The sequence below is a fragment of the Ruditapes philippinarum genome, unplaced genomic scaffold (genome assembly GCF_026571515.1).
Source record: "Ruditapes philippinarum isolate M1 unplaced genomic scaffold, ASM2657151v2 ctg6059_1_1_1_1, whole genome shotgun sequence".
NCBI lineage: Eukaryota > Metazoa > Mollusca > Bivalvia > Venerida > Veneridae > Ruditapes > Ruditapes philippinarum.
In genome coordinates, this window is record NW_026853397.1 from 1 (window position 1) to 53800 (window position 53800).

Genomic DNA, 53800 nt, shown 5'->3' on the forward strand with positions numbered 1-53800 from the left:
AAAATTATATTGATTTAAAGTTAGGTTGAAAATGATTAGAGCTATACCAGCCTTAACATTAACCATCTCGGATTCCAGGCGTTCCGGAACCCGGTATTTTTCAATCATTTGTGTGACAATTAATTCTCTTCTCTATAATTAACTAATATTTCATTTTATAGATTTTTAATAAAATTATGTGTTAACACAATTATTTATCAAATAATCATTTAACATGAAACAAAGCAATTCCTTAACTTGGACTGTTGGAGTCTATTATAATATACAAAAAATAAAACACTAAAAGAAATCATTACAAGATTTACTTATCTTGTTTCAATTCAAATTCAACATTGACATCTGCCAGATAATGCCTTTAGGAAGTATCATCCGTAGACTATTCCATTTCTTAGCCAAACCAGCCCTGACCTGAACCTATAACTTTTAAAATCGCTTTAAGGTATCAAATCTAGACACCTGTACCATATGACCTAGACTACCTAGCACCACGACCATTCAAATGCTAATGATCTTCTTATACGTGTCTTAGCTAACTACTTCCTGATTTTCCTTTAGTGATAAATAGGTTTGTAAATGTCTTATAAAGTGTCTGTCTATGTATAAATGTTTTTAAAAAGTTATTTAAGATGACTTAGGTGATAAATCCAAGATATTAAAACTAAAATACAGCTAACAGATAAACACATAAAACGCTTCCAATTTATAAGAAAGTTCCGTTATATGTATCAAATCTTTAAACGTCATTTACACGATAAAAGTTATATAAAATATTAAACGTTATTGAACAGTGTACATCAATTTTATTATCTAAAAGAAACAAAACAAACAATATTTTTTTTACAATTCCAATCAATGCAATTGCAGTATTTATATCGGCAGTTATGTAAGTAACGCAGTAGCTTGAGCAAACATTGAAGATTTTGGTAAACTTTTCTTCTTGAATTACATGAGGTCAGTAACGATGCAATTTCACTTCAACATAACTGATACTGAATTAAGATATTATTATTTAGTATTTTTCATTCTAGCATCTGTGAGCGTGCTGGATTCAAGAAAAGTTGCTATAAAGAAATGAAGTGGAAAGTACACAAAACAAATTACGCAATTGGCGTATAAGTCAATCATACTCAATTTAACAACTTGTATAATCTCTATTGAAAAAAAAAAACAACATATTGATCAGTTTTATCGGTTTTACGGTATAGCTGTCAATACTTACTAGAAACAAATAAATGATTTTGCATCTGTTTTTAGTATTGCTTTTTGAATTTAATATTCCATATAATAATGTTCATAATAAACACCATAATATTTCGATTTTGTGTTGATGATGTCAGATTCCTTTTGCTGGAAATAAAAAAAAACGATTGTAAATGGATAATATTCATTAAGTTGTAATATCGTTTTCCGTAATCTAATAAAGAGAATTGAACAACGATTCTGTTGTGATTCAAACCGAGAATATTAATGAATTATTCATTTGAAAGAATCTATATAATACTGTAAAACATAAGAGGCTATAGCTACTTAAACAATAAACATACATGCAACAAGAGCTGCATATCTGGTACTGGTTCTGCAGTACGAACTGCAGTGATTTTGCAATTACTGATACTGATACTTCATTACTGTCTCAAATAGTGGTATTATAGAATTTGCCATCAGGTTTTCTATTTGAGTTTACTATTAAAGACAGAGCAAGATTAACACTAATTGATTGCTACTATTCTAAATAATCCTAGTTCAAGTGATATTGTTAGCACTATAAAAGTTGTTATTAAATTTGTAATAGATTGGACAAAGGTGAGAAAGTGTGTTTTAAATGAAAGAGGATTGGTGACTGGTTTTTAAACCATAAGATATGACATGAATATATGATGTGTGTAAAAAGTATGTTAAACCATTAAAGTTGTCAAAATATAAGGTTAACTTCTACAGTAATTAATAATTCCATATTTTTTGCTGAATAATGTTTGATGGGTTTTTTTTAATTTGAAGTGTACACATGTGAATTGAAAATACTTCTTTAAAAATGTATAATTAAAATGAATATGTAAATATACATAATACGTTATTTTGTTTGAAAGTGTATATTTATTCAAAATATGATGAATATATAAAAGTGCTGGAAATGATACCTAAACTTCCTTAAAACTGCAGTACCGAGCGAAAATCTAGTACTGGTACTGGTAATGGTACTGCATAACTTGGCAAGTACTGGTACTGGTAATTAAGTACTAAACCGTAAGTACTGATGCAGCTCTGCATGTTACATGTTTAATGTCTCGAATTCTTTATTATTTTATTCTACTGGAACAAAGTAAAACAAAGTGTCATCACAAATACTTCTCAGTCATTCATCACTTAAGAAAATGATATTAATTTTAATAATTCACAATGAATTGCTCAATATTGTGCGATCATTGAAAAAAAAACATTTGATTTTCAGAAAAGTTCACTTGTCCGGCAAATACAGTCAAATGTCCTGGAAGTTATTGTATTGAACAACGATTTCTTTGTGACGGACATAATGAATGTCCTGGAGGAGAAGATGAACAAGACTGTAGTAAGTGATTAAAATCTATAAAGTGTTAAACTCAATCTTTTGATTTTTTTCCGTTAAAAAATGTCAATTTCACAGTTTTCCAGTCGTGGATTGTTATGTAAATACACGGACAATTATATACAGATTATTTTTACATTCTAACAGATACAATGTCGCTTACAATGACCGTCCGGGCTCAATCTACGGATAACTATGTTGAATAGAACATAATCAGCTACAGTAAATGTTGCACTATACATGTAAATAACCCATATCCATACCTACATATTAGCTAATTGCCATACCTACAGATTATTCCATTGCCCTACATACAGATTACCCCATTTATATATCTACATATTAGTCCATTGCCATACCTACAGATTAGCCAATTGTCACACATACAGACTTTCCCATTGTCAAACCTACATATTATTCCCTTGTCATACCTACAGATTATCCCATTGTCATATCTACAAACTATCCCATTGGCTTATCTACTGATTATCCCATTGTCATGTCTACAGATTATTCCATTGTCATATCTACAAACTATCCCATTGGCTTATCTACTGATTATCCCATTGTCATGTCTACAGATTATTCCATTGTCATATCTACAAACTATCCCATTGGCTTATCTACTGATTATCCCATTGTCATGTCTACAGATTATCCCATTGTCATATCTACAAACTATCCCATTGGCTTATCTACTGATTATCCCATTTACATATCTACAGATTATTCCATTGTCATTCATACTGATTATTCCATTGTCATACATACAGATTATCCCATTATCATATCTTCAGATTATCTCATTGTCATATATATATATAATCCCATTGTCATACATACATATTATCCCATTGTCATACATAGAGATTATATCATTGTCATACATACAGATTATTCCTTTTTCATATAAAGAGAGTACCCAATTGTCATATCTACAGATTATCACATTGTTATATCAACAGATTATACCATTGTCATATCTACAGGTTATCCAATTGTCATATCAACAGATTATCCCATTGTCATATCTACCGATTATCTCATTGCCATTCATACAGTTTATCCCATTATCATACCTACATTTTACTCAGTTATCATACCAACATATTAGCCCTTTGTCATCCATACAGATAAGCCAATTGTTCACCTACACATTAGCCCATTGTCATACCTACTAAAAATCATTAAATTTATGTTAGGCAATGATATCAATCATTTTTTAGACTTTGTCTGATGATATGTTCGTATATTTTTTTTAGTTTAGAAGGCATCAAATGTTGTTCAAATCTGAATCGTATTTTTTTAATTATTTAATTGATATGCTAAATTGATACACCGGAGATATTTAAAGAGTGTAGATTTAACACTAAATTTTTTGAACTTGTTAAATAAAACATTCATATGCGAGCCTCTGGCGAGAATAAATTTTTTTATTCAATGTTTTAAATAAATTTATTATTGAATCGTCACGAATTTAATATTCTATTGATAACATAACCAAAATAAGATTGGTTTGCAGTTAAAATGTGTAATGTGAACGCGCCTATAATGTAACGCTCACTAACTCTTTGTTTGTATATTACGCCAATGACGGCACATAAAAGTGTAATTACACAAATGTTATATCGTTCTGATTACTACATGGCTTTATTAAGCTCCAATAGTGCGGTTAATGTGACAATTTACTTTATTATATTTGGATCTAAGTACTTTGTATTCTAAGATTGAAAATTATGATGTAACAAGAAGTTAAGTTAAACAGGCAAATAATATCATTTTATACTTCCAGAAATTTTAACTAACGTTGGTATTCCATCTTTATATTTAGGGATAAGTGTTAGTACAAATGTTTTTGTTTTTAAATAATTATATAAATAAAACTTTGCCCCGCGACCGCGTCACGCGAAAAGTCGAGAATTAACAGGTGGAAATGGTTGGGATGCGGAGCAAAAACACGTTAAAAAGCGTGATCACTGGAAAAGTTTTATGTATTTAATTTTATTTATTCAATTTCGCCCCGCGCCTCCGCTAAGAAGCTCTCTTGCTGATTTATTTCTGACATCTCGCTCCGCACCCCCGTGAGGCGAAGTTTTATTTAATTAACACCGCCCCGCCTACCCGCTTATAAGCGTGTTTTCGACCGCCATTTTAACTTGAACTATCAATTATTGATTTTCTAATAGTTGGAGCAATGGAATCAATAATAGAAATTAAAAACGTAAACTGCTTTAAGTAGTTAATTTTACAATGCTTTCTAGATTTTCTGCTATTCTTTATTAGACAACAATGATTAAAATGTGAATGACTTAACATTATTAAGTAGCTCAGTGTTGTTAAAATTTATATACTTCTTCAAAAGATAAATCCGATTGTTGATTGTGAGCCTGGGTGATTTTCTTTGTATGTTTATAGGAAAAATAAAAAAATGAGATATTATTGAAGATTAATCATGATTTTATTTGATGGGTTTTTTTTTTTTTTTTTTTTTTTGTGTTTTTTTTTTTTTATTCTCAATGATCCGTATTGATTTTTTGGTAACGGGTTACTGGTCAAAGGTCATATGGATATTTTACAACAAAACATTTTACCACCAATAGCACAGCAACCATCGAGTCCTCTTAACCCAAATTTCTAAGGTACATGGGTCTTTGAAGTCAGAATAACTTATTAGTTTACATTCAATTGATCAAAGGTCGAGGTCACATTTACCTAATCTATAAATACGGTTATCGATAAATAACTTAACAACCTGTGGACCTTTCGCCCTCAAATTTTACAGGTGCGTTGTTCTGGCTAGTTCATTAACCTAATTGAGTGGGGTCATGGGATCAAAGGTCAAGGTCACATTCCTTTCATCTTGTATATAAAACGGTTTCTAACAAATAACTAGACAATCTTTAGCCCTTTGCTTTAAGGCTTCACAGCTCTTGACAATTAGATGACCCCAATCGATCATGGTTTCAAAAGTTGAAGGTAACAGTCAAAATGACTTTTAATATCATAACAGTTTCCGACCAATAACTCAACAACCAAAGCAAATACTTCTATCATGATTATCTTAATTTAAAACGCTAATTTGATGCTCTAACTTAAAATATGGCATAAGTCCGTCTCTATAAATTATCAGGCACTTTTTGTTCACCATTCTCAGAGATTGTTAAAAGATTAATTATATTTGCAAAAAGAGAGCAAAAACAAACCTAAATGTTCGATCTACAATATGAAGTGTTTAAAATAAATCGATTTGCTTGTTTCAACTATATTGATATATATGCAGAGGACAACAACTTAGTAAAATATTAATTCAGGACAGATCGCAAGCTGTACTTCACACAACTACATACATTATGTGCATGCATGTTATATAATGTTGACAAGGTGTATTTAGGAACTACGCGTTAAAACACTTGGGTCTATCGAAACAAAAAATAGAAAATTTCAAAGCTTATAGTAAGGGTCGTATTTTTCCCAGCAAAAATAAGTCAGAAGTACAAAAAAAAGAAGTTTGTAATGAATCGTCCGATCGGGGTTTAACAACTGACCCTATTTTTCAAGAATCTGTGTTTAATTTCAAATGCCTTCAGAAATTCAATAGAATATGTAGTTTCAATTAGTAGTATTGTTTACTTTATGCATATAAAATGTGACATTCTTAAGTTTGGGTTTACATTAATTTCTGTGGTATGAACTCTACTGTTGATGAGTTAATATTGAAGTTGAATTATATATTGAAGGTCTTTGATTTTATGCTCAATTCAAACATTGTGCATCAATCGATAAGTTGTTACTATTTTTAAAAAAATAGATCTGACTCTTCTGTTCTCAAAATCGTCGTACACAGTATCGGAAAAACTCAGCAAATTGTTTACTTCAAGTGTAGGTGTAACTATCTCAGAGTCTTTGTTATGATATTTTTGTCAAATACCATTGTTGATATTTTAACAGGGTTTAATGGCTGAGGGGGGTTAACTGGTAGGTCAAGATTAAAAAAAACTTTTTTATGGACTGAATACAGTGCATTTTGATTTTTATTGTAATTTCAGCTTGTGGAGACTCGGATAGAGAAGTAATCTTATTTGTGGGAAATGATGACTCTGAGAGCAGGGAAGCAGCAACGCATTTAGCTAAACAATTTTTCACAAACAATGACAGTAACACCATACGATTGTTTAATTTTAAGATTCTGCATAGAGAATTGAAGTTTGACATAGATTACAGGTTATTGGAAATAAACATAGAACGTGTTACCGTAGAACAGAAAATTAAGGAAACTGGATGCAAGTTTAAAACAATGGCAAGAGACTTTCTTAAAAAACTGCAGTTTTCCAAGCCAGAAAAAAGAGCGATTATTGTACTGGAAAACAGTATTGAATCATCAGTTGTCGCTAGCTTAGCATTGTCCAATATTTCAGAGCCATCGTTTTCAATCTATCGGTTGATAAAAGATTTCAGTTCTTCACTTTATAAAGATAACAGATACACATTTGTAAAGGATATACACATCAGTAAATGGAGTTCTCTATTTTCGATTGGATTCAGACGATTTCCAGAAATATGTACAGGTAACAGCATTGCCAGCTTGACTCGTTTGCCTGCATATATTAGTTTAAATTATATAAAATATTACACCGTTTCATATTTTGAAAGGTTTTTTCTTCGTTGATTTTAAAGATTAAGAAAATATTTTTTCGTTGGAGTGAAATATGAAATATATTTTCACGACACATGACAAAATGCCACATTTTCTACGAGTCGAGCATGGGTGAAAATATATAACATATTTCACGAAAAAATGAAAAACAAACCTTTTTTTAATGTCATTGTCAATGAAAAATGGTTACGAATCCCTTTGCTTGCTACGCAATTGTAATTGTACACCGCGCAGTAATATATTGATGTATTCATAGATGCGTGAAGCGGTTTTAATACACATACAATTTTGCTTGTTTATTTTATTTCACTTTATATTTTCCAAAAGAAATATAGAGTATTTATAGTGAAAGAAATGTGAAATTTAATTAGCTTGCGTCATTGAAATAGCGGTCTTTTTTTTTGACTGTTTGACGTACATTGTGACGTCACGTAAACAACACTTTAAAACGTATGTATAGCGTTGATGACAGAATTAAAGACATTGGTGTTCTTTATCATTTTCGACCATTTTCTATCATTCTAGATAGTTTTCAAAACAAAATTCAACAGAAGTTGTTTTTTATTAATCAGATTTTTTTTCAAGCAAAAATGGCCAAAGAAGTCCCATATAATAAATATGAGTTTTGACTCCGCCAACTTTCAAATTTATATTTAAAAATTAGTTTTATCAAATGATAACATCGGTAATCTGATCATATTATAACTTAAACAACTAATGAAAACCGAGAAACTAGGATATAACCATGTTTACAGCAATAATGTAGTCTTTGATAAAGATTTGTTTTAAAAATAAATCATGTTTAAAAATATATTTTCTTTATATGTCCGTTTCAGAGACTACAATCGTACCATGTGCTGGGAAGTACAGATGTTTGTCTAGTAAGCAATGTTTACCATTTGAACAAGTATGTGATGATGTCATTCATTGCAGAAATGGTGATGATGAACGACTTTGTAATTCTGTATGTCCAGAGAAATGTAAATGTACCGGAGATGTTATCAATTGTAAGGCAGCCAATATATCAATATCTGATATTTCATCATTGACTATACAGGCTAGAAGTCTTGATCTAAGTATAAATCCACAAATCAACAAAATACATAAACACAATTTAAATTTTCCTTACATGTTTCGACTAAATATTTCATCATGTAGTATTCATTATATTGATGGAAGGGTCTTCTTTGACTTGAAAAATTTGCTATCGTTAGATCTTAGCAACACTAGAATACAGCAATTACCTGATATGGTATTTAGCAAGCTTCGTCATCTGACCTATTTGAATCTTGACAGAAATAAAGAATTAACAATGATTTCATCGACTGCTTTTAAAGGTTTGAAAGCAGTAAGAAGCTTAAAAATTTCCGGCACAAACCTGAAAAAGATTAGTTCAAATACATTCTCTGGCTTGCAGTTGGACAGTATTGATATTTCTTACAACAGAATTGAGGAAATTGAAGATTTTGCCTTCAATGATACGCTTGTTCATAAAATTAACTTTGAAGGTAATAAAGTTATAAAATTCGGAGAATCTATGTTTAACGGCGTAAGATCACTTCGGGAGCTTCATACACCTGCGTTTAAATTCTGCTGTATCCGGCCTTATTATGTACGCGAAGAAGATTGCAAACCATTGAAGAATGAATTTTCTTCATGTGAAGACCTTATGAGAAACTGTGTACTTCAAGCTGTCCTTTGGATAGTTGGGGTAGCTTCATTGCTCGGGAACCTATCGTCAATTATCTACCGTCTCGTGTACGATCGTGAAAGGCTGAAAATAGGTTATGGCATATTTGTAACTAACCTAGCAGTTGCAGATTTCCTCATGGTGTTTACCTCATCATGAAAACGGTCGCCCCTAAAAGAACCTATACTTAAAACGGTGTGACTAACCCCACAATCAAAAAAACAAAAAAGGGTAAATGGAATATTAGGTTTTTCCAATTTTTTGAAATACATTGTTTAATTTTGCAAAGAAAATGAATCAAAAACCACCGGCTTTTTTTACAATGGAATATTAGTTCCCCTTGGGAAATTTAAAAGAGCCTCGGGGCTAGATTTATCCCCTGTACAGCGTTGTTTAAAGACCCTTCATTTTACGAAACAAATATGCTTTTCCCGTTAAAAAAATTTTAACTGTTAATTAAAAAAACAAAGAAATAATTTTTTTAATATAAAAAGGTACTCAAGTCTAAAAGATAAACAAAATGCCGAGTTGTTCAATGGAACTTATTAGTATTCATTTAATTATTTAGATACAATTTCTACAAATACACGAATTAATTACACCTAACAAAGGAAGATATGGTACATGTACACTTTACCTTGGCTTCATAGTTGTAGCTGTATACCTTTTATGATTAAATAAATCTATATGTTTGTTTATGCTACATTCGTAACAATAAACTTTTATATTATTCGTCACACAAACGAGTCGATATAGAGTATAAATTGATCACACATAATTTGATATAGAATTATTTTTTTTCAGAGAAGTATTTAAATAGTTAAATTAAGTCAACAATTTCGTAATTGTTTTTTTTACAAATGTATATTTATTTCTCACACATCACAATGGTATTACTTTTATAAATTAATAGAATCTGTTTCAATTACTTGTACATGCCAAAGGAAAGAGGTAATAATAAAAAAATAAAAATATTTATTTACAAAAATAGACGACGAACCTATTGGTACATAATTGTAAAATTGAACACAAACAATCATTCTTAAATTAAAATAATTTATTCCCATTTTTTTACAGATATATTTTTGTGGACGATCAATGGAGAAACAGTAATTGGTGTATTACTGCCGGAGTTTTGTCTACAATTTCATCTGAAGCCAGCGTCCTCTTTCTCTGTTTGATAACATTAGATAGACTTTTAGTGATCAAGTTTCCGTTTGGCACAGTGAGGTTTGGACCTATGAAAGCCTATATCTCTTGTGGATTGTGCTGGTTCATTTCCATCATCCTATCGGTCATTCCAATTCTTTACACAAGTCACTTCCAAAACGAATTCTACTCTAGAACAGGAGTTTGTATTGCATTGCCCTTAACACGAGATAAACCTCCAGGGTGGATTTATTCTGTATCCATTTTCGTCGGCCTGAATTTATGTACTTTCATTCTTGTTGCTATAGGACAAATCTCAATATTCACAGAACTTCGACGATCAACATCAGCTATGAAGAAGACACAACTATCAAGAGGACGTGACTTGAAAGTTGCTAGAAATCTTATACTCGTTGCAACAACTGATTTCCTTTGTTGGTTTCCGATAGGTGTGATGGGTAAGATCTCGCATACATATGGCATATGTGTTTGTATTGTCTGCATTACAATTAATTAATTAAACTGGATTACACACGTCTTACTTCGACGATATTGCACAATTTATATGTAGCACCTTATGTAAAAGCATTATCTTTTTCTTTTTATTCGTTAGGATGTGACTTTTTTTCAAGTACAAGTTTATTTTCGAAATATATAAATGTAAATGGTTTATATATTCTTTTTATAAGAACTAATGAAAACAGTAAGTGCGCTGTTGAATCTAATATAGCAATGTCAAAAGTACAGCTATTCCCTTTTTCAGGTATTTTAGCCTTGAACGGATTTCCAATTCCAAGTGATGTTTATGCATGGTCAGTCGTTTTCATTTTACCAATAAACTCTGCTCTCAACCCGTTTTTGTATACAGTGACAGCAATAATCGGGAAAAAGGTAAAACAATGGGTTGCTTTCCTGGAGACATAATTATACTTTTGTCTCTTATTTGATTTCTTGCATATCAAAAAGGATTGTCAAAAGTTTAAACTTGTGCTAGAAAACCGCTTGTCTTACACCCCTACCCGTGTAAGACAAGTCGCGTGTTCTAAATGACGTATCCCAAGCATCATGTATGAATGAATTGCGTTCTATGCATGACGTCATATTGCCGTCTGAATAAAGTTCATCCGCTTCTCAAAAAGGGCTAAATGGAAATATTAGCTTTTGTTTTTTTCTTTTCGAGATAATAATTTATATCAAATAAGCAAGAAAAATAATCAAACACCGACTGTCGTAACAAATGGGAAAATTTTGCTCTCGAGTTACAACTGTTCAGTGGAAACCAAACCTCGTTACCGCCGTAAACAGGTATCCTCGAGTTAAATGTTCCCGTATGTACCGACAGCCGACTATAAGATTCTCATAATCTTTTCATGATATAAGAAATTCATTATGACGGTAATTTATTATGCCTTAAATTTATTAAATATTTGAGACGAAGAGTTTGGTTTGAATCACAGTACCATTTGTGTCTCTAACATATAGAAAAGCCTCTGGAGAGCATAATATTATTTTTATTAAACGAGTCAATACAATCAGTAATTAACATACACGAGTATACTGTTTTATCACATACCTAAAATTATACAGAGTGTTTAAAGTGAAAAAGGAAAACTTTTCATTTACGCACCTAAAGTGTAACGCTAACATTTTGCGCGTCTTAACGCAATGTTTATGTAATGTAAATGATGGCACGCCAAAATATATACACGATTGTGCAATACCGTGTTTGCGTAGTCGCAAAAGCGGCACGGTTATTTGAAAATAGTATGAGATAATAAGCTAATAAGTTATGTTGATTAAAGTGTCACATGAATTAATACAGTTTAATCATCAAATTTTTCAATCCCCTCGTACACTATATAAGGAAACACTATATTAAGTGTGCTGCAACAAATGAAATTAAAACGCCGAAATAAACACATGCATTGATATGATACCTAGGTCGAACGAATTTGGTTAAATCTTTAATAAATTATACCTGTTATTTATTATATCTTTAACTTGTATCATAGTTTGGGGAATTTTCTGTAGTTAAATCGTATAGGCATACATGCACAGTGCGTTCGGGTATTAGTTACCCGCACACCGGAGCATGCCCATTGATTGGTTCATTTTTGCTGGGGTTTACTTATTGTTTCGGCATAGAAAGGGAAAGCGACAGAAATATCATATTCAGATGCTCGTTTATTGGTTACTTTTTTCCGGGGTTTCATATTGCGACAACAGGGATTGTGTTTTTATGTTTTACTATGATACAAAAGAGGAAGAACATCAAAACACTTGGCAATCTGATTAACACTCGGGTGTTATGCCCCCTCGTACAAATCAAATAGCCTCATTTTTCGATGTTCTTTCTATTTCTTAATACAGTCTCACTTGCCAATGCGACCACGTGTATTTAGCGACTTTTGTCTTATGCGACTTTTTTTTTTTATTCCCACTGATCATTTTCTCAAACTAATGTATAATTAAATGATTATTGTAATTCATTATATCAGTATTGAAGTATTAGACTTTAAATATAAAACTATTAATAGTGAAAGTAGTGCCGTTGTTACGGAGTACGGACGTTAAAGGTGTAATGTTCTTGCAGTTGAGCAACAGTATTATTTGAAATCGGTGCTTCACTTTGTATTTTAGAGTTTTAATCCAAGTCTTGATGAGCAGAGTCGAACAGCGGTCCAGAAAGGTAAATGCTAACCTGTTATCAGATTCGCTTCTATAAATTTTTAATTGTTTTTTTTTCTCGGACAATTTTTTTAAAGTTACATATATGCTACGTAGTATCAAGACACTATGAAACATAAAGATAAACGCTTTAAACAGGTGAAAAGGAGCGACGTAGGATGTCGGACTGTAACCATTTAATTTGATCTAAGGAGCACCACATAGAATGTTGTTCAAACTGTTTGAAATGCAGAGAACCAGTAAAAATATAATGATTGCATAGATGACGTCATTTACAGCAGTATTGGGCACAAATAAGATGTGTAGGTCAATGCAATGTGTACTTTTTTCCAGAAATTGGTACCGTCATTTTAGAATACCAGCAATTTAGCAGATCTGTGCGGATGATAAGTGAACTTGTACCAGTTGGGACGAAACGCAGTATTCAAGAAATTCTTGATGACGACAGTTGCTTGTCAGTCAATGTTGTTGCGTCTCTGTGCAAAGAACTTGCCGATTTTCTACGTCTATTGCATGAGGGCTTTATTGTTTTAGACCAGATATGTGAGAAAAACATTTACATTCAAGTGAACAAAACAAAGGTAACTAAACAATTTTATAAACAATTTCAATTAATTTTTGCAATAACACTCAATTTGCATAATTTACAAAAAAAAACATTAGCAAATCAAATATGCAAACATATAAAGACATAGGTCAATGTGATGCTTAGATATTGACATGAACACAAACAATAATGATAATACATAGAGGACAATAATTTAGATTTATGTTTGTTAGCTGATATATATTTTATACCATTTCTTTAGTTTTTAATGTTTGTTTGTAAATGTTGAGTAGCGTTTGATTGAGATTGTGAAATCCTTTTTTTGTGTAAAGTCAACCGCCATATGAACACATCTGCGGATGTTTCAAAATTCTAAATTTTACCAGTTCATGTAAAATGTTGAATTCTTAAGCCGGTATTAGGGGGCGTGGACGGTATTTTTCACATGACAGTACCGTCCATGAACAGGCTCAATCAAACCGAGCCTGCAACATTTTCAATTGGGCCGTGCTGTGCTTTCTTTATGAATTATTATTTCTCTCTATTTTGTTGAAATCCTTGCTTGGTGTAAAGTCAACTTGTTGAAATTCTTGCTTGGTGTAAAGACAACTTGTTGAAATCAAGTCATTTTGTTGAAATCCTTGCCTACTGTATAGTTAACTTGTTGAAATCCTTGCTTGGTGTAAAGTCAACTTGATGAAATATTTGCTTTGTGTAAAGTCAAATTGGTTAAATCCTCGCTTGGTGTAAAGTCAACTTGTTGAAATCCTTGCTTGGTGTAAAGACAACTTGTTGACATCAAGTCAACTTGCTGAAATCCTTGCCTACTGTAATGTTAACTTGTTGAAATCCTTGCTTAATGTAAAGTCAACTTGATGGAATATTTGCTCGGTGTAAAGGCTACTTGTTGAAATCCTTGCTTGGTGTAAAGTCAACTTGTTTAAATCCTTGCTTGGTTTAAAGTAAACTTTGTGAAATTTTTGCTTTGTGTAAAGCCAACTTGTAGAAGTCCTGTTTGGTGTAATGTCAACTCGATGAAATCCTTACTTGGTGTAAAGCCAACTTGTTGAAATCCTTGCTTATTGTAAAGTCAACTTGTTGAAATCCTTGCTTGGTTTAAAGACAAATTGTTGAAATCTTTTTCTTGATTTTAAGACAAATTGTTGAAATCCTTGCTTGGTGTAAAGTCGAATTTTTGTAATGTTTAGAAAACTAAACAAATAATTTGCTTGATGTGAAGACAACTTGATAAGATCCTTGCTTGGTGTGACGTCTACATGTAAATACTTGCTCTGTGCAAAGTCAATTTGTCGAAATCCTTGCTTGCTGTAAAGCCAACTTGTTTAATCCATGCCTTGTGTAAAAAGAAATCGTTGAAATCCTTGCCTAGTGTAAAGTCAAATTGTTGAAATATTTGCTTGGTGTAAACTAAACTTGTTGTTAACCGTCTTTTAAGTAAAGTCAACTTGTGAAAGCCTTGTTTAGTGTAAAATTAAATTGTTGAAATCTTTGCTTGGTGTTAAGTCAAATTGTTGAAATCTTTGCTTGGTGTAAAGTCAAATTGTTGAAATCTTTTCTTGATTTTAAGACAAATTGTTGAAATCCTTCCTTGGTGTAAAGTCGAATTTTTGTAATGTTTAGAAAACTAAACGAATAATCATTAATTGTATTACAACATCTCTTCGAGTCTAATTTGTATACTTCGGTATGGCATTCTCAATGTTTTATGACGAAATCCTCAATGTTTTTACGAAACTTTTTGTGTTTAAGTACCTAGTTAATTATTCCGTTAATATGCTTAACGTTAAGTAAACAAAATCACCATTGTCGGTATATATCTATTCTTCGTCTCGTTTTCTTTTTACATTATTCACTTTAACGCACAGCTTCCATGGTTTAATTAGTAACAATGTCATCATTTTTCAATAGGTACACAAACCAATTGTTGTAATCGATGCCAAAGCGACGCTAGCTGCCGATGAAAGAGCTCTACAGGAAAATATCCGCCAATTTGGTAACATTCTTCGAAAACTTATTTTAAAATGTGAAAAGGGTTTAAAGTAATGATTTGTATGCAATGAATGCAAGTCGTCTCTATTACGAGTTTTATGTACGTTGTAATATATGTGAGTGAGACACAAATAAGTGCTGGCGCACCATTGTATATACCGTATTCGGTATTATTTGTGAACATGAACTCTGCAAGAGTCTAGAGATACTGTGCTCCAACACTGTAGAGTTAAATCAAACATGCATTGCATTCGTACTGGATGGCGTGAATAGGAAATTGAAAATACTTGACTTGTTATTTTCCCGTGTAGATATTTTGAATTTCAAGTGGCGTAACGTTTTTGTTTTAAATATCTTTGTACATAAACGTTCATGATACCTTCATTATGCCATTTATATTCCATACTGTGTCAAATCATAATCGCATCAACTCGGCTTTTATTTAAGATAATCTCGGACTTAATACGGATTGAAAATACAAAAATGTGTTTCTACCACATGGTTTAAGATGTTATAAAAACAGAGGGTGCAATCTTTGATAATGTGTTACAAATGTTTATATCTAACATCAAAAGGAATATAAATTATATTTAGGTAAAATAATGATCGAAATTATGTCTGACCATCATTATCAATTTAAAAATGATGGCCAAATCAAAATTAATGTCAATAGTTCTCTACAACCATCATAATAAGTTAATAAATAATGTACTGCTTACTTTTATATTCATGAATTTAATTACTTTAGGTGGACTTCTACTCGATATATTTGAAAAATGTCAAAAAGCTCTTCATTCACATGATTGGTTACTTAGCGTAGGTTAGACCAAAATACTTTATCCGTTCTGTGTATTCTTACTAATTAGTAATGTGTTCGAGATTCTTGTCCGAAGTTTAATTAAAATGGTCTAGAAGTTGCGATTGTGTCAAATCATTGTTGTTTTCATGTTTGTAAATTAAATGCATTTGGTCTGCTATTGGTGGTTGTTATTTTGTTAAATTTAATAGTATTTTTACTTATTCAATATTCATAAAATCGTTAACGAATCAATAATGTTGAACATGGGATTTGTCACCGCTGTTAAAAGATATGTATATATATATTCATTAAATGTTTTTTTTTTCCGATGATGTTTTAAATTTTTAATCAGTGTTTTTCAATAACTGTGTGACTGATGTTGTTAAAATTTAATCATTTTGGTATTTTATTAATATTATTAAACTAATTATGTAAAATGTTGTCATCACAGTATCAATGTTGTTTATAGTGATAGTACTGTGTATTCTTACTGTTGTGTTTGGGATAATTATCCGAAATTTGAAAGGTGCAATTGTATCAAATCATTGTTTTACATGTTCTTATTAGTGTTGTATCTGTTGTTGTATATGAATTATTTGTCAGAGAGGAGGGGTGGTAGTTATTGTGGTAAAGATTACAATCCTGGCAACATTGGTTCGAGTCCTACTCAGGTGATATCAATGTACCCCTTGTGACACCAGTACAAGTTAGTTAGTTCAAGGAGGATAATTCGAAAGCTTCAAGGAAGAACCGTTTGCTGATGTTGTAAGAACTTGTGGTTCAACCCTTTTGCTATATTGTGTTTATATTATGAGAACATTATGTTATAAATGTGTAAAAATGGAGAATAAAATATGTTTAAATCAAATTCGAAAGCTGACACAGAAAGAGCTTTATAAACATGATAAAGAAAATATCCGATAATTTGGAAACTTTGCTGGGAAAGTTATTTCGTAATGTGAAAAGGATTATTTGTGTACACACAAATTTACAAAACAAAATTCATATTTATAATAACATAAATTGCTTATATATATATGATAAATACATGCGGTGTTTTCTTTTATTGTCAACATCTTTATATATATACATTCAAGTTATTGTCAAGATATTATTAATATTTTACTCAGTGTCAAATCATATTTTTGATGTTTGTGGATAAAACGCGTTTACTGCTCTATCTTTTGTGAACTAAAGTTTATTAATAACAATTTTAACTTTATATGTTTAGATTATATATATTGTTGCATTCATAGATATTCGTTATTGTAGCTTTAAGTGTTTTAAAAACGCTTTTTTCTAGATGTGTTTTATTTTTAATTATTAGTTATTCTGATTACTGTTTAAAATGGAAAAAGTACTTTTATTGACATTCTTAAAAGGTCCATTATGCCTCACAAATGTTTTTATTTTTAATTTCACAAAAGCCTTTTAATATTAGTGCACTTTAATAAAAGTATCTCAAAAGTTACTCATTAGCCAATTACCTGAACCATGTTTGTCATCTGTTGCTTGTTGGAAGTGAGCACAGTTAGAGTTATTTAAGAGTTTTGTGCTGAAGTCAAAAGTTTACATTTGATAATTTTATGACAAATTAGTTCACGTTTATGGCTAATATTCTCTGAAACCATTATCTAAATAACATTAAATTCATGTTTGCCCTTCCTAAAGAATAATATAAATTGTTTGTTTGGCATAATGTGCCTTAAATAAAGTTTGTTGATTCAATACTACGTAATGAAACACACAGTCTGTTAAATAATGAATTAAAAGACGTTTTACTCTACACTATCCTATACAGGAAGAGAACAATCAGTATTCTAATAGATGTAAGACTGATTGCCACAGCTCCTTTGCTTGAAGGTTCATTCCAAATTCTATTTTTTTATTCACAACAGCGAATGTTGTGAATGGGGGATGGGGTATATATCTCCGGTCTTTTCAAAGCGACTGAGTGTATTTTGCATTTGTGCAAATAGGCTAGGTTTTGCAGACAGATCATTCTTTAAGGTTATTTTTCGCATATTTCTTTTGGAATAATAAACCTCTTGATATAACAGTTGGGACAGAATTTTATATTATTATATTTTTAATGTCAGATATTAATATTTGTTTTAAATAACGTGTGTTGTATTGGTATGAACAACAAATCTTCAACGGGAAATCTTAGGACACGATTACACGTTTCATTTCTTCTGGGGTTTATCAGTTTGAAAAGAAAAAAAAAATGGTGGTTTAACTTGAACCGTATCATGACCGTAAAATTAATTTCATAGATAGAATACAGAACTGATGCAATAAAATATTAAATCAACAGTTTCTTGGTTACCATATTTACATAAACTAAGTTAAGAATATATACTGTAGTTACATCATGTGTATTGCTTTAAATCTATGTAGTCATTTTAGTGAATTAAATATTGTACCCAAACTGCCTGTGTTATGTTTTGCTTGAAACTGTCAACAGCCGTTTTATATAGCCTAGCTACGGCTTGATTTCATCAACTGGGAAAGAATAAAATAATTTGTCAGCATTTATATACATATAAATATACGAAGTGTGTTCAAATATGAATGCAACTAGGCCAATAATTCGCTTTTAACCATGTCTTGCACAAACTATATGTACATGTATCGCATAGATGGCTGTGCAAGCTCTCACTTGAGACTTATACATGTGTAACTCAGTTCAGTCTAGCTGTGACAAAAACACTATCTACTCGTGTACACTAAAGCAAAAATGGTTGGAAATGGTCTCCTTTCACCGACCAAATACTGTCCTATATCTATAACAGCTTTATTCTTGGTATACAGGCGATAGACATATTTATATATTTTATATGAAATATGTCGTGCTTATAGGAACAACGAACTTTTTTCATCTGTCACACACTGGTGTAAGAAATTTAAAAGTGATATGGATGCAGTAAAAGATGCACCTCATGCAACTTTTCAAAAAATGGTTACAAAAGTTAAAGATCTGATAGCTACTGATGTAAGATTTACAACTAGGTAAGAATATCCGAACAGTTGTTAAAACCATTACCTAAATACAACAATCGATCTCAAAGACCTTGCATAGCAGAACGTACCATGATCGTCAGAAAGGTCATGTGTGTAATTTTCTTTACCAGTCAAGGTCATGTCATTCAATTTGTCATACCAAAGGGTAAATCTGAAAATGCCAAGTTTTACAAAGGCAAAGTCCTTCATAAATAAAAGAAATATTCAAACAAGAGTGTCATAATGGTCCTTGATCTCTCATCTGACCCATCAAACTCATCGGAACAATTACTTAGACAAGCATTCTGACCAAGTTTCATGACAGGTGAGTCAAAAATGTGACCACTAGAGTGTTAACAAGGATTATCCATATTTGAGCAGTATGACCTAGCTTTTACCCAGGGGACCCATATTCGAACTTAGAACCTAGAAATCATCAAAACAAACTGTCAGACCAATTTCCAGGATACTTTATTCCAGGATAAAAACAGTAGCCACTAGAGTGTTAAAAATATTTTTTTTTATTTTTAGCTCCGGTGACCTTATTTTTCATGCGAGAAGACCCATGTTCAAACTCATCTAAGCAAATACCTTGAAAAGCATTATGACCAAGTTTGATGATAATTGAATCAAAATTGTGACCATTTGAATGTTAATAAGGTTTTTCCATATTTGGGCGGTGTGGCCTAGTTTTTCAACTGAGATGACCAATGTTCGAACTTGACCTAGAAATCATCAAAACAAACTTGCAGACCAATTTACAGGATATTTGGATCAAAGCAAAAGCCACTAAAGTGTTAATAAGATTGTTCTATTTTTAGCTCAGGTGATCTAGTTTTATTATCCGAGATGACCCATGTTCGAAGTTATCCATGCAATGACCTAGACAAGCATCCTGATCAAGTTTGATGACAATTGAGTCAAAAATGTAACCAATAGAATGTTAACAAGGTTTTTCCATATTCGGGCAGTGTGACCTAGTTTTTCTTCCGAGATGACCCATTATAGAACTTGACCTAGATATAATCAAAACAAACTTTTAGACCAATTTAAAGGATACAGTAAAAAACTGTTTATAGTAACCTTCGATGGGAGAAAAGAAAAAAGGTCATTATAGACAGGGAGTCACTGTGGACAGTCTCTACATAATTCGGATATATGAACATATCATACCAATATTTTGTTGAAAAGCAGGATAGTTCCATACTTAGGTGAATTATATTCTTTATTGATATTAAACATACCAAAACTCATTTATAAAAAACAAGACAGTATTAAAATTGCATGTATAATTGGTTAAGATTATAGATTATAAACTACACCATTACATTAGTATTTATGTAATTTATATTGATTAATCTGTTTGTAAAAAAACGTTTAATTACAATTTTACTAATGAAATGTTACTGTCGAGACATTTAATTTTGTATAAACAGCCTGTTTACTTTACGGAGTTCAATGTATTAATAAAACATTAGATACAAATCTTCACATAATTTCTACAGATAAGTGCTCCGAAAAATATTTTAACAAGATAACCACACCTTTAAGACGTAAGGCATTGTTTATCTTTACTCGCCAAAACACCGCAGCAATTATGTATAAGCAGTTGTATTTAATCATTCTATCGGCGAAAATTGATTGAATCTGTCGCCACTTTGTGTAATTGTCAACAAACAGCCACAGTGTATTAGCGTGTTGCCGATTGGTCAATGCAAACTGCCGTAGATACAACACGCGTTCTGATTCGTCAATCGCATAAATACATAATGAGAAAGATATACATAGTGCACTCTTGCCTCGCTTTGTTGAATTTGACAAGCGTTCTTAACTAGCGGATTAACGGTAATTGGTTATATTTGAGAGGTAAACAAATTGTTAACAGACCTAGTGGCGTAAATAAGTATGAGAGAAAATAATAAGAATCGGGCGACTTCAAAATCTCTTTGAAGTTTGTTTTAGGCAAAGTCGCTGATCCGAAGCCCAAGTCGCCACCTAGTTCAAGCCAAAAGTCGCTTTTCACAGCTCAAATGCCGTAATGGGTGACTAAATCATGATCGTTGTACGGACTAGACAGGGAGTCGCTACATACAGACCATTTATAAAGTAAATACTGTTCGGCGCACCTAACTATGGTCACTAAAGACAGAACGTCGCTATATACAGGGGGTCACTAAGACAGTCTTTACTGTATTTGGTTCAAACAGTAGCCACTAGAGTGTAAACATTTTTTTCTCTATTTTTAGCTCCTGTGACCTCGTTTTTAATCGAAATAACATATGTTCGAACTAATTTGAGCTATCACCTAGACCAGCATCCTGACAAAGTTTGATGATGATTGAGTCAAAAATGTGTTTACAAGGTTTTTCTATTTTTAGCTCCGGTGACCTAGTTTTTCATCCTGGATAACCCATGTTTAAACTCATCCGAGCTATCACCAAGACAAGCATCCTGACCAAGTTTGATGGTGAGTCAGCAAACATGCTACCGCTAGAGTGTTACCGGTATTTCTATTTTTAGCTCCGGTGACCTAGTTTTTCATCCGAGATAACCCATGTTCCAACTTATTCGAGCTATCACATAGAAAATCATCCTGACAAAGTTTGATGATGATTGAGGCAAACATGAGACCGCTAAAGTGTTAACAAGGTTATTCTTTTTATTAGCTTCGGTGACCTAGCTTTTCATCCGAGATAACCCATGTTCGAACTCATCCGAGCTATCAACTAGATAAGCATCCTGACCAAAGTTGATGATGTTTTAGACATGAATTTGACCGCTTGAGTGTTAACAATGTTTTTCTATTTTTGGCTCCGGTTACCTATTTGTTTTTATCCGGAATGACCCATGTTCGAACTCATCCAAGCTATCACCTAGATAAGCATCCTTAACAAGTTTGATGATGATTCAGGCAAAAATATGACCGCTAGAGTGTTAACAATGTTTTCCAATTTTTAGCTCTGGTGACCTCGTTTTTCATCCCTGATGACCCATGTTCGAGCTCATCTGAGCTACCACCTAGACAAGCATCCTGTGAAAGTTTGATGATTGAGGCAAAAATATTACCGCTAGAGTGTTAACAAGTTTTTTCTATTTTTTAACTCCTGTGATCTAGTTTTTCATCCGAGGTGACCCATGTTCGAACTCATCCGAGCTTTCAACTATATAAGCATCCTGACAAAGTGTGATGATGATTGAGGCAACAAAGTGACCGCTAGAGTGTTAACGAACAAGTGTGGACGGAAAACGGACGACAGACGACGGAAATTCAACGGTCCTAAAAAATCCGGCGACCAGCAACTGGTCTCGGTGTTGTCAGGTTTCACAACGTTCTGTTTTGCCAGATCGTTTCCCTTGTAACTTTTCAACATTTCGGATCTCAAAAATCACTTTGACGGAAGAAAATATCAAACGCAAAAAAAAAAAATCTCAGCTGTCTGTAACAATGTTGAAGTTAAAATGTAAGTCGTGCACAGCTGTCTATAAAACTGTTGAAGTAAGAAATGTAAGTCGTGCACAGCTGTCTATAACACTGTTGAAGTAAGAAATATAAGACATGCACAGCTGTCTATTAAACTGTTATAGTAAGAAATGTCCACACACTTGTCTATAACACTGGTGAAGTAAGAAATGTAATTCATGCACAGCTGTCTATAAAACTGTTGAAGAAAGAAATGTGAGTCGTGTGCAGCTGTCTATACAACTGTTGAAGTAATAAAGGTTCGTCGTGCACAGCTGCCTATAACACTTTTGAAGTAAGAAATGTAAGTCGTGCACAGCTGTCTATAACACTGTTGAAGTAAGAAATGTAAGTCGTGCACAGCTGTCTATAACACTGTTGATGTAAGAAAAATAAGTCGTGCACAGATGTCTATTAAACTGTTATAGTAAGAAATGTAAGTCCTCAAAGCTGTCTATAACACTCTTTAAGTAAGAAGTGTTAGTCATGCACAGCTGCCTAAAACACTATTGAAGTAAGCAATGTAAGTCGTGCACAAATGTCTATAAAACTGTTGAAGTAAGAAATGTAAGTCATGCACAGCTGTCTACAAAACTGTTGAAGTAAGAAAAGTAAGCCGTGCACAGTTGTCTATTACACTGATAAAGTAAGAATTGTAAGTCGTGCACAGCTGTCTGTAACACTGTTGAAGTAAGAAATGAAAGTCGTGCTCAGCTGTCTTTAACACAGTTGAAGTAAGAAATATAAGTCGTGCACAGCTGTCTATTATACTGTTATAGTAAGAAATAATAGTCCACACAGCTGTCTATAACACTTTTGAAGTAAGAAATGTAACGTATGCACAGCTGTCTGTAACACTCTTGATGGAAAAAATGTAAGTCCTGCACTGCTGTCTATAAAACTGTTGAAGAAAGAAATGTAAGTCGTGCACACCGGTCTATAACACTCATGAAGTAAGAAATGTAAATCATGCACAGCTGTCTATAACACAGTTGAAGTGAGAAATGTAAGTCGTGCACAGCTGTCTATCACACTGTTGAAGTGAGAAATTAAAGTTGTGCACAGCTGTCAATAACTTTGTTGAAGTAAAAAATGTTAGTCGTGCAGTCTTGTCTATACAACTGTTGAAGTAAGAAATGTAAGTATTGACCAGCTGTCTATAAAACTGTTGAAGTAAGAAATTTAAGTCGTGCCCAGCTGTCAAAAACACTGTTGAGGTAAGAAATATAAGTCATGCACAGCTGTCTATAACACTGTTAAAGTTAGAAATGTAAGTCATGCACAGCTGTCTATAACACTGTTAATGTCAGAAATGTAATTCATGCAAAGTTGTCTAAAAAACTGTTGAAGTAAGAAAATGTAATTCGTGCCCAGCTGTCTATAACACTGTTGAAGTAAGAAATGTTATTCATGCACAGCTGTCTATAAAACTGTTGAAGTAAGAAATGTAATTCGTGCCCAGCTGTCTATAACACTGTTGAAGTTAGAAATGTAAGTCGTGCACCGCTGTCTATAAAACTGTTAAAGTAAGAAATGTAAGTCTGCACAGCCGTCTATAACACTGATAAATTAAGAAATGTAAATCGTGCATAGCTGTCTAATAATCTGTTGAACTAAGAAATGTAAGTCGTGCACAGCTGTCTATAAAACTGTTGAAGTAAGAATTGTAAATCGTGCACAGCTTTCTATAAAAATGTTGAAGTCATAAATGTAAGTCTTGCAAAGCTGTTTTTAAAACTGTTGAATAAAGAAATTTAAATTTTGCATAGTTGTCTATAAAACTTTTGAAGTAAGAAATGTAAGTCGTGCACAGCTGTCTATAAAACTGTTGAAGTGAGAAATGTAAAACCTGCACAGCTGTCTATTAAAATGTTGAAGTAAGAAATGTAAGTCGTACACAGCTGCCTATAACACTGTTGAAGTAAGGAATGTAAATTGTGCACAGCTGTCTATAAAAATGTTGAGGTAAGAAATGTAAGTCTTGCACAGATGTCTATAAAACTGTTGAAGTAAGAAAAGTAAGCCATGCACAGTTGTCTTTTTCACTGATAAAGTAAGAAATGTAAGTCGTGCACAGCTGTCTATAACACTGTTGAAGTAAAAAATGTGAGTCGTGCTAAACTGTCTTTAAATCTGTTGAAGTTAAATATGTAAGTCGTGCACAGCTGTCTATAACACTGTTGAAGTAAAAATGTAAGTCGTGCACAGCTGTCTATAACACTATTGAAGAAAGAAATGTGAGTCATGCACAGCTGTCTATTTTAACTGTTGTAGTGAGAAATTTTAGTCAACACAGCTGTCTATAACACTGTTGAAGTAAGAAATGTAAGTCGTGAACAGCTGTCTATAAAACTGTTGAAGTTAGAAATGTAATTCGTGCACAGCTGTCTATAACACTATTGAAGTAAGAAATGTAAGTCGTTGTGTGTAATGTAAATTCCTTTATGCAGCATGCCTCCAAATTTATGCTTATTTCCATAAAACTGTACACATTTTATGAGCAAAGGTTTATGCCCGATAAATTTAGGTTGTTATGCACCTTTTATTAATAACAGTGAAATCAATCACTCCCTTTTATCTGTTTGATTTTTTGTTTATTTATTAATTAGTCTCTATTTATTTCTTAAACATGTATAAGGATTTTAAACGTCTTAGTCTGATTTTGTCCATTTTTCTGAGAAAGGCCGAACGTTTGCTTAGCATATCGTCCAATTATGATTATTTTTTAACAAAATAATATATATTTCCTTCAATTAGTTCCAAAGATATTAATTGTTAACCAAAGAATGGACAGACAGACGACAAGATTCTTGATATTACACTCCAAAATTTATCTTTAAGTGTCTGAAAAATGAAGACAATTTGTTACTTATTTATTTCTTTAAGATCAAACTTTGACATGTCAGACACACATTATTACAATAAGTTATCACAATTCACAGTAAATACAGTGGCTATGCTTTAATGAGTAAAAATAAGAGAAATAAAAGCGGTGATAATTGTAAAAGCTTGAAAGTCGAATAATAGACATACTGATAAGTCATTAAAATTTATAGATGTAAAAATGATGTTAAAAAGTTCCCAACCTTAGTTATCTAAAATTATTATCATAAATGCATATTTGAGATTTATGTTGAATATAATAAGTACTTGCGGAGACAAAACTAGTCTGCGATTACTTACATAATAGTATTTGTATACACCCTTTTCATTAAGACGTGTTCAAGTTGTTGCTTTGGATGACGTCATTGGGGGATACGGTGAACATTGCCGATACGATTAAGTACGTAAATAGAGGGATATAGAGATCTTGATCCTTTTTCTTGTAAGATTGGCAGATTGAAATTGCCAAAATTGTGTGTAATTGAATAAGATATAACATAAAAAAGGATGGTCAAGTGGAATAAAAATGTTAACTATAATAAGGTAAACGATTTGTTTTAATACTAGACCATATGACTGGGTAACTGATCATGATTACCATATTTGTATGATTCTTAATAATGAAAATTTTACCAGGCAGTTAAATCGTACTAACTTGCTAATACCAGAGATGTAGATAATCCTTGACAATACCCAAAAGATATTTCGAGTTTCAAAAATGTAAATATTCTGTAGTTTCTCAAAATATCGTACATCAAACCAATATTTTTAAGCTGGTAAAGTGATATTTTCAACTTAATACTTATTTAATTCAAACTCTGCTTATCAAATATTTATAAAAAAAAAATCACTGAAAAACAGTTGTGAAACACGTACACAGAAATTCGTTTTTAACTGAATTACAATTTTACGTATTTTTGACGGTGATGTTAGGCAGACTCTGGAGTATCAAATAAGTAAAGCATGACCATAATATACCTAGGAAGATCGAATTCCGGCCATAAATATATGTTTTTTGTTATAATTCTAAGAAATGTACCCTGGTGATTTATGATATCACAGCCAAGTGCCGCTTGTATACACAACATATGCACCATGTTAATTTATATGTTACGGAAATATACACATCTATTTATTTATGAAATAAGTTACTGGGAAAATGTCTTTATTTTTTAAATCATAAGAATAGATTTGTAATATCAAAATTGTTTTATTATGGTGCGAATCAAAAGTTATAAAAGTCATTGCTACATGGTTTTCGTTCTTTCCGGAATATTTATAAAATGATATACTTCACTGGTTTTTTGTAAAAAAATATATACATTGGCGATCTTATTTTTCATGTTTGTCACAATACACCATTATTTTCTAAGTGACAGACAATAACACAGAAACTAGAAAATGGCCATTTAAATTTATATTAGGCAATTTCAGTGTGTACGGGTGTTTATAAAATATAAAATTTTTGTTTTTATCCTGGCATTTGAGAAAATCTAAGAAATATATTCACTTTGAAATTTCGCTATTTTACGCCCAAGCGTGAAATAATATCAATCTTTTTGATTGTCTTGATATTGAATTTATGTATGCATGAGTAAATTTGAACATGTTATAATTATAATTGAACGATTAGTATTTATGCATTTCACTTTTCAATAAGCTAACATTATATGTGATCCCCAATTTACATCACATCCGGTAAGGAAAGTAACTCTTCCCTGACTGTTATCGCTTAAATGAAAGTGTATATAATTATGTAAGTACTTATGTATTTTTGGCTTAATGAGTGTCCATCTGTCTTAATTCAAAATAGGCTACATATCAGGCCTTTGACAGCAATATTGTCAATGACATAGAAGACAAGTTTTTTACGGAAAATAAAGTTACTTTAACAAAGGACTACTATCCTAATCTATTTTTGATCAGAAGATCTAGCAAGAGCTGTCAGTGAGACAGTGCGCTTGACTTTTCTCAGCTCTTGACGGTAAGAAAAGGGTCATAACTCTTTAAAAATGTAACGTAGAATTATTGGGATTTGTGCCCATCATTTAAAAACATCACAAAAAAACAAGTTTATGACGTTTCAACCCATTTCCTTCAGTAGATCTGGACAAGATATCTTAATCTATTCGCCTATTATCAAAGATTAACCCGGTCTTGGTTCATTTAATATTGACTGACATGCTAAACACTTTTGAATCGCAGTTTCAATTTCAGAATTCATGATTGGATTGTTCTAATATTGCGTGCCTATATTGTTAAAAGGTACGAATTTGATATTCTAATATGTTATAAAGCCATAAAATGAAAACATCTTCACATGTTTACATGGAAAAATATCAACAAAGAAAAAAATGTATCATATATACCATAGCAACTTTTTGAAACGCGGCACACATCAGACGTAAAAGATGACGTTAAATATACGTAAAGCCAAAATACAAGACTATCTGTAGCAATTAACGCAAAACGGTGCCGATTTACCCATAAAACGTTAATGTTTTGCTAGCAAACTTCCGTTCTCTTTGCCCTTGTTTTAGCTTAGAGAAATTGGCGACATAGTCGGTCTTCTATTCGTCTTCACCTTATTTAGCATTATGTAGTGTATAACTATGGTTCATGTCTTTTGTAAACAAATGATCGGGATATGTTGCTAATCGATTATGTTTGGGATAAGAGTAGAAAAATCTCTCACGAAACACTTGATAACTGTTCGTTGCGCGGCATGGTCTTTGACCGTCTCCATTTTAATTTTCCTTCTATCTATTAAATATTTTCATTTTCCCGTATCTCGTTTTTTTCTTAATTTTTCTTAAATTAAATAAATGAAATTTTCTACGATAAAGTCAACATGGCAGCAAAGAAAGTCAACATGATTTTGTGCAGACACAATATCATATATTTGAAATATACGTAGTTTTTTAAGTTTATCCATAACAAAATGCAAACTATTTGATGTGCGCCGGTAAGTCAAACAAATGTCGTTTATATTGAAAAGAAAACTTGAGTATATATTTTGTAAATGTTTTGTTGTATTGTAAAATAATAACCTTATATGTTGTATAATGAATTATTATATATTTGGTGTTAAAAATCAACCGTCTATAAAATTTGTCACGGACTTTGTGACAACCCTCGTATACCTTTGTTCAATGTAACTTTTTTGTTTTCGCAATTCCTTCGTAACTGCAATGTCATAATGTTGTTGTTTTATATGGAGTTATTTTGAAATCACATCAATAAAAATCATTGTACACAGTAAGATTGTCCTTGTCACAAGCTAAGGATGAGAACTATTCTTTGTCTATTTTCATGTTTTTCGGTGTTTTTATACAATTTTCCATTTTTTATATATTCAACTGCCTTTTCCATTGTCCTGTCGTAATGGTTTCATTTTTTCTCATCTATGCATTTGCTATTGATTGTTTGTGACATATGACTCATATTTCTCCGCTAAATTCCTCTTCTCTGTATGTTTAATCGAGGAAGCGACATGAAGTTGTAGGAGTTATCAGTCCCTGATCTATATTCTATTTTCATCTTAAATAGATCTAGGCGGATTGCCCAACGTTCGTTTTTTTGTAGTGGTTGTTTCTTTCCATATACCCTAGTAAACGACAAACATTCTTCATGTGAATAACGCTGCTATCTGTAAAATAAAGCTAATGTCATCATAGCCATAAAAATGCCAAGGCCTTTTGTTCGGTCAGACTGTTTATTGTTTCCACTTGCGTAAAAGATACGCGACACATAGTCAATATTTAGAATTCTTTCAGTTCCCAAAGGTGATCCTTACTTAAATTCAATTTTTTTCCTGGGATCAAAGTATGTCATGATTTTGTCATTGCTTAATTTACTTTTTCAATATGTCGAATGTTGTATGTTGAACAATGCCCCGTTTTCTTTGAATGTCATTCTTAAAATGGGACGTCACGGTTCTGTCATCGTCGCATCTTTTGTAAAAACCGTGATGAATATGACGTCATTCCCAGGAAACATCTGTACATAAGTATCTGTCCTGTTATCGAAATTGTGTACACATGAATCCGAATCTCTCGTTGCTGGCATGCTATTTTCATTCAAGATTTTTTGTCTAAAGTGTTTTATTTAATATTCATATTCGGCACACTCTTAACTGTTATATAATACAATAACCTTTTTCTTTTAATTGGACTGTAAATCCTCATAACGACGTACCTTTTTGATACTACCTCATTTTGATTATTGACAACAACGCGCAGTGGCCAAACGATAAATTAATTATTTTTGCATCAATATTTGTAAATCTGCAGTTTTTAGTCAGTGTCCGTAATTCCGTTATGTATTCATCAAGGATTTGTGTATTCACTCGGTTGAATTTCCCGTAAACACACCCAATCATTCATTTTATTTTTGACCAAAAACACATTTATTTAAAAGATAAGTCTCTAATCACACACTGTAATTAGATTAATACCGTAATTGACATAAAGTCATATCTAACTGCAAACAATCAAAATATATATACAAAGATATATATACAAAGACTTGTTTATTATTTGACAAACTTTGACTTTGATTGTCCAATATAACATCAAACCATGTATCCTCCATTTTGAACTTCTTGTTGCTTGGTCGTGTGGGGGTTGCGTTCATTGAACGCCGCCTTTCCTTGTTGATCTTGTTTATCATATTTTATAAATTAGAGATGACATGAAAACAAGCTGTTCTAAAGCTGTTTCTTTTCATGATCTTCCAACCGTATATTCGCATCTGATATATTTTTTAATTTCAAATATGGTACACAAATATATAAAATAAACCATCACCCGGTCATTGTAGTAGTTTTCTAAATAAAGTGTTGATAACGTCCGTATTGAGATTACATTTAGTGACAGTGTTGATATAGAAATAAAACAAATAAATATTATTATCGATTTTTCAAAGAGTAGGAAATTTGTTTGTGTAGTTTTATCTCTCCTTAAAGCAACGCGAAATGTGTTTAACTTGTAAATGATTAATGAGTAAAAGATATGTATAAATAAGGATGGTATATCAGCAGTGCATTATATGGTGTTAGATTTCTTTATTAATAACAACAACCTCTTATATTTCTTATAAGAATGGTTGTACCTTTTTTTGTTAATACAAATAAGCAATTTAAAATATAATTAGTACTTATTTGTACTTATTGTAATGAAAAAAAAATCCTGTCGCATCTGCATGATGATTCATACAATAAAGCAGCTTACATAGTATAGTACAAGAAATGATGTACTCATGATAAATACAATAATGTAGCTTGCATAGAAAGATACAAAGAATAATATACCCGTGATATAAATAATAAAGCAGCTCACAAATACAAGAAATGATGTACCTGTGATAAATACAATAAAACAGCTTATACAGTATAATTCAAAAAATGAAGTACTCATGATAAGTACAATAAAGTAGCTTACTTAGTATATTACAAGGAATGATTACTCTTGATAAATAGAACAAAGCATATACAGTATAATACAATAAATGAGGTTCTCATAATAAATGCAATAGAGCAGCTTACCTGGTATAAAACAAGAAATGATGTACTCATAATAAATAAAACAAGAGGGCCATGATGGCCCAGAGGTCGCTCACCTGTATGTAGGCCCCCGGAGCGGGGCCAGTTTAACCCCCAGGGCTTTTATTTAAACAAACTTGGAAGACACCCATAAGAAGATGTTTCATGATGTTAAGTTTTTACTACCCACATATAATGAAAGACAATGATCTGCCCCTTCCCCAAGCCCCGGCTGGGCCAATTTTAACCCAATGGCTTTTATTTGGACAAACTTGGTAGACACCCATAAGAAGATGTTTCATGCTAAACATCTAAGCTGTAGCTCATTGGGTTTTTTAAAAGAAATTTTTTTAAGTTTTTACTATACACATATAGTAAAAAACAATGACACCCCTGGGACGGGGCAAGTTTTGACCCCAGGGCTTTTATCTGAACAAACTTTGTAGACACTCACTAGAAGATGTTTCATGCTTTATATCTTAACTCAAGCTATTTAGGTTTTTTCAAAGAAGTTTTTTAAGTTTTTGCTTTACACATATATAAGAAAAATCAATGACCCCTGGGGCGGGGCAAATTTTGACCCTAGGGCTTTTATGTGAACAAACATGGTAGACACCCATTAGAACATGTTTCATGCTAAATATCTTAGCTCTAGCTCCTTGAGTTCTTTAACAGAATATTTTTAAGTTTTTAGTATATGCATATAGGTAAAATCAATTACCCCATGGGGCGGGGCCAATTTTGACCCCAGGGTTTTTATTTGAACAAACTTTGTAGATATTCATTAGAAGATGTTTCATGCTAAATATCTTAGCTCTAGCTCTTTTGATTCTTTAAAAGAAGATTGTTTAAGTTTTTACTATATGCATATAGGGAAAATCAATGACCCCCAGGGGCGGGGCTAATTTTAATCACCAGGGCTTTTATTTGAACAAACTTGGTAGACACTCATTAGAAGATGTTTCATGCTAAATATCTTAGCTCTAGCTCTTTTGGTTCTTTAAAAGAAGATTTTTTAAGTTTTTACTACATGCATATTGGGAAAATCAATGACCCCCTGGGGCGGGGCCAATTTTGACCCCAGGGCTTTTATTTGAACAAACTTTGTAGACACTCACTAGAAGATGTTTCATGCCAAATATCAAAGCTCTACAATGTAGCTCTTTGGCTTTTTTTAAAGAAGATATTTAAAGTTTTTTCTTTCGGTTGCCATGGCAACCAGAGTTCTGCATGGAATTAAATTCTTTGAACAATTTTTAAAGGTGACCACCAAAGGAACATTCCTGTGAAGTTTGGATGAAATTGGCTTGGTGGTTTATGAGGAGATGTCATTTAAAGTAAAAGTTTACGGACGGACGGACGGACGACGGACGGACGCCGGACGAAAAGCGATCACAAAAGCTCACCCTGTCACTTTGTGACAGGTGAGCTAATAAAGCAGCTTAGTAAACATGGTATAACACAAAAAAATGATGTACAAATGACAAATCCAATGAAACCGATTACGTAGTATAATACAGAAAATGATGTACAAATGATCAATCCAATGAAGCCGATTACATAATATAATACAGGTAATTATGTACAAATGATAAATCCAATGAAGCCGATTACGTAGTATAATACATAAAATGATGTACAAATGATCAATCCAATGAAGCCGATTACGTAGTATAATACAGAAAATGATGTACAAATGATCAATCCAATGAAGCCGATTACGTAGTATAATACAGGAAATGATGTACAAATGATAATTCCAATGAAGCCGATTACGTAGTATAATGCAAGAAATGATGTACCCATGACGAATACAATAACGCAGCTTATACAGTATAATACAAGAAATGTATAAAGTGTTTTAAAGATGTAAAGAAATAGACCGTCTTAAATCAGTTTGACTTCCTGTTAAGTTTACAGAGAATAACTGAATATGAGAAGAACTTTAATTGATCATTTTAGAATTACCAACTGAAAGCTGTGATTATAGTTGGTTATTGTAAAGTAAAATGAAAAGAATAGTTCTTATTATTCTCAAATTAAAAGATTAAGGATAGTACTACAATAAAGTGTAAAGGAAAGTTCTAAAATAAATTAAACAGGATGGTTCTTTAACTTTACCTTTATATTGCTAAGATATTTAAGTTTTGTTAACAATACTTCCTCCCACAAAACATTTAACACTGCGTGTAGATTTCATTACATTTGTATGTAATGCTAAATATTTTATAAGTAGTTTGCTGATTTAATATTGTCAATTATCCTTTTATTCCTATTTGTAATATTTCATATCTGATTCGCTTAATAATACTGACAAAAATGCATATGATAACACAATTTTTATGTCAAACTTAAAACAAGTACATGTTATAGCCTACCCCCCCCCCCCCGAAAAAATACTGTAGAATAGAAGATGTATTTTTAATACACTTGCTACTATATATTGTAACAAAATTGCCTATAATTTCAACTGATTATGAGTGTCATGTCACATTAACGTCGTTTAAACAACGGCGAGTGAAAGTAAAATTAAAGCACGAATAGCTAGATTATATCACTAGAACATGGGCGCAATTTGTGCAACACAGCTTTGCTGAATTTTAAAGAAAAAAAACATAGCTACAATTTCATTCCGCGAAAATAAATAGTGCTTCTAGATTCTGTAGCATACACATAATGTAAGCAACTCTGTAGAACTTTCAGTACTGGAAAAGTGTCCAGAGAAGGGATTTAACGAAATAAATATCAAAGTTTATGTAACAGGGAAATGATCTGTTATTCTTTATTATTTGTCATTTAGAGAGTTGTTTCCCTGAGACCAGTGTTTTGGATATGAGTTCCCGCAAGTTTTGATCATGTGACTATTGTGTTCAGTTGAGCTTACGTTTTTCATGAAGAGACAATTTCCTCATGTTTTGGGGATTTTTTTTGGTTTTGTTTTTGTGATTTATGGAATATAATTATTATTAATAAGGTATGTAAACTTTTAATTGCTTTTGATTTCAAAAGCATTATGTATTGTTTATCTTAATATTGTTTTTAATTGAATTATGATAGTGAATTTAATAAATGGTTTCTGTGTCTTATTTTGGACTCGAATGATTGGTTTAATATTGCAGTATCATATCTTTCTTTTCTCAACTAATTATTAAATAAATTATCTCACATTATATTTAAACTTTATGCACTTTATTCACTATAATTTGCAGGATAATGAGGGCACACTGGAGTGAGAGAAGAGTGCATTGTTATTAGTTGTGTTGATGTAAACACTTAGTTCCATAAATTGGCAAGTGTGATATATTGTTGCAAATGTATAAGTGTTTATGATATTGTATGATGAAATGCTTAATGTTAATTAAAAGCCACTGTAATGATTATGATTTATTGATTGATGCAAGTTACGAATGTTAAATGTAATATTTACTAAGAATGTGTTAATTATGTATATTTTTGGAGTGTGGTTACTGGTTAACAGGTTAACTGGTTGTAGTTAGTGCTGAAATAGATGAGTGATTGTATTGAACTTCAAGTCTTGTCTAAGAAACCTGCTTTGCAAACAAAAATAAAAGATTCAGTACCTACCAAATCATTGACTGTAGAAGTCACCCTTTTAATACTGATAAATTTCAAAGGAGTTACAATGGCACCAACGGGGGACTCGAGGCGCAGTGTGTTTAGATGAAGTGCTGACAGGAGAATTGGATTTTACCAGCTTGGTGAATGAAGGATTCTCAGTAAATTAGTGAATTGGATTGTATTAAGTGCAGATAACTTGTGACATTTTTATCTTTACATGTATTGAAGTGTTGTCAACAGTATTTGAATTTCACTCAACTACCAGAACTGTTACTGTGTTACATAGTGATTGACACATCTTAAGACATTAATATTGATCTTTGTTCAACTGATCCTTTAATCAAGATAATACTGAATTTATTTTTGTATATGTTTATATATAAACGTTCAATATCTGAACATACAAGCATAAATTTTCACTTATTTAAACAACAACCTGCATTTGACATAGAAACACAGTTTATTGCCAAATTTATAAATAGAAGCAGATGTCGGACACTATTTTAAATGATTAAAGTAGACAATTTATCATTACGTATTTCGTCTTTTACCTTAGGAGAGCATACCTTTTTCGTTTGGGGACAAGTCGATTATTTCTACCTTCCTCCATTGGAGAGAAACATATGATAAATTCTACTTTAACCTTTCAGTTTGAGACCAGACGACGGTTCTTACAGAGGAAACAATTTAGGACAGTTTAATTATATTTTAATAATTTAAAATAAGTGACATTGACATTTACATTTTCATATGTGAAGATATCCAAGTATTCTAGTGGCTTGACAGTAATTCAACTGGTTGTAAGTAAAAAAAAATGTTTCATTAATTGTAGTTATTAATTAATCATAGATCTGTAATTTAATTTAATAGTCATAGATATTTTAGTAAATTTTGCTTAAACTTGGTAATTTGTTGAATTTCTAAATTGTAGCATAGCTAAAATCTGATAACTTCAATTTTTGAATCCTATACATGTACAATTCTATTATTTAGAAGTAAATTACTGTGAATCAAGAGTGACTATTGTAAGTCAGAGATAATTCCACCTTTTCATGATAATATAACTTATCACTAACACATCTGCATCTTTAACAATATCCTTCTTCGATCAGTCTAATTGATATGAATCGGTTCTACTTCTAAATTTGATCATAATCATCAAAATATTTTTATTCAGGTTTCATACTATTTGATCTGTGTAATTGTTTATTAACTACTTGAACAAAATTCTGAGTTAAGATTAACCATTGATAAATTTATTTTTCAAGTATATTCAATTTTTTACAAGTACTAAATCTTAATTCAAGGAATTATTTTGAAATTTTAAGATTTGTAAGTGTACATGTCTCATTCTGGCCCATTGTTTACATTTGTGTGAAATCAGCTGATCCTGTGTGTTGACCTATTTAGCTTGGGACTATTTTCTTGGTGTATTGATACATTGAGGTCATATGCAAATGACCTGTTGGTATTTTCCAAGGATTCTCTCATTTCATTGGTTCACTGCTTTGCATTTGTGATGCGTCATACCATGTGACAGAGGTATATTGTACATGGCTGTGTTTTGATTGGACAGGAATTATACATTACCTAGTGTGTAGTCTATTGAATCCCAGGTCACTTGTGTGTTTATAAACATTACAAGACATGTATTAGAAGGTTTGTTGACATTATTTTGTGTATTCAGTGTATAGTTTATCCAAAATAAAAAGGTTTTATTTAGGATAAATAGTTTGATTGAGTGTATTTTAAAAATAGAAATTCATTCAAGGTAAAGTTAATACTTTATCTAGAAATTAAATTATATTTGGTATTATTGTGTATTGAAGTAAAGGTTACATATTGACCTATATTTCTATAAACAGATAAAGAAGCAGATTAGTACTTGATCAAATTTCTGATGCTCAATAAACAATAAAAATGCATTTAAAGTGTGTTTCATTTTAATAGATTTTGACATTTTCTCGACATAATGCTTTCCACACGTGACTAATTTATGAACATCAATACCCTGTGTTTAAATACTTATCCAACAACCATCACTTAAAATAATTCTTCTTACCCATATAAGTTTTAACGCATTCATAAAAGCATTTATATTTACCATTCTTAGCATATAATGTATCATTAATTTGTTTTATATATTTATCCGAAGGATTCAGCAACATTTTAAAAAGATGGTTTAGTTGTGAGATACGTTTTGTTTTTATTACTGTTATTTTACCGATTGGAGTCAAAGCTTTTCTATTCCATTGTTTAATCAGTTTCTCTATATTGGATATTTTTCTTTGAAGTTAAGATCTATCTTCTTTTCAAGATCCACATGGAATGTTATGTTAAACCAAGCATTTTGAAACTAGTTTCGTTCCAATTCAGTTTCCATCTAGTGTAAAAGTATTTTGTGTGAATTGCAACCAGTGACTATTGACGAGGACGTTTTCAACAACATTCAACACAAAGACAAACATGATGATTTATTACAAACCATTTAGATAGATACCAATAGACCACTTACTGACAATCAATGTGCAAAGTTAAAGCTCTACTCCATCAAAATAAGGACATCTTCTCTACATGTATATATTAGAAATTTCGAGAAGATAAAACACCGGATTGATCGTATAGATGATATACCATTTAAGCAGCGTCATAAATGAATCCCATCTATGATGATAGAAGAAATGAGAAGTCACATTGAAAACTACCAGCAGCAGGGATAATAAGGAAATCAAAGTCACTTTGGCCATCAAATGTAGTTCTGGTTAGGAAAAAGAATGGTAAATTGAGAATGTTCTAGGACTATCGAATGCTAAATAATAAAAGTCTGAAGGATTCTTATGCCTTTCCAAGAATATAGGAAGTGTTTGATATTCTGAAAGGCGGTAAATATATTTCAACAATTGTTCAGAAAGCAGGTTACCATCAAGAGGAGATAGAAGAGAAACATAAAGAGAGAACAACTTTTACCTTAGGACCTTTAGGATTTTGGGAATATAATAAAATGCCCTTTTGATTATCTAACTCTACCAAAGACTGATGGAAGAATGTTTATATGATTTTTACATGAAAATTTGTGTGATATACTTAGTTGACTTAATTATGTTCAGCAGAACATTTAAAGACCATTTGGAAATCTTAAACAAAGTACTTACTCGATTCAAAGAAAACAACTTGAAATTGTCTCCAGAGAAATGTTTCTTTATACAGGAAAAGGTCAAATTTCTTGGACATGTAGTTAGTGAACAAGGGATACAGACTGACCCAGAAAAGATAGACAAAGTGAAGAATTGGCCAACACCAAAGAAAGCAGATGAACTCCGTTCCTTTTTAGCTTTTTGTGGGTACTCTAGAAGATTTATTAGATATTTTTCAAAACTTATTAGACCTCTTACAGAAATATTACCTTCAACATCTTCAAAGACTTCCAAGAAAGTATTCAAAGATTGGCAAAGGACAGAGAAAGAAGAACACATATTCAACCAACTTAAGGAAACTCTTGTAGCTCCACCAATACAAGCATTCCCAGATTTCAGCCTTCCATTTGAGCTTCATACAGACGCGTCGACAAAGGTATTAGAAGCAATTTTATACCAAATAGAGGGTCATAGCATATGCAAGTCGATCTTGAACCAAAGCGGAAAGAAACTACTCAGCATTTAAACTGGAGTTATTAGCTTAAAAATGGGCAGTGACAGATAAATTTTGAAAGTACCTAGCACTGAAGCATTTCACAGTACTGACAGATTATAATACTCTTACCCGTGTTTTGACATCCGTCAAACTCAACGCAACCGGACAAGGATGGGCCGCAGCTCTAGGAGCATATGATTTTGACAAACAATACATAGCCGGAGTAAAAAATGCAGACACAGATGAAATATCAAGATATCCTAAACATAACATTGTACAAGACGAAACAGATATGATAAAGATCGAAACAACATTGTGAAGACTATATGCAACAATATGAACTTCATTCCATATATAGAGACACTACCAACAGCTTATATCAACATACTTGAAGTAACAGAAGACTTTGGAACACCTATGGCACAGATAAAGATGCGGAAATAAGGAGAAGTCAAAGACATGATAACAGAAAGATGGAGAAGATCAGTCATTGACAAGAAGTTGAAATAACAACAACTGATTAACAATATTCTGATAACATTTAAGAACTTAAAGACAGAATGGAAAAGACTAGAGAAATTGTACAAGAGCATAGCAACAAAGCCAGACTTAAACAAAAGACCAACTTCGATAAAGTTGGAGATAAAGTACTAGAAAAAATCCTGACGTTTGATGGAAAATATTCAGACAAAAGTGAAGAAGAACTTTATGACGTGATAGAACAACCAAGAGAAGATATTCTTGTATTTTGAATTAAAGCAGAACAGTCCGGAATGATTAAAATATTACACAAAAATCACATGTTCCTAGTCCAAGGACAAGAATGAAGAGAAAGAACAGAAACTGAGAAACATATAGATGAGAATACAAAAGAAGATGCATCAAAGGATCAAGAAAATAAAGTAGAGATAGAATGTGACGTCACTTAAGATAAGATGAGGAAGTTGAGGAAGAGATACGAGATGAAAACGTATCTAATATTTCTTTAATTAAAACGGCCACACCACCTGCATTAGAGTACCAGAGCTAAAATAACAGTGAACAAATAATATTAAGACACGTTGAATGTGTGCTTTTTATGGTCTCAGATTTAAATGCACAAAAAATCAGTTAAAGTACAAAAATAGTTTTGAGAAAGAGAACAAACAGTCAGAAGAAACATTAGATGATGCAGAAGAAAGATCAGAGGACATAAAAGAGTCTGAGGACATATCTACATATATAGACGAAGAAAATGAAGTAGGAGTTGTAGAGGGTGAACTTCCAAAAGAAGAAAATTTATCTACAACATCTGATGATCCTGACAAAAAAGTAGCAAATACAGAGGATATACAAGATAATACAGATCAACATGATGTAATTGCAGAAAAAAAAAACATATAACGTAGAAGAAGCAACCACAGAAAGTGTAAGACCTCGGCCAAGTCCTCGTCATAGTATCGCAAGAAGTCCAACTCCATCCTCAAGAACACCAAGAAGAGAAAAGAGGAAACCGAAATGGCAAAAAGAGTTTATCATGTATCAGATGGTTTCAATACCAAATGACTCCAAATTACAAGCATTAGATGTCTTGATAAACTCTGGAGTACTAATCAGAACTGACATACAAGTAGCTCACCAAATGTTGGATACCTTCACAGGGAAGAAGTCATATACATGTATTTTAATGTTTTTTTTATGCAATATGTTTTATTATATTGAATGTAATTCTTATGTGCTTATAATGTGCTTTGATAATAAATTTACATTTAAAATGTTGCAATAAAATATATGTTGATTTATATTGAAAGTGCGTGATATTTTAAATGTTAATCTTTTTTGCGCAGTTATTGGATTGCGAGGTCGCAATTAAAAAGGCGGAGTACAAAAGCAAATATTTTACAATATAACATGAGTTATTCAATGTTGATAATAATAAAGATAATTGTCAATGCTGGATTACATATTTATAGGCTATGTCAACGTAGTAAGAGAAAACAATGAAATGACATGTATTGACTCTTAATGAAGTGATGAGTTTGTTTGTTTAATGGTTTCGAAATGGCTGATGAAGTATTCTATTGGTGCAGTTTTGTTCTAGGTAGTTTGTTATCCTGATTATTTATTGGTATGATTTGATGACGGGACGTCATTTTCCATAGCAAAGAAGTGTGTAACAGGGACAAAATCTGTCATTCTTTATTATTTGTCATTTAGAGAGTTGTTTCCGTTGGACCAGTGTTTTGCTATGTGTAAGTGATTATGATTTCCCGCCAGTTTTGATCATGTGACTATTGTGTTCAGTTGAGCAAAGACACATGTACAATGTCCTCAAGTTTTTTTCTGTTTTTTGTGATTTATGGACTATAATTATTATTAATAAGTTATGTAAAGTTTAATTTTTTTTGATGATTTCCAGAGTATTAAGTATTGCTTATCTTAATGTTGTTTTCAATTGAATAATGATAGTAAATGTAATAAGTAATGTAAATGGTGTCTGTGTCTTATTTTGGACTCTAAGGATTGGTTTAATATTGCAGTATCATATCTTTCTTTTCTCAACTAATTATTAAATAAATAATCTCACATTCTATTCAAACTATATGCACATTATTCACTATAATTTGCAGGATAATAAAAGTACACTGGAGACAGTGAAGAGTGCATTGTAATTTGTTGTGTTGATATAAACACTTAGTTCCATAAACTGGTAAGTGTGATATATTGTTGCAAAAGTATAAATGTTTTATGATATTGTATTGTAAAATGTTTGATGTTAATATAAAGCCACTGGGATGATTGTGATTGATTGATATATGCAATTCACGATTGTTAAATGTAATATTCACTAAGAATGTTCTAATTTGTATTTTCAGAGTGTGGTTACTGGTTACTGGTTAATAGGTTATCTGCTTTTAGTTAGTGCTGAAATAGATGATTGATTGTATTGAACTTCAAGTCTTGTCTAAGACTCATGCTGTGCCAACAGAAATAAAAAAGTTCAGAACCTACCAAGTCCTTGACTTTTATTCACCCTTTTAATACTGATAAATTTCAAAGGTGTTACATATACATGTATTTTAGATCTTTCAAATGTATTAAAGATACTAATGCATGTCATAGATGGACCAGAAGGTGATAATTGGCCCTGAAATGAAAAATGCCCTCGGGACCATTACTCATTATTCTGCCATGTTTTAATCTCTAAATATCAATATGCTTATGATTTAATTTCTATTTTAACATAGCTACAAGAAATTATTAAGTTATTGTTATGTTAGTATTGCTAACATTTCGTTGTGTATGGAAATCGTAGTAATGAAATATGCAAGTTAATACACGAGTTTTCCTTCATTGACATTGAATTCTTTGAAGTATGGAAAGAAATATTTCGCTGGAATACAGAAAGTCGACCGGCGTGCTTGATTATATTATACATGAATTATTCGGAACATCTCGTCATTTATAAAAAAAAATCGTTTCCGATGTTTGGCGTTAATGACGTAAATGGCCAAAAGATGCGATTCCTTTATAGTGCAGCATCTTATGTCAGGGCATTCTTAATAAAGTACATACTTAATGTTTACAGAACTATTTATACTGACCTTGACCGTCGTTTTGTGATAAAATATAGTAATGTCCATTTCGGATAGTTATTAAGTGACGCAGCGGACAAGTCCACTATTACGGTGTAAAACAGTAAAACAGTTATTATAATAATTATTGATTATCTTAAGACACGCAGGCTTCCGATATAAATTAAAATATCGACAAATTAATCAACAATCAGTGTATTGCAATAGCTAACGTTGTCAATTAATATTGTAGTTAAATATCAATGCAAGACTGGTTCGGATTGTTTCGGATTTTTCTAAAAACAATTTCTATATAATTATGTATAATTATATACAATCGAATACGAATATGTTATATTTTACTTGACGTAAAGAAGTGTTAAGTGTTGTGTTATTTTTTATTAACTTCTCATTTGACGTTTTTTTTTTTGTTTTTGCTTTTTTTTCTTTTTTTTTTCCAAAAGTAATATTTAGCACATTTGTACAACCTTATACTGAATACTAAACGGAATAATTACATGTTTACAAATTGTTTAAGCAATATTTCAGTTGGCATGAACTACTCTTACACTTCAAAAGTATTCTGACTACTGCATACTTCACACTATACTATAAAATGACTAATACTCTTCTGGTGGACTCGCCCATATGAGCAACCGGAGGCTTGTTGAAATATACTCAAGCACACGCACGCACACACACGCACGCACAGAGAATCAAACGTTATTCACTCTGGTTATTATCTCAAGTAATGATAAGAAAAAAAACCAACCTAAATTTATGTGAAAATGAAAAAAAACAGAATCAGTCAGTAATGATCTCATTTATTGAATGTTATAAAGGGAATTATATATTTGAGAGATTATTATTGTTATATGTGGCGACGCAATGGAACACAGAAAGAATAGTGTTTTCATGACTCTAACTAATCTAGTTTATATTTTTGCACCACCATTACCAAATTGTTTCATAGATACTCAGCTGCATATCTTGGAAAATAAAATATCATCAATATATAACATTTATTTGATAATAATGAATTGCAAATTGTGAGAAACGACCGCACTCATTTAAACACATAAACGTGGCATCCCTTGTTGCAGACAGGAAATTGAAATATCATCAAGATATGACATTATGAAACGCACCCAATTTTTTTCATTTACATATATTTGATTATTCAATATGGGAAGATCATTTAGTTCATATTAATGAATAACAAATAGCTAGGAAATGCCTAATTCCAAAAGAAATGACATTTACATTTGGTTATTACTAGTCATATTAAACTCTCACTTGGACTTTATCGCGCTGCGCAACAAGTAACTTCGCAGATTCATTCGACTTTTTGGTGAATACTTCTGTTTAACGTAAAATGCCGGATTGAGTGTAGAATTTAAGATTTATATCAAGGCATCATGGCTTTGAAGTGGTTTTTAATCTTTATTTTTGTTAGCTATTTGAATAAAGGTAAGTCGTTATTATGTTAATCAGGTAGGATAGTTTAAGTTAATTATGTTATAATTTGTAACTTTTTTGGAAGGCAAATGACATAAAAGGACGAACGCGGAACCCGTTTGCCTTAACTAACCTTTCCGCGACTATACTTGATTTGATTTATATTTTATGTCCACATTCTTCCTTGACTGACACCTGTCGTACCTGAAGATAACCTGCATTCTTTTTTCAAACTTCTTACTGTTTAACCTTATGTTTCATTGAGCTATTCTAAAAAAACAAACAAGGCCCAAACTATTTTTAACATGTATTTTCAATAATCATACAATGTACCAGATTCTGATTCTGTATTTTCGATTTACCCTTTATCCTAGATCTGGTGGAATCTTGGCATGAACCTTATATCTGCTAATTAAATGCCATAACAACTCCAGCAATTGTCAACTATCACTAAACCAACTGCTTTATCGATTAAAATAGCCTTATTGTAGTTAAAATTATATGTCACTAGGCGCCGCAAACTAGTAAATAGTGCATATTTAAGCCAGCCAAATCAAGCCAAAAATGGAGACGGGGCAACTTGGTGCCCTTTATTTATAACTAATTTGACACTGTATCTACCGCCAATATAATATATTATATTGTAAAAAAATGTATGAGTAAACTTTGCAAATACAAAAACAAATTGAACACTGCATCTAGCAAAATATTGTGTAGCAAAATACTACTTAGTCTATATATACATACACATACATACCTACACACACACACACATACATGTATTTCAAATTTGTATCTAGCACCAAACTATTTAATTTTGCTGACTTTTAAATACTAATTGTGCTATTAAGCCATTGTTGTACTTATTTTGATATATAAAACATACAATTTATTTATCAGATGCATGTTAAAAACGGGCCTAGTACATGGTTGCATGCCAAAATATCCGCAAACCTAAAAATCTCACAAAACCCTAATATTATTTTTAACGTTAATTTACATTGCAAACCATGGCTGTTGACCCTTAAGGAAAAACTGTAACCCAAAGTTGAAATGGTAATTTCCTTGATCTGACAAATATAGTTCATACCTGGTATGATTGTCTTTATTAAATTCGGTTAAGTTAAGGTGGCGCAGATACAAATTCTTTAACTTTCTTCATTTTATTTGCATTGAGCCATTTGCTTGCTGCACGTAATACGTTTTGTTCCTGCTCCCATTCCGGAGATAATATTTCAGATCATACAATCTCTGTTCCTGACGTATTATCACTAATAAAGTACAATAAACTATTAACGTTCTTTATCAAATCCTTAATTTGGGTGTGCATTATATCATTACCCCATATATGGAGTAATGGGAACTGATGTTTCTGTTCCACCTTTAACACAATAGCTGGGCTGGAAGCATTAAGACACTTCCCTTCTGTCTTCTTCTTGCCCACAGAAAAACCCATTAAATAATTGATGATCCTAACACCCACAAGCATGGTATGCCTGTAAAACCTACGGACTGCTTAACATAAGCCCTTCATGCTATAGACGTCTGTCTGTACTTAACCAATAAATAAATTAATATTTATAAAAACAGCTAATTGTAGCATTAATATCATATAAGAAATTTAAACAATACTAAAAGATGCATCACGGTTAAAAGAACTGTTGCAAAATATCTTAAGAACATAATGTGTTTTATTCTTTCAATAAGAAATATACGGTTACTTTAAATGTTATTTTTAACACCGTTTGGCCTATCTGGCCAAAAAAAGAAAATCAAGCAATTTTTACTGTGAAACATTTTACTCGATATTGAATCTGAGTTATAATATATCTAGCACCATTCTATTAGACCCCTAACTTACACTAGTTGTATATAAAATAGAGAAAATAAGAATCCCTAAAGAAAGCCCAATACGGCAAAATTGAAAATGTTACAGTCTCGGTTTGACTGAGTCTGTTCATGGACGTTACTGTCAAGTGCAAACTACAGTCCACGCCCCCTAGCACCGGCTTTAGCAGAATTCAACATTTAACGTGAACTGGTATAATTTTGATGTGTTCATATGGTGTTATCATGGAACCTTCAATGTGACACAAGACTTATATGCACATGAAAACCACCTACCTGCCCTTTTCATTTGTTCAACTGACCAACTGACGCTGCGCCTTGTCGGAGACTGTGGCACTTATACTGAACCAACTGTGGGTCAAGTTAACAAAGTGCCTTTTTAAAAACTAACTAAAAACAGAAACAAGTCATTGGGGTACCGTCTATATGCGACATCAAAGGCCATACAAACTTTGGTCTAACAGCTTTATATCTTACAAAAGCAGTAACTTGATAAATGGAATACGACTATACTTTGAAACGTTAATATCCGTCCCAATACCAAGCTGGTCGATTTTAGAGTATCTTAATGAACATATTTTTGTATTTCCATTATCAACTAATTGGACATATTGAATGCTAAGAATCCTACTGATATGTGTATCCCCTTTTTGTTACTGTTATCTCCCCTACCCGAAAGAACGAGTATACGCCGAAGAGAACAAAATGGTATCATACTGAATGTGGCAAACTGCTGAAAGTGTAGTCAGAATGCTATATAGGAGTTCTTATGTGTTACTGGGGGGGGGGGGGGGGGTGCACTCTTTTTTTCTTTTTCTGTTCTTCTTAATCCTTCTAACATCATATTTACTAATAAATGCTTTGTGTTATCTGCCATACCCAGCATTTTACATTGGAAACGTATTGCAGCTAAATATAGTTTTGCCGTTTTAAAGCTAAAATCCTGCAGTGATAGAATGCGACATACATTGTTTCTTCCTGAATTGATGGCCATACAGCTTACAAGCCATTATTATGTCTAAATTTGTGAAAATTATTCAGCCCTGTCTTGTCTGCTTTAATTGTATTTGGCGCTAGGAGATTCCTTTAACAATATTTTAGCCTCAATCTGGAGATCATTAACTGGAATTGGCGTGGTATTTCCACTGGTTCCTTGGTTGCCCTGGATGCAAGAAAGTACATTTTTCAATACACTAAACACAAAGTACCTGACAAGCTGCATTAACCTTTTTGACCTGGAGGTTTGACAATTGAAAACTCTTACCAAAGCCTCATTGTCAATATGCATTATAACTTGTTTTCCCAAATATGAATGGCTAATACTGCTGGTATCATTTCCAGAAATATGATATCTCTCATAACTGAATGAACCTTGGCCATGCAAGGAAACACCATTCCCTCTACAAAAAACAAGCTGCCCCTAGCATGTCTGGCCCTGCACCATCTGTATATAGCTGCAGTTCATCACTACTAAACTATTTGTTTTCTGGTATATATGTTACCCCCATTAACTTCTCTAAAAATGCCTGCCAAACCTATAGATCCTCTCTTTTTTCTCGTCACATTCTAAGCATATAGTAAGGTTTCCTTAGAGAAATCATTGCATCATAAAACCGTAGAAAAATGCTCGCATGGGCCTAACTGCTTGTCCGGAAAAGAACAATTGTCCCACTAATAATTGTAATTCCCGTCACGATATTTTCTTTCTTTAACTATAGTTGATATTAATTTGGACAGTTCTTGAATTTTATGATTTGGGATTCGGACCATTAATTTGGACGTATCAATTTCTTGAACCTAAAAATGATCATTCTCTAACCCCTTCAGACTTCGGTTAAATTATAACTTAGATTATCAAATGGAGGTCTATCAAATTGCCCAACAATCCTACCCACTATGTACTTTTTCCTGCAGTTGTGCTTTATGTTCATAAGCAGATTCAAGATTTTATACACCAACTAGTTGAGACTGCAAAAAATCAACATTCTGTAACTTGCAATGTGGCCATATAATCACTGGTGATTTTGATATAATGAACGACAAGATAATCCGTAATTTATTTCTTAAAGGACCAAAATATAGAATTCCTTCCGATATTGATTTTTTAATGCTTGTCGAAGTCAGATAGCTGACTCGATCGAGGATTTTTCAGTTAAATGGTGTCGTCGCGAAAATGCTGATAGCAATGCACTGAATACATGAAAACATAATATATTGTATATAATTGAATCATGCATCGACTTTTATCGTGGGAATGGACATCTTTTACCACCTAAACTTAAACTTACTTTAAGGCATCTAAGAAAGGATTTATTAGCGTTCCATTCTAAATTCGTTTTAGTTCCGGCTGACAAGGCGACCAATAACATAATTATCGTATGACGTATTCATTATATAAAAGTTTCACAAAATGAACTTTACAGCACTAATGCTTATTCTAAAACCGTTCTTTCTGAAACAGATATTGTGAACAATCATATTTTTAGCATTTCTAACTTTAAAGTACGTGTTGATGAGAAAGAGCTTAACATTCCTATCATGTACTGGAATCCTAAATTACATAAACATCCATATAAAGCCCTCTTTATTGCTAATTCTACATCTTGTACTACCAGTAATCTTTCTGGAATCCTAAATTACATAAACATCCATATAAAGCCCGCTTTATTGCTAATTCTACATCTTGTACTACCAGTAATCTTTCAATTTTATTGACTTCTTGTCTTACTGCCATCAAGACACATGTGATTAGATACTGTGAAACAGTTTATGAAAATACGGGCAAAAATCTTTTTTGGTCTGTTAAAAATTCAACTGATATTTTAGATAAGTTTAAAGTTAAGAATTATCAAGCTTCATCTGTAAGTACTTACGATTTCTCTACCCTATATACAACATTGCCACATAATCTTATAAATGATAAATTATTATCTTTAATTCAAAAAACATTTGCAAGAGAACAGGTCACGTTTCTTGCTTGCAATTCAAAGAAGGCTTTCTTTACCAATGGTATCATTAAACAATATACAATGTGGACCTGTGACGAAGTTTGTAAAGCACTTTCGTTTTTATTAGATAACATTTATGTCAGGTTTGGTAATACAGTTTTCAAACAGATAATAGGCATTCCAATGGGAACTAATTGTGCCCCCCCCCCCCTGATAGCTGATTTATTTCTTAACTGCTATGAGAATGATTTTATGTTAAGTCTTTCCCTTACTTCACATCAGGTAATTTTACATGCATATAAAAACTAACTCTTCCGACGTTATTACATTGTTTTTAGATTTAAACATTGCTATCATTAACAATAGTATAGTAACTAAAATCTACGATAAAAGAGATGATTTTGGTTTTAATATTGTTAACTATTTAGATGAAGATGTACCTCATGCTACATCATATGGGGTGAATATTTCTCAATTAATTCGATTTGCTAGGGAGTGCAGTCGTGTTGATGATTTTAATGAGCGCAATTTATTTATTACTAACAGACATCTTAAACAAGGTTATCGCTATCATAAATTGCGTAAATAGTTTACAAAGTTTTACCATCGTAATTCAGACTTAGTTTTAAAATTTAATTGTTATTTAAAAACTCTTTTACGACTAGATATTAGCAAGCCTGAATTCTATGGAGATGTGGTTAACAAACTTTGTAGGATCATGGATCATAGTAATTTTTCTGCCGTCTTCACTTAAATTATCAAACGGTTTATTAAAAGAGGTCATGACCAACTTATTTTAAGGCATAACGCATGCTTGGTGTTCAACCCTTTTACAGTTGGACGCTACGCTTCCCTCTTTTAATTACATCTGACGGACTAAGTGGGAGACTCTCTGATGGACAGTTCTTAAAGCCATTTGGGACTGAATTAATTGTCTTACTGTTCGTCTTCTGCCTTGCTTCGTCGGGCCCTTGTAGGTGATTTTCTTGTTGCTCTGCCTCCTTTAAGGCATCGAGTACTTTGGTAATGGTCATTAGACTGTACCTTTTTCTACATATTTACATATTTTTGTATGTGTTTTAATTATTTTGTCTAATGCAACCATGACCATTGTTAGAATTTCACTTGGAGGGGATTATTTTTATTTACACTTTAATGTAATTCAGGAACAGGGCTAAGAGTGAAGTTTGTCGCGCCTAAAACCGGTTAAATCGCCCCAGTGGTTTAACAACAACTTACCGTTCCAAGGCGGTACCCCTCTGTGTTCCTTCACGTGTTTTTCATGTCTGTTTTGTTACCTGTTTTGGATGTTAACATGTTTTGTGATGTCTTTCTTGTTGGATTGTCGTTGATTGTAAGTATTTTCTCAATTCCCCCTCACCTTTACTACGCCACCACCTTTTCACCCTTACAGCCCTGATTGATACATGACAAACATATCATATACTATAAAAATGAAATTGATGTTGTTGTTTATTTTTCAAATTGTGATTAAGTTTGATAATGAAACCATGCTTAAATCCATAAGCTACAATATTGGCTTCTATACAGTTCTCATAATGCTGCAAATATTTTTCTAGTATTTGGATGTTTACTGGTGAGGTACCTAGATGTAAACATGTTAAAATTTTAGTATTACAATTGCATTTGATATCTTTCTGTATTAGAGGTGACGCGGGGTCATTGATTACCTCCTTGGTCAGCGTTGCACATGCTGTTGTGGCATCAATGTCGCATTTTTTTGCATTGGTCGCTGTATCCCAATGTTTTGGTATGTCTGCCTCCTGCATGGTCCAACTGTATGATTTCCACTACAATTTCAACAGACATGACCAGAAGTGCAAACAAATCTTGTGCAAAAAGCTGCAATTGAAATCATAGCATTTTTTTGTCCCCCGTAAATATAGCTTTTGTACTTGGACACATACACAGTATCCATAGCTCGTCATCTATAACCCCAAATGACATGTTCGAGTTTGACCCTAGCCTTAACCGAAATCGAGAGTCATAATTCTGCCATCCTGAACGTAATTTACACTTAGCTGCTGTCCTAATAATTGACCCATACTTCAGAATTGCCCGATTTTCTGTGGGGTTAGCGCTTAGCACATATAGGGGTATGCTTGCAAATACTAAAATGCATCAGACCATTTTTATTTTCTTGGTATTTGATGGGGCCATTTATAATTGACCAGGTCCGTTTATAACAAGTTTCGTCAATTTTCGTCTTGTGGAATGGCGCTTTTCTAACACATAGACACAATATGTATAATGTGGCCATATCTAAATATTGCCTCTGTTTTATATTTTCTTTTATATTTTGGAGAACAAACTCCCCTAGCATTGATTTGACTAGAACACGTTGTACATTACCTTGTTTGTTTGCCAGTTAGAAGTTCTGGAACAACTGTTGCCTCATGTCAGCTGGTGGTGCTACGGATGCCTTGTGAGGTGGTGTAGGATCCTTTGGCGGTGGTGTTGGTGACGAAGGAGGAGGTGTTGGTGGCGGTTGTGTTGTCACAGTAGGTGATCTACTTGGCCTTGTGGGTGTTTTTTTGCGGTGACTAAGGGGCCCTAGGCAGTATGGGAGAGCTTTGCGTTGGCCGCCTTTTCTGTCTGTGCTCGCATCATGGTCCTCTAGTCTCCCAGGTGTTTTCCGCTTTCTTGTAGAGCGTCTGATCCTCTCTTGAATATGAAATCGTAAAATATCAAGTTTCCATGAATTGGATTTTATTTAAACTGTAATAGCTATAAAAACTACTTGTAAACTTCAATTTACATTTAATGTAAGTTACCTTGTCCTACCTTCATCGTTTACTATTGTGAAACGTATTCCCTTAAAGGGATTTTTTTCTTTTATTTGATTTGTTTTTTAGTCGATATTGGGCCAAATTCCCAATTAAAAATTGTACATTAGTTTCCCAATCCACATGAAACACTTCCAAATTTAAGGTTAAAAAATAAAAATATTGAATAAATGAAATAAGAGTTTCTTCACTCTTAAAGTGCTTAGATGTTAAAAAAACTAATCTTCAACAGCGAGTTTTAACATTCATTGTATCACTGCAAATTCAGTCATGTATTAAATCCCAACAAGGCTGACAAGAGTTTTGTCCCTTGCTTCGATTTGTAATGGATAAAAAACTCAAATGTTCAGCTTTTCGCATCAATCCAGGTGTTGTTAATATGTCTTCCCTATTTTTATGCATTCTCTTATGTAATTAATGTAGCTATCTCGATCGATTTTATCATTGACCAGACAAAAAAAATCTGGAGACAAAGTGATCCATCGGAAGCATTAATAACATCAAAATTACATAAGAATTGCAGGGATAATGAATAAGTGCAACATCCCACATGAGACCTAAGTGCAGTGCCATTTTGTTTAAAAAATTTCTTTACCAGCCGTTTAGTGCACGATTTCTACTCTAGAGAAATTTAATTCTTCCAAAACCAAAATAATGCAATTGAAATGCACAATAGTTATTACTTTAACCTGATTGTTTTTTATGCAACAAAAAATTTAACTTGACTCTCCCGTTGCTGGAAATTTCTGAAAGGACGGTGATCGTGAAAATATCCCTTGTGTAATTATTTCACAAATATCTCAAGTGATAAAACCACTTTATTCAATTTCCTATAAAGGTTTTGTTTCACACTCTGCTACCATAACCCTTTCATTTGTTAGCTTATTTCATTGATTAAAACATGACGAACTCACCACCACCACCCCCCAAAAAAAAAACAAAAAAAAAAAACAGGTGTTATGTTCATAACATAACCTCTTTATATTTGTTGATTGTTTATAAATAACAATTTTTAACCTATTGCTTTCCTATGACCCGTTTTCATTCATTCCTTTGTGTTGATGTTGACAAGTAGATATTTAGTATTAGAGCATTTTTGTAAACTTTAAATCCGGTATTTTTCGCGATGTCTTGCTTCTCTCTATTATTCGCAAATCGGCTGCTTAGCGAATTCATGATGCCGCGTAAATTTTAAAGAATAACATACACTATAAAAATAAAATTGATAATGTTGGTTTTTTTTTCAAATTGTGATAAAGTTTGATAATAAATACAATAACTGAATACTCATAATTACATGCATATCAAACACAAAAGCTAACATTATTCTCTGACAAAATCCACACATTTTGCACTTTACAGACAAATATGAAGACATATTGTTTAATTAACAAAAGATTTACGGTAAAACAATGATCAAAGAACAATTTTTATACGGTAGATTAAGTAGATTTTTAACAAGTATATTACACCTTCTTACAAAATATTTCTTATGTCAGAATATATTGAGTGTTAAATACAAAAATTTCTTTAGTCAGAATGAAAAGTGCAATGTTTTTGTTCAATTCGATATTATTACAAAACGCTTAGCAAATACTGTACTGATCTTTTCTTTCCATGCCTACTTATTTCGAACGAAGTAATTTTCCCGATGTTGTTACTGTTCAAAGCGCTGGTAAAAGACCAATGCTAAGAAGAATTAGCGATATCTTATTCGAGAGAAATGCCATAATTTATATGATAAATTCCAACAACTATTATGTATGTGAACTAATTTTGTTTTCATTAAAGTTAATACGCACGAACTAATAAAGTGTTCCGTAAAAGTATATCAGTCATAGTGTTCATGTTTTCGTTGATATCGAGAATTCTCCCATTTCTCAAGAATTATATACCCACAGTTTTATCATCAGTAAACATATCTAATGTTTATTCTACATTTTATGTATTTCAGTGTCTCTTCAACCTAAGGTTGTGTATAATCCAACTGAGTTTCCATACTCAAAATGTTCTGAAAATGGTGCGAACCGAGTAAATTGTGAAAAGCTTAATATGAGTTACGGTAAGTAATATCACTAAAATGAAAACGTTATTCCCGCATGCATTTGTCTTGTTTCTGATTTTCGAACACTTTAACAGCTTAGACTTTCGTTTAATGTCTTTTTTCTAAAAAAGCTATCCAAAATACAAACTTTACTTTGAACTACATATCCACTATCAGAATTGATATATTTTCATACTTACAGTCATTTTGTAGGCGTCAATGAGGGGCATATTGTAATTAGTGACAACAAACGTTTTGATAACTGTAAAAATTATTATAAGAATCCTTCATTTATTCACCATAGACCTCTACAAACTTTTCTAACATCAGAGCCCATTCCGAAAAAAGTATTTTGAACTGTTCTTTGGGTACCAGTATACTGTTTATACACTGTTAGTGTTAGAGAGCGCTTCCAACAGGACAAGGGGTTTCCAATCGGCGGCCGCGAAGGCAAACTTTGATGTTTCAACCAAAAGTCACATGAAGGGAGGTCAGGACTATAAGTGGGATGTAAGAAATTATTTCCAATTCTCTTTTCCTCTTAACAATCTTATCTACTCCACGGTATATCTTGCAACTTCATCAACTATCGCTTTGACAGTGCTGATGTTTTCTTTTTCAGAGGTAGCGAAATTTGGCGCTTGAAACGGAGATCATCGTTAACATTAGTTCTACCTTCCTTAAACATTGACAGCCACCTGACAATTATACGATATGGATTATAAACTGAATCCAAATCCGTTGTTTATTTCTGTAGCGCAATTGCCGAATAGCCCAAACATTTTGCAATGTGCTCCTTTCTTCTCTCTCAAATTACAATGCATTTCAGCCATGTTTACAACTAGCTTACAAAACCACATGTATTTCAATGATTTTCTAAAATTATATTAATCGTGCGAAAATAGACTGTTGGTTAGAAAATATCAATAATCTTTTCAACGGTA

At 32.2% G+C, this 53800-nt stretch overlaps 3 protein-coding genes across 3 annotated transcripts; all 3 read left to right on the forward strand.

The window, feature by feature from the left end:
• Window positions 1-29: 29 nt before the first annotated feature.
• On the forward strand, window positions 30-9066 carry LOC132736755 (G-protein coupled receptor GRL101-like). The gene is made up of 3 exons (XM_060723961.1): window positions 30-2566; window positions 6610-7128; window positions 8054-9066. The coding sequence occupies exons 2-3, from the start codon at window positions 6858-6860 to the stop codon at window positions 9064-9066; spliced, it is 1284 nt and encodes a 427-aa protein (XP_060579944.1). The 5' UTR covers window positions 30-2566; window positions 6610-6857.
• An 890-nt stretch (window positions 9067-9956) lies between these two features.
• LOC132736754 (G-protein coupled receptor GRL101-like) lies at window positions 9957-18523 on the forward strand. Its single transcript, XM_060723960.1, has 5 exons — window positions 9957-10514; window positions 10820-10947; window positions 12697-12745; window positions 13078-13325; window positions 15221-18523. The coding sequence occupies exons 1-5, from the start codon at window positions 10148-10150 to the stop codon at window positions 15353-15355; spliced, it is 927 nt and encodes a 308-aa protein (XP_060579943.1). The 5' UTR covers window positions 9957-10147; the 3' UTR covers window positions 15356-18523.
• A 494-nt stretch (window positions 18524-19017) lies between these two features.
• Window positions 19018-38641, forward strand: LOC132736753 (uncharacterized). The gene is made up of 3 exons (XM_060723959.1): window positions 19018-19112; window positions 37678-38137; window positions 38519-38641. Exons 1-3 carry the CDS (start codon window positions 19018-19020, stop codon window positions 38639-38641), a joined length of 678 nt encoding a protein of 225 aa, XP_060579942.1.
• Window positions 38642-53800: the final 15159 nt, after the last annotated feature.

Bases quoted from the DNA above. Each gene is read 5' to 3' on its own strand.
- LOC132736754 (XM_060723960.1), top strand. From the start codon at position 10,148: ATGAAAGCCTATATCTCTTGTGGATTGTGCTGGTTCATTTCCATCATC. The intron at 12,746-13,077 runs GTAAATGCTAAC...ACTTTTTTCCAG, and splicing joins TCGAACAGCGGTCCAGAAAG to AAATTGGTACCGTCATTTTA. The intron at 13,326-15,220 runs GTAACTAAACAA...ATTTTTCAATAG, and splicing joins TTCAAGTGAACAAAACAAAG to GTACACAAACCAATTGTTGT.
- LOC132736753 (XM_060723959.1), top strand. From the start codon at position 19,018: ATGGATGCAGTAAAAGATGCACCTCATGCAACTTTTCAAAAAATGGTT. The intron at 19,113-37,677 runs GTAAGAATATCC...TATGTTCAGCAG, and splicing joins GATGTAAGATTTACAACTAG to AACATTTAAAGACCATTTGG. The intron at 38,138-38,518 runs GTATTAGAAGCA...AACATTGTGAAG, and splicing joins ATACAGACGCGTCGACAAAG to ACTATATGCAACAATATGAA.
- LOC132736755 (XM_060723961.1), top strand. From the start codon at position 6,858: ATGGCAAGAGACTTTCTTAAAAAACTGCAGTTTTCCAAGCCAGAAAAA. The intron at 7,129-8,053 runs GTAACAGCATTG...TGTCCGTTTCAG, and splicing joins ATTTCCAGAAATATGTACAG to AGACTACAATCGTACCATGT.